We start from the raw sequence: 72,089 nt of genomic DNA on the forward strand, positions 1-72,089 counted from the left end.
CAAAGTAAAGAGATAGAGTTTAGAGAATTCAAACTCGGGTTTATAGTGGTTTGGCACTTCCTTGCCTACGTCCACTCTCCTCAACCTCCTAACCGAGTGAGGGTTTCACTAACTTGAAGCTTCAACCAAGCTTCCAATCTTCTTACATTTGGATTCCGATTCCAATGGGCTCTTACACAACCTCTTCAAGATTCAACCCTCTTGAAGGCTTTAACACTCAGATTATTACAAGATATAATCACTCAACCTAGCTTAAAGATGGCTCAAATACAAGACAAAACTAGGATGACAAATAAGAGTGCACTAAAGGATATGCAAGTGGTGATTTAATGCACTATGAAAGAAATGAGAGCTTTTTTATCAAGAACAGGTAGGGAGCTTTGAATGCAAGTGTTCTCTTATCAATAAATGAAGTGGAGCTCTCAATTTATAGGTTTCTAAGCTCGGGAGTCAAAAACAGCAAAAGGTAACCTCGTCCGATCGAGCTAGGGGTCGACCTGTTCACTAGCCGTTGGAGCATTTAATGCATGACAGGTTACCGTTGCCTCAACTAGACCTCGACCAGTCCTCGACCAAACCTTGACTGGTAAGGGAATCACCTCAACCAGGAAGAGAAGGCTACTGGGAGAGAGAGAAGTTTTTTGACCTTCCTCGACCGGTCCTCGACCGGACGACCTCAATCGGTTGCCCGGTTGCTAAATAGGTTGACCGGTTGGCCATAGCCTCGATCGGTTGAACCTTTTTGGCCTCGAAAACCTATTTTTGATTCCTTTCTTTTCTAACACTTAAGCAAGGTCTTTAGGTAAATTATTAAGCCAATTTTGAAACATTTTGCCTAAGGTAAATTAGTTAAAAACTCGGGTTTTAATGAAATCGACATTTTAAAGAATAAACCGAGTTCTCTAAGATGCATGAAATGTATGAAAATCATAAGTGCACTCATGCATTCATCTTACATTAGTTTCCTATGATCACAAGTCTTCCAAGCGTCTCAATCTTTTATCCATTTGGTCATTTGATGAATTTTCGAGTTTATACCTGAGATTCTTAAACATTTAAACCAATCAGTCACTTAACCATGGTTTGTTACCATCAAAACCCGATTAGGAGAACCCTTGGGCTAACACAAATTAATTCTTAAACCATCATTTACCAAGGTTGAATATGAATCACCAACCTTTCTAGAACATATTCAAGGTGATATTTGTGGACTATTCATCCATCTAGTGGACCTTTTCATTATTTTATGGTTTTAATTAATGCTTTAACTCGTTGGTCTCATGTTTGTTTTCTTTCAACTAGAAATATTGCATTCGCTAGGTTACTTGCTCAAATAATTCGACTCAAGGCACAATTCCCTGATTATCCTATTAAGACAATTTGTCTTGATAATGCTGGTGAATTTTCCTCTTAAACATTTCTTGATTATTGTATGTCGGTTGGTATTGATGTTGAATATCCTGTTGCTCATACCCATACTCAGAATGGATTAGTTGAATCTCTAATTAAGCATTTGCAACTGATTGCAAGACCATTACTCTTGAGAACAAAATTGTCCTTATCTGCTTGGGGGCATGCTATTCTTCATGTTGCCACTTTAATTCGAATTCGTCCTACAGCTAATCATGATTGCTCACATTTACAACTTGCTTTAGGCTCCCAACCAAATGTTTCATATTTTTGAATTTTTGGTTGTGCTGTCTATGTTCCCATGACTCCACCTCAACGTTCCAAGTTAGGACCTCAACGTCGACTTGGTATATATGTTGGTTTTACTTATTCCTTCATTATTCGTTATCTTGAACTAGTCATAGGTGATGTTTTTACTTCCCGCTTTGTAGATTGTCGTTTTGATGAAAATGTTTTCCCGCCATTAGGGGGAGACAAGTCAAAATAATGACGAGACATTACATAGTATGTGTACCCTCCTTATCTCATCTTAATCCTTGCACAAGACAATGTGAGTTAGAAGTTCAAAGGATTGTTCATTTGCAAGGACTTGCAAACCAATTACATGATGTTTTCACAGATATAAAGAAAGTAACAAAGTCACACATGCCAGTTGTGAACGCCCCAGCACATATTGATGTCCCTAAAGGACAATTGAAGAATGCCATAGCAAATGAATCTAAGACACGCTTGAAGCGTGGTAGACCTATTGGCTCAAAGGATTTAATTCCTAGAAAAAGAAAATGAACAACATATGAAAAACTTAGTACTCCTGAAAAGTTCACAAATAAGAAAGGGTCAAATGATGAAACCAACTTGACAAACAGTTAGCTCCTGAAGAAGCATAAATTGATCAAATACCGGTATCTAGAATTGAAGAGATCTCAATGAGTCACATGGGAGAAACAAAGGACTGTAATGACATCATCAAAGATAATATATTCGCATTCCAAGTGGCTATGGAAATCATGAGAAATGATGAATATCAAGAACCACAAACTATGAATGAATGTCAAAAAATGAATGATTGGCCAAAATGGAAAAAAGCAATCCAAACAGAGCTAAACTCGTTAACAAATGAGAGGTATTTGGACCTATAGTTCAAACACTTGGAAACATAAAAGCCTGTTGGATATAAATGGGTCTTTGTGAAAAAACAAAATGAGAATGATGAAATCATAAGATATAAAGCACGACTTGTTGCTCAAGGTTTCTCTCAAAGACCTGGTATAGACTATGAGGAAACTTATTCCCCTGTAATGGATGCAATCACATTTCGATACTTGATAAGTTTAATAGTCTTTGAAGGACTAGATATGCGTCTTATGGATGTTGTTACAACCTATTTATATGGGTCTATAGATACTGACATACATATGAAAATCCTAAAGGATTCAAATTGCTTGAAGCAATTAATCCAAAACCTTGAAACATGTACTCAATCAAATTACAAAGATCTTTGTATGGATTAAAGTAATCTAGATGTATATGGTATAATCATTTGAGTGAGTACTTGTTAAAAGAAGGATATGTGAATAATTCAATTTGCCCATGTGTTTTTATCAAGAAATCAAAATTTGGGCTTATAATAATTACAGTGTATGTGGATGATTTAAACCTTATAGGAACTCCTGAAAAGCTCACAAAACAACCAATTATTTAAAGAAGGAATTTGAAATGAAAGACTTAGGGAAAACAAAATATTGCATCAGCCTGCAAATCGAGCATTGTTCAAATGGCATATTAGTCCATCAATCGACATATATAGAGAAAGTATTAAAACGATTTTATATGGACAAATCACATTCAATCAATTCCCCTATGGTTGTTCGTTCACTTGAAGTGAACAAAGACCCATTTCATCCTAAAGAAGAAAATGAAGAATTGTTTGGTCCAGAAGTACCATATCTCAGTGTAATCGGTGCACTAATGTATCTTGCAAATTGTACTAGACCAAACATAGCATTTTCTGTCAACTTACTAGCAAGATACAATTTTGCCCCAACTAAAAGGCATTGGAATGGGGTTAAACATATATTGCGATACCTTCGTGGAACAAGTGATATAGGTTTATATTATTCAAAATAATCAAAATCACAATTGATTGGGTATGCAGATATAGGATATCTTTCAGATCCTCATAAAGCTCGATCTCAAATGGGATATGTCTTTACTTATGGTGGAACGACAATATCTTAGAGATTAGTTAAGCAAACAATGGTAGCCACATCTTCAAACCATTCAGAAATTCTTGCAATTCATGAAGCAAGCCGTGAATGTGTATGGCTAAGGTTAATGATCCAACATATACAAGAAACATGTGGACTACCTTCCATCATAGGCAATGCAACCGTGTTACATGAAGATAATGCTGCTTGTATTGCACAAATTAAAGGAGGATTCATAAAAGGTGATAGAACTAAGCATATCTCCCCTAAATTCTTCTATACTCATGAGCTCCAAAAGAAATGTGAGATTGATGTTCAACAAATTCAATCATGCAATAATCTAGCAAATTTATTCACAAAGGCGTTACCTTTGACCACATTGAAAAAATTAAGGTATGACATTGGAATGTGAAGATTGAGAGATATACCATTTGAAATGTTAGAGAAATCATAATCATATTTACATGAGGGGGAGAATGATAATATGGATATACTACACTCTTTTTTTCTTCATCTAGGTTTTTGTTCCATTAGGTTTTACTGGCAAGGTTTTTAACAAGGTAGTTATAGTAATCCAAAAGAATATTGTACTCTTTCTCCTTCACTAGGATTTTTCCTATAGGGTTTTTCCTAGTAAGGTTTTAATGAGGCATATTCTTATGATCATCCAAGGGAGAGTGTTATAAAATATGAGATTTTGTACCACTATGGTAATTTGTGGATGATCATCCATAAATATATCTTGTAACTCCCTATAAAAAGGAGAGACCCCTAATGTAATTGAATATAGAGTTTTCTCGTGCATTCTATTCTCTTCCTACATTATGATTTCTCTTGTTCCTTTCACTTTATAATTTTACAACAATATAATAAAACTTTATTGATATCTAATTGTTTTAATCAGTTTTTATAAACTATTACATTTTCCTTCTAAGATTTTTTTATATTTTATATAGAAGTTATCAGTTATTACTATTTTCTATTTTTAAAAATAGAAAATGATAATAACTTCTATATAAAATGTAAGAACTCTTTGAGAGCTAACCTAAAAAAAAAAATCAATTTTAAAAACTGTTTAAAAAATTTATGCGACAATAAACTATTAATCCATTAAATTTAAAAAAAATTTAAAAATAGATTTTAAGAACATGAATAAATCCTTATTTTTTTATATAAAAGATTGATATATATTTTATACAAAAGTTAGTATTATTTTTGTTTTTAAAAATAAAAAACAAAGTATATCCTAACGAGCACTTAATTATTGAACATGATCAAGCAAAACTTTCTTACAAGAAAAAATGACATGATGTCAAGCCAATGTGACCTCTGTCAATTTTGGCACCCATAGGGTAACAACAACAACAACCAAAAAAAAAAAAACAGGTTTGTTTCCTCCATTGCAATCTTCTTTTTGAATGTGATTAAGCAAGCAATCCATTATGGGGAATCTCCACAACTACAGATTCAGCCATCAAGCCAGCAAGTATCCCTGATAAAACCTCACCATATTGTTGGAAAACCTTATTCCCAATGCCAAAAACATAAACCCTGTTTTTTTGTATTTCCATCCATCTACATCCAGGGTCCTAGCTTTGATTTTTTTGCATATTGAAAGCACTTGCTCTGTTTCCCTAAAGCTACATATACATTCAATCCTAATACATAATATCCATATATTATAAGTTTAATTCTAATATGAATTAATTGATTAATGCATATAAATAATTAAATACTTTTAATATTGGATAATTTTCCCAAATTCTATTCCTTATGAATATCCTATGTAATCAATTTCATAAATAAATTGCTATATATATTAAAAATTCAGCCATAAAAACATTAGGAATATATCATCTCTAATGCATTTAATTAATTCCATAAAAGGAATACAAGATAAAATTTCCTATATCAATTCCCAAACCAAAATCAAACAGATGCAGACTTTGGGGAAAACACCTCTAGCTCGCTTTTCAACCTTTTAAAACATTGCTTATGATTATGAAGTCATGAGAATATTTTCCCAATTCTATTTCTCCAACGGTGAAGCATGGATTTGATAGTCAGTGAATCTGGTCTAAATTGGTTCTCCATCTCATAACCAACTTGACCGCCTCTTCAAACAAACCCACTAGAGAGAACCCATAAATCAATGTATCCAAATTAACCTTTTAATACTCTACCATCTATTGATCTATCAAACTTTCAGTACATGGAAAGAAGCACATTGCTCACAATTATATCCCTTTCACTCCCAAGCTTTTTAATTAACCCATGAACTAACCCACCCTCTTGACCAGCGCTCAAACCTTCACAGGCAAGTAAAAGCCCTGGCACAGTGCACAAATCTGGTCCCACACTGACAATTCTGGAATGAAAACTAATTTCCAATGCTTTCTTCCAATTATGCTACATTACAAGAAACCAAAAGCCCTATGAGGCATTTCCTCAATCATGTTATGTTGCTTGTCCACATCATTAAACCTACAATACATATGGACCCATGCATTCCAAATGTACAAATCTGAGCAAAAATCCATCTCCAAAACACACATGAATGCTCTTAGCTATCTCAAAATCCAACAACCTGATTCTCTAAATTAGTTACTAGAGCTTTCAAAAAAAGCCCATTATGGGCGCAGTTGATTACTTTAGTAGACTTACATGGCCTGTTTTGAAAACACAAAATTGATTGCAACACTGAAAAATAATTTGTAGGACTAATTATGAAGTTGTTGAATTGATCCAAGTATTAGCAAAGCCAAAGGGCTTGGGACATGATTAAACATAAGAAAACAGGACAAGTTTGCATATGAAACCAAGAAGATTATATTATAGTTGTAATTCAATTAAATGCATGTACAACCAAGCAAGTCGACCTGCTTGCAAAGAGTAGAATGCATATAGAGCGGGCCTGCTTGCATCCATGAGCAACAACTAGCCCTACTAGTGAAGGAAGAAGGTAAGGAACCCAAGGGAACCTGTATCCTCATACAGACATATAAATACAATGCTACTGATGTGTGCATATGCTCCCGAGTCTTTCAACTAAAATTGGTTGGGGAATCAACTGATTAAAATCGACCTACATTAGGTCAAGTACACTGATCTATGTTAGATTCTTTTCCATGCCTCGCCTGCCAAGGACTCCAAAGAAAGATAAACTGAAATATATAAGACTAGAATGAAAGGGCATGGATATCAACATGCAATAAAGAAAATTTTGCCAACAAAGATAAATGTGTGAAGAAAATAAAGTTACAAAAATCCTAAAGGCCAAAGAAAAGTAAATTGTAAGGAAATTAAAATACTAAAAAAAAAAAAGATATTGGAGAGGATCAAGAGAACGTGTGTATATAGGTTTTATAGCACTAAAAAGACAATTTCCCATCCTATAATCCTCAACTGAAAATCATCCATCGGTATTGCAACGTACTCAAAATGTACAACTCATATCTCCAACAAATTCCTTCATAGTCTCCTTTTCCTTAATGGACTTTTTCGCCACACATTCTTTCTAAATTTTTTTCAAAAGCAAATATGTCGTGATATTCTTCTATATCCTGTCATAACACCTCCCCTTTCCTGCATGTATTCAAGTAAAATTTGCTTATTTACCATAAATAAATTTGTTTATTAATTATATAGATGTTTCCACACCTAAAAAGGTATTCTCTTTTATTTTCTGACTATAACTAATCTACTCCTAATTAACCCAACCTCCTGCCTAATTTTCCTTCACCAAAATGTTTGTCCACATCAACAAAACCCCCCAAAAATATAATTTTTTTTTTTTTTCAAAAATGATCTATTTGGAATATCTTCCCACCACATTATCTATAGTTAAATCCATTAAAAATATTACTCTAATTCTTCACAACAAATCTTGCAGTGAATGGCAATCCTCTTGAACCCTCATATTCTTGGTTGGACTCTTTTAGAGTTACTTACCCACAGAATCTATCATATATTGATACTTTCTTTCAAAATATACCATAAGCAAAAATAGTAATGCATTTAGAATATCTTTCTACTCAAGAATATTTTCATGTGAACACCATCCAATTCTGCCCCATCCTTGACCACATATTCATCAGCCATGCAAGGACTCTAGACTTGCAAATTATGACTTAAACAATGCTCTCTACACAACTTGCATTTGTTTAATGCAACAAATAGTAATAATTCTTTGGAGTGATCAAGAAAAATATCTTTTTAGCAATCAAATTTATCCTTTGTAAGTCATGAACAATATCCACAGATACTTTGAGAGCAGTATCAAGAGTAGTAGTATCCTATGACGGTCGAGACAAGTATTTGTGGAGATGTTGAGACCAATCTCCTTATACTGGTGCAAGCCTCCGTGGATATCACAAATTTATTCAAAATGGATCAAACCTAATTGGTTGACTTTCATTGCTTGTCAATATGGAGTCTTCCCATCAACTGGTCATCCCTTAGCATATTTGTCAACATCAATTTCTCCCAGTCTAAGACCCTCTAGCTGATTTCATGGCAGGGTTGAGCATCCATGCTTGCCCCTTAAGGGTCTTCATTCATTTTTATCATGTCTTGACCAGCCAAGATAACTAGGATATATCCAACTAGTCTATGCTTGAATTCTCACTCTTTTAGGTCAACAATGGTCCATCTATGGAGGTCAACTTCCATGATTAAATTTTTGCAACCTCCAAGGTCTATTGCCCACCCTTGTAGACTGATTATCCAAGTTTGGTGGTCAGCTCACATGATTAATTAAAGAAGTAAAAGTATTGGCAATCAATGTTAACGTTTTTGTAGATGAATCAGCTATGGATCACACCTAGATAGGGGTGAATAGGCGTGTTTTGAACTTTGAGATGGTTCCTAATGAAAGGCTATCGCTCCAAACTGATTTTTTATTTCCTATTTTTACCTTGTAGTGTTTTTAGCAAACAATCAAAAGACATGCAAGAATCAATGCACCAACACTCTCCCCAATTAAAGCAATTGAAGTCGCATGCAAATGAACCAACGCTCCCCAATCCATAGCTATTTAACCCTTCAACAAACAACCATCAAATATGCAAGTGTTTAATCGATCCTTAGACCAATATGAAATTATTTCAACACTTTTCTAAGCGCAAGTGACAAAAATTCAACCAATGTCATCAACAATCCAAATCATTATAACAATTTAAAATTCACAATCATAGATAGACTAATCAAGATAATCAAATGAAGAAATAGAAAGAAAGAGACAATAACACAAGGATTTTATGTGGAAGATATTTGAATTAATTAGAAAACCATGGGCCCACAAGTGATTAAAACATTTCATTATGAAGAAAAATGGCTAAATACAAAGTTTTACCTAACTCAATTCTATCAATCATCGTAACTATTTTAACTAGCAGCTTCAAACTTCAATAATACACCTTTTCAACAAAAACAAACTTGGAGTAACCACTAACCTTGATCTTAGTGACTTCTTGATGCCCAATCAAGAAGAATAGGGTTTTATCCCAAACCAAAGACAACAACGAGAAAAAAGATGGTACAACAAGATCAGTCAACCCCTTTTTGAAATAAAACTAAACTAAAACATGTTTTTCAACTCAAAATAGGGATGGATTTTCTTGGGAAACAAACACAACCAATTTGGTAAGAAGGAGCTTGAAAAGGGTGTCTTAATGACTGCTTTGTCTCCACAAACCCTATTTTGGAAACTTAGTTTCAAATGGTAGGAACTTAGATCTAGATAGCTAGATAGATACATATCAAATTGTCCATCCTTAGTTATTAAGATGAATCGATTGAACTTAAGGTTCGATAACAAATAGAGCAAAAAGGACTAAGCTAAAAAATGACGTCTTTTAACATCTTTGATCTTTTATGACAAAAGTTAACCAAGATACCCACAATTTAAAAAAGAAAAATATGGTTGATTTAATTTGGTCCATCTACAACCTCAGACCATTTTCTTTTGACTCTAATGACCTTAAAGCATAATCGACTTTGAAGGGGTAATTAGTCCAAGGGAGGATTTTGAATGACCCAAGCTGGGAGTACATAAAGGAATTTGACCTAGAATTTCTAATCCACCTAAAGCACTCACAGTTTTCATATTTAAACTAAACTAATTTTTCTATTTCTCTATAAAAGTTTCTGTTAGGTAAAGGCAAAAACCTTGCAAAAAAGAGGACACATTAGATTTGGCAAGAGAAAATCACCTTGTAGTTAATATTTTGTCCCCACCTTTTTGTTGTATTTTTCTCTTGCTTATTGTCTTTTCTTTGATTGGGCGCATCCTTAGAGTCCTTAAAAATGGTAGGGTGCACACACTCTCCCACTAGCTCACAGTGGTAACATTGAAGTTGAGGAGATTATACTTACAAATCAAATTGAGCCAATAATGGAGGCAAATTTGGAAAAAAAAAAAAAAAAGAAAAGATCACTAAGGACTAGATGCATAAGTAGAAACTCTTCACTGGAACAACATTAAATATCATTACTACTGCAAACTTTCTTTCAGACAACCAAGGAAATACAATCTGAAGTTGCATGTTTGTTATAGAAATTCTCTCTTCCTTTCTCTAGATTTTGTGGGTTGGCGTCTAAACATAGGGAAATCTAAGTTAGGCATTCCTTTTACTTATTTAATAATTATAAATGCCCAAGCCAACAAAAACTACAATTACGAGACAAAATGCGTTCGTGAGAAATCAGACATGGGGAACCCGTGAAATTGTAGGAATAGGGACAGTAGAAGGTGTACCCCTTCTTCTCAGGTGCCATTGTCGCATACCTGTTAATACAGTCTCAAGGTTGTCCACGATTGTACGGTGAACCCAGTGATACCATTTCCAGACTAGGTTATGCAAGTTGGCAAGTGAGAGCAAGGCATAGAAGGCTTATAGAAGGGGTCGTAATGCATCGGGCAACAATACTGATGCAAGTTGGCAAGTAAGATGTTAAAAGGCGTCATTTTTTAGCTTAGTCCTCTTTGCTCTATTTGTTATCGAACCTTAAGTTCAATCAATTCATGAACTAAGGATGGACAATCTGATATGTATCTATCTAGCTATCTAGATCTAAGTTCCTACCATTTGAAACTAAGTTTCCAAATGACCCCATTCATTTCTCTTCCTCTCAAAAATGCATCCTACAGAGGTAAGGTTACGTTTGGCATGCAAAAAATTTTGAGGTTATATTTGGTTCCTAAAAAATTTGAAGGAAAATATAGGAGAAAGAAAATAAAGAGGAAAAATAAAATGAAATAAAATGTGAAGAAAATGAATAAATTATTTTTGTGTTATTTCAAACTAATTTCATACATTTTTCCTCTTTTATGTAAAAATTAAATAATTTAAAATTGTTTAAATTTTGAAATAATTTTAACTATATTTTATTTTTGTTCATATATTTCATAGGAAAACCAAACATAAAGAATTATTGTCCTTAGCATTTTTTTTATTTCCATAATAATTTATGGAACCAAACATACTGTGAGAGTCTAAAAATGATTTTTTTTTTTTACAAATTTAACCTTCTATTTTTAAAAAATTTAAACATTATATGCAATACCCCATGATAAAAGTATATTGTTTAAGTGATTAAGAGAGTGTCTAATAAATCACCTTATTAACTTAATATGACTTGATAATTTAATTTAAATTATTAAGTAAATTAAGCAAGAATGTGAAATAGCATTCAAAACTTATCAACATTTCTGTACCACTCTTTTTGGCTGTAGAGAGGAATGGACGTGTTTAGCAACACTCTTTGACATTATTTGGTATAATACTTAAAAGTAAAAAAATATATATTAAATTTTATTAAACACCCTCCAAATCTTCATTTAATAATACATTCTCATATAGTGGTTAAAACATTTATATATATATATATATATATTATCCTTTTTATTATACAAAAATATAATAATTTTTTTAACTATGTTATGATTAAAACTATGAAAACAATATTTCCATATTTTATTTTATAAAAATGTAATAACTATTTTTAATCGTTATTTTATTTGGTAAATATGTATAAATGTCTTTTTTTTAAATAAAAAAATTAGTTTATTTTTCACTAAGGAAACAATTGGGCAAACATTCACCCACTATTCTTATCTAATTTTTCAAAAAATCTTAATTATAAAAATAAAATTAATTAAATAAAATTTTATTTATAATTATAATTTTATTTTATAAATAAAAAGTTTAATTTAAAAATGTGATTTTTTTTTTTTTAGAAATTATATATGTGATTTTTTTTCATTCATTCTTTAGAAATTATCCACAATAATTTATATAATTTTACATATCAAATTATTTTAATTTTCAAATCAAATATATAAAATTTTATAATTCCTAATAATAAATTTTATTATTTATTTATTTATTCATATTTCAAACTTTTGTATTTTGTAATTTTTAAGCTTCGATTTATCACTCATCCATTAAATTTAATTTCTAAAAATATTGTAACCATATTACAATATAAATATATTTTTCAATTTAATACCCTATTTTCGAATATCTCAATCTTATACAATAAGTTGCCAGCTCTATTATTTAATTATTCAACTTACACCCATTGAATACTTAACTTTAATTCATTCTATTTATCAATTATAACTCAATTGAATCAATCTTTTAAAGTTAAATTCACTAAATAATAATTTAAATTTTCATCATAAATCAATTTAACCATTAGTATAAAATCCCAATTTTATGTAACACATTTAATCTCAATTCAATTTCATTTTTTCTTTTTTAATTCCATAAGATTTAATTCCAATAATAAAAATTGAATTTGACTCTTCCTATTATTAAACTTTATTTCTTCTTCACTATTACAATCTAACATGAGACAAACTAATTAACCAAAATTTTCCAGTTAAGATTCAGTAATGATTACTCCATAATAATTAAATTAATTCTTATTGCATTTTTTTTTTATGTGTGTCTTCACTTGATGACAAAATTCACTTTTTATTTTATAAAAAAATTGATTTTAAAAAAAGTTGAAGTCATCACTTATTTTAATTTAGTTTTTAAAGGGGAAAAATTGAAAAAAAAAAAAAAAAACCCCTATGTACGGATTAGGGTTTGGTATTAGGAAAGTACGGTGATGAGTTATATCACCTACGGTTTCTATTAAACAAATGTATGGAATTATGACAATTGACCAATTAATTATAGATGCCTGAAAAGCTTGATGTAAATATATTCAATAAGATGAAATAAAGGCAAGTTACAAGATTGAACAACACAAGTAATGAGAGAAGTGTGTAAAGCTATTTATTAAATTAATTAGAAAAATAAGCTTTATTAGTCCAAATATTACAACATTTTCAAGAATTTTTTTTAAAAAAATTATTTACATTAAAAACAATTCTAAGTTAATGATTTCAATTTATTTACTCACAAAGTTTCAATTTTTTTACAAAAGATTTGATCTTTTATTCTCATTAAATTTCATTTTGAAGAAAATCGTTTGTACTCATTATTATTAAAAGAATTTTTTGAATTCAATTTTATAAAATATTTCACTTTGATTTTATTTACAAGAAAAATGATTTTTATTTCATTTTTCTAGAAAAAGAATAAATTTTTACAATTTTATTTATAAAATCATTTCAATTTAATTTTTATTTAAGGAAAAGTTATTTTTACAAATTTTTTATAAAAATGATTTTTTTTCAAATGTATTTACAAATGAATATTCCAATTTGATTTTATTTATAGAGAAAGTGATTTTTATTATGTTTATTGAAATCAAGAATTTTACAATTTTATTTTTTTAAAAAAAAGTATCAACTTAATTTTTATGTAAGGAAAAGTGATTTTTACAAATTATTTATAAAAATGATTTTTTTTTTTCAAATGTATTTACAAAAGAATATTCCAAGTTGATTTTATTTACAGAGAAAATGATTTTTATTATTTTTATTGAAATCAAGAATTTTACAATTTTTTTTTTTAAAGTATCAACCTAATTTTTATTTAAGGAAAAGAGATTTTACAAAGAAAAGGTTTTCACTAGTTTAATTACAAAAAGGAAGATTTCAATTCAATTTTATTAAGATGATTTTTTTACAATTTTTATTTATAAAAATATGTTCAACTCAATTTTATTAGTAAAAGGATTTTTAATAGGAAAAAAGACATGCTTATGTATGGTCATGTTTTCCTTCCTTCTTATTCTAAGGTCAATTCAATTATTCCCCTCCTTTCTATTTTCTTTTGGATAATCCGGAAATTGGTCTTCATGTGACTATTTTTTCATGTTATGTAAATTCGTTTATTATATGTACTCACCCGTATAAACATAATCATCTTTATCACTATGAAGTATTAAGAGGTGATTCAAATAATTAATAGTCATTTACACCATCAATATGGGAATGGAGTATACTTTTTCACACTATGATATAAAAAAAATAATATACTAGGGGGTTAAGCACCTCGCCTATCATGGGCATGAGATAAGATGCAAATCACTACCTTTAACTTAAACTTATGTTACTGCCAACTATAAGAACTAATGTGCTATTTTTTAGAATAAAAGTAGGAAAGGGAGGAAATGCGACCAACTTGATGCAACAAAGACATTTGTTAAGACATGACTTCACAAAATAAGATGGAAATGGAAAAAGATTAACTATCGAAAGAGATGTGTTATTTAATGATGCAAGATCTTAAATATTTTTAAAAGATAAGATGCATTTCAGTACATATACTGTAACTTCTTGGAGATTTAATGTCAATATAGACAAGAATAGTGAAATTCTTGTAAAGTTTGGAGTGATTTTAAGGTGTGATTGTTGATGAACTGAGTAATAAGCAGGATAAATCTACTTGAAGGAGACAAAGGATGATGATGAGCAAAATATGTTTGAGGTCTAACACTCTTGGTGTTTGGACATCCTCCATTCTATGATAATTGATTGTAGATCATGTGTTTTACATAGCATTGGAAAGAACTAGTTGATGATCTATAACCGAGATATCATCATATTGACCAAATATAAAACTTTTAGGACCTTAGATTCTACTAACTCTCCTAAAAGCAATTACAGTCAGGAAATGCGCATACTCTAACCTTATGGTACATTCGTGCTTTGAAATGTCGGAATATTTCGGTGAAATATCGCCAAAATTTCAAACCATGCTTGAAAGGTAGCACTTTTTAGTATAATGGGCAATCATCAAAAGTTGCAACAAGAAGTCAAGTTTTGATGTGGTCTAATATGTGAAAAATGCTATTCCACATAAACCACAAAAGAATTAAGAAACAAATATGACCTAAAAGGAATATAGCCAAAGAAACCTCATAATATTATCACAATTATATTTTTGTCTTTTTTTTTTAACCATTTTCTTTCTTCTATTATTATTGTTGTTGTTGATATTATTATTATTATTCACAATAAATGATATTAATATACAATTTAAATATTATTATTATGTTTTTAATAGTAGGTAATTGTTTTAAATAATATATCAGTTAATAATACTAATACTAAATAATAACAATGAATTATATTAAAACTACTAATAGATATATATATATATATATATATATATAGCACATATCTCATAATTGTGTTAAAAATGCTGAAAAGTTCTAATAATAATAATAATAATAAAAGAGTAAAATGAAAAGATAAATAATAATAAGAAAAAAGAGAAAAAGATCAAACAAAGGGGACAAAAAAGAAGAAAAAAATAGTGATATTTTTATCTTTTACTCATCATGGCTACCTATTTATATTCTTCAACCCAATGACATAACTTTTGACACTCAAAATTTAAATCCCCCACAAAATCTAATTTAGAGATTGTGAATGAAATCTAAAAATTATTAAATAGTAAAAGCCACAACATCATTTAATTCACTAAAAGTCATATTAAAAAGATTTTAAATAACAAAATTTAACATTTATGTGACCATTTTTAATGTTCTTTCCTTACTAGATCCTTGAACTAAAATAAATTTTTTGTTAAAGAGTTTGGTTAAGGTACCCCATGACAACACTTAGTATTTTAAGATCTTATTTACTTATATTTTGATTTTTTTCACTTGTACCTTTATTAATTTTATTTTCCTTTATTATAAGAGGTTAGAAGTGAGACTTGGTCAAATTTTGACCAAAAGCCTCCCTCAGCATCTGCACCACCTCAATTTTTTTCCCCTTCAGCCTTGGAATCCCCCACCATCAACCTCAGAACTCCAGCTTATTCAACTCCTCCTTCAGTCATGAGGTGGGCAGTTGCCCCTCATAAATCCACCATTGCTTACCTGTCAAGAATCCACATGGATTCAGGGCGGATTGCAATCAACCTGCAAACCGGTAGAGCCGGTTGAGAAAAATTCTCAAATTTTAACAAAATATTCCTTGAAGAGAAAGGTATCCAACAAAAAAAAAATAAAAAATGGTATGCCTAAAACAAGCCAAAGTGCTCCAGATTTGGATGGGCTTCAGCGAACTGCCCTAATGAACTGGCTGAGCCGGTTGCAAACCGGTCGAGCCGGATGAGAAAAATTCTAAGCTCGGATGAGAGAGAAATGACTAAAACAAGCCGGAGTGCTCTAGATTTGGATGGGCTTCATCGAGCTACCTTGACCAACTGGCTGAGCTAATTGCAAACCGATGGAGCTAGTCTAGAAAAATTCTCAAATTTTGAAAAAATATTCCTTAAAGAGTAAGAAATCTAACAAAAAAAAACGGTGCGCAATTCTGAGTTCAGATGAGGGAGAAATGACTAAAACAAGCTAGAGTGCTCTGGATTTGGATAGGCTTCAGCAAGCTCCAACTGAACTAAAGTTTTTGTGGTGACCTTAACCTCTATCCACCAAGGAATTGGCCATGACGACATTTCATAATGAACCAAACGCTTGCACTAAATCGAACCATAGGTGGACTCACGTGAGGTCCGAAAACCGATTAAACCCAACAAGGGCTCCATGGTCGTGACATACAAAAATTGGGTGCAGGCGACACCCCCAAGATACATGCAAGTGTCAAGGGACAAAATTGAGGGTCTACACCTAAACACTAAACCCCAAGCCCTACAATTCTAAACCCTAAAACCTTAAACAATAAAAACATAAACCCTAAACCCTAAAATACTAAATTCTCAACCCTCAACCTTAAAACCCTAAACCCTGAAACACAAAACAGTAAACCCTAAAACCAAAAACCCTAAACCCTAAATTAAGTTATTAAATCACTTTAAATTATTAAATTGATTTATTAAACACTCATTTATTCCCAAATAAGAAAATTAGTGCTACGACTGACAATTGTTCCTTTTATGGGCTGACCATATGTCACAACTCAAAATTCATTATAAAAAAAAAAAAAAATGTCTTCATTTGTTTTCTACTCACCCTTTCTTCTTTCAATCATTACTCACCAATTCATTTGTTGTTTTATTTATTTATTTTCTTGTTTTCCAACGTGGTTGTAAAAAAGAATTTTGTTTTCTTATGTTGTTGTGTGATTTTTTTATTTTTTATTTATAGAATTCATTGATTTGTGGCGTCTTAAGCATTTTATTAAGCTATCTTTGGTTTTAGAAAGTTATAAGGAAAGAAAAAAAAATGATTTCCTAATTATTAGTTTTATTATGAAAATGAATATATTTATTTTAAATAGTGTTTTAATCATTAAATTATTTAGAGATAATTTTTATTTATTAACATTTTTTTAGAAGGTATTTTCCAAAATAGTTTTTGAATTATTAATATAATTTTTTATTTATAATTTAAAAATAGAAAATAATATTGATTTTTCAATTGATCCTTTGTCCTATTTCCCTTTTGGGGATAACATTATGGCAATAAAGTGGGGAATCAGAAGAAGGGACTATCCTTGAAAACTGACAACAAAACAATGGAAAGTTAGGAAAACAGACCCCACATGTATTATATCTAGGTTTGATTTCGGAAAAATATTAAAGAATTTTTTTTTTTTAAATAATATATTGATTTATCATGAAAAATAAAAAATTATAAATAATTAAAATTATTTAGATTTAGTCCTTTTATACAAATAAAAAAAATTTAAGTTTGGAACCATTGAGAATCTCCGAGAGAACCCACCGTGGATGTGATTGTATTTTCCTAGAATTTTCTCCATGATGTTCATGCCATTTAAATAAACAACAGTAACGGCATGATTGGTGCATGTAATTCCAGACCAATCACAATGTGAGGATGATGAATTCCATGACCACAAGGAGGGTGGATTGCCCAGTTTTTGTTTGACATCCAACAGCATTGATCGTTCAGCCTTCAAATCTTGTGAAATCACTGGGAAGCATAATTGTTGGTGGCGAAATTCCCCTGCTACAGTGATCGTCAACAGCAATGGAATCTCGGTCAACGCAGAGTAGCAATTCCTCCTTCTTCCTGCAAAAAAGTGTCCGGACGGGATGTCCGGATACACCCTCCGATGGTTTTGTCAGCCATGGATCAAGAGATCAAGCTATCAAGTTGTTTCAGGGATAGTTAGCCTTCTTTTTCCTTAGGGATAGCAAGCTTACCTTCCTCCTTGTGTGAAGCCTCTTTTATACAGTGTCAGAAAGTATGGCACCGCCTTGCTAGCGGGTCTCATTATCATGATTGTGGCTCATAGGGAGGCTAAACAATCATGACATTTCTGATGTCAAGTGGGGGTTGTCAGGAAGGTATTTTGGCGGTGGACGTCGCCGCAATTTACGACTTTTAAATATCGGGGATGTGTCAAGAAACTTGAGAAGACTTGGGAATGTCTTGTCGAATGTATCTTGCATTAATGATGAGTGACAGTTTAGGGGACTTGGTTGTCAGTGCCGTCAGAGTTATCTTTCTGATTGTGGGTGGAGATGGATCCGGTGAATCACGAGTGTCTGTCAAGCTAAGCTGCTACCAGAGTATCCGGACATGTATGTCCGGGGAAGTTGAATCATCTCCCTTTCTTATTCGAAGATAGGCACCGGATGTGAAGTATCCGGAGAAGGTGAAGCTTCGACTGGTCCCCGGATGTAATATATCCGGATGAGATGGATGGCGCCAGATATAATGGCAGCTGTGAAGCGTCCGGGTGGAATGTCAGCGGAGAAGAGTTCCGGATGTGAAGCATCCGGGTGGAACGAGCTATGCTACATGTTGCAAGGGGGACCGTCCGCGTGTCCAAAGGAGAGGGAGCCACGTGGCACTTTTTAGTGAGGATCCCACAATGCCCCTTTTATATCGCCTATCTGGCTTGGTCAGAAAATGTGGGATAAAAATGTTACCTTTACATAATTTCTCTTTAATGCGGATAGCAATGACACATGTCGCTTTCTCGTTGCAGGAGTTAGTGAGGCGCGCCGACTTTGAAAGTTGTGCTAGATGGTATGTCGTTTCAGAACTTGGTGCAATTATGTTTCCTGTTGTTTGGGGAGGGTTTCTCGAGGCTTTTACTCTTATAAGTAGGGGCCTAGGGCCCTCTGTTGATACTTTTCATTCTTCTTCTAGACTCTTAAGTGCTTCCAGAAATTCTTCAGAAAAAGTTCAAAGACGTGACGACTGGTTTTCAACTTTTCTCATAAATTTTTCGCAAGGTTTCCATTTCACTCTTCCCTTCTCTTTTACTTTGCTGTTTGCGATGTTGTTTGTTTGCCCTTTAAAGGGATTGGGTTGGTAGAAGCGAATGGTACAGGTAGTTTTTGTTAGGGTTTGAGCTTTGAAGAGTCCAGGATGTGTTGGGGGTTGACAAGGGGTTTCTGATGTATTTTGAGGGTTTTTCATAGATTTCTTTGAATGTGAGGTTGTTGAGAGAATGGTTTTTCTGGCGGGACTGTGTGGTGTCACTATAATCTTCGAGTTAAGGTTCATGGGTTTAGGGTTTTTACAATGCGACGCACTTCAAATGCGTTTTGACCTGTGTTTTCTTGTAACACAGGTTTTACGTAATCTACAATGTCTTCGAAGAAGGGAAACGTGGCAACTGGCGCGGCCAAGCAAAGGGGTTCAGGCAGGCGAGTCAACCTTACTGAGCTCCTAAACGAGAAGGAGTTCCGAGACTGCTTCAGTATCCCAAACGAAGTGTCCGTTCGTCTGCTAGAGGGTGATGTCGTATCGACTGCCAAGTCGGGGGATAACTCCATTTGCTTCTCCAAGGAGCAGTTCAACGCGGGACTTCGCTTTCTGCTTCCCTCCCTTTTCAAGCAATTCCTCCACTACACACAGATTCCACCGGCTTTGATCCATACCAACATTGTCCGGGTACTGATGGGTTGCAGCATCTTGGACATGCTGTTTAACCTGGACTTGTCCCTGTTAGAGGTCCTATTCGTTTACTCTATCAAGAAGGGGAAGAACGATATCTACAGTTTTGTTGCCAGTTTTCCATCACTTCAACTGGTGACCAACCTTCCTGATTCGACTAAGGGGGCTGCCAGAGGACACGTGATGGTTAAGGGTGCATGGGCGGGCTTGTCGGTGCATCCGGACAAGAAGTTCACTCCCAACCAATCGCTGAAGACCCCAGGTAAGAATAAGTTGCCTCTTGCTCTCTTGTGGTTGCGAGTTAAATCAGCATCATAAGATGGCTAACCGGCTTTGTTCTCTTGGGTGCAGGCAAGGAAAGAAGGGGGAAGCTGGTGGAGTGGGTAGAAAAAGCCTCATTCAACCGGTTGAATAGGATGTTTGAGATTGCCCCGGATGAGAGGAACTGGGAAACGCTTCTCTCCGCGCAGAATCTGCGCTCGATTACCCAAGAGCCTCAGTCGTACGTACTCAATATCCTCCCAAGGCGGCTTCCCAAAGATGTGGTGGCTGGAGAACATTTTGTTCTCAAAGATCTTCCCTTCTATGCGGAGGCGCGTGAGGCGGACGCCTATGCACGCCAGGCACTTCTCAACGACCGGGAGGAAAGGAGGTAAGAAGGAACTTTGCGGAAGGCTCCCGGTAATAAACGCCCCGTATCCTCTCCTCCTGCTGGCGCTCCAGCAAAAAAGAAGAAGAAGACTCTCAATAAGGGGAAAGAAATAAAACTCCCAACTCCCTCAAAGGAGGTGGTAATACTGCCTGTAACTTTTGTAAAGGGAGTAACAATAAGGACACCGGATCCCCCTCCCTTGCCCTCCGTTTCAAACGGCTCCGGACGTCTCACATGTCTAAACAGATCGGGGCCTTCACTAGCAGCGGATGCACGGATGGCACTTCCGGCTGAGGAAGCGACCTCCGTGTGTCGACCCGGCTCTCCCCATCCGGACGAGGATGCAGCTGGGGCCTCTTGTGGTGAAACGTTGTCTCCTATAGCGCCCCCAATGGAAGAAACGGGCCCTGAAAATCAAGGTTTGCCCTCTTGTGAACCAAGTCCCCTCGCCCTCGTACCAGTGAAGAAGGCATCTGCGGGGAGATTTCATTTGACTCGCGATTCGAAGTCCGGTATTAGCGGGCGGCTTCAGGATCGTTTTCGGGAAACCATTGAAGTCAGCTGCTCATCCGCCCAGGAGATTCATCCGGAGGGGATGAGACTGTGATGGCAGAAAGAAATCCAACCGACCCGATGCCGGTTCCAGAGGAGGGTTCGCCCGAAGAGATCCAGCCGGCCGCGATCGATGAGGGCTCAATTCTAAGGGATGAGCCGCGCCACAACGCCTCGTCAGGAGGGCGTCTGGTTGATGATGCAGCTTGCATCTCCGCTAGCTCTTTCAGCTAAGCGGAGTTGGGAGGGATGCTAAAACAAATTCCTTCCGGCTCAGAGGTTGCTCTGCCTTCAGCAAAGATGTTCGAAACGGCGGAAATGGTATAGCTCATTTCCCTTGATTTTTGGTTCCATACTGGTGTGTCTTTCATATGGCTGGTATTTGCATTCGTTGTTTGTGGGTTTTTCTGCAGCTAGTGTGTGGTATTCGCGGCATGGTTCAACATCGCAATCTTTTTACGGACTTGCTGCGGACTACTGATCACATGAAAGCATTCGTCTCCCAGCGCATGGGCAGTAAGGATGAATTGCGCTTAAGACTGGAGCAGACTGAAGCTAGTTATCCGTTGCCCGAAGGGCCTCTAAAGAGAGTGCTGAAGCCTTGAAGAAGTCCCAAGATGATGACAACGAGGCTCTCCGGTTAGAGCTAGCAGAGGCGAAAAGCCGGGAGGAAGCTATAGACGCCCGCCTGCACGAGGCGGAGGATGAGGCGGTCCAACTAAGGGGGGAGGTGAGACAACTCCGGACAGAGGTGTCAATTGAGAAAAAGCAGAGAGAAGACTTGCAGTTGCGTTTATCAGCGCAAAAAGAAGAGTTGGAGGCTGAGTTTGCTGCGCAAAGGGAGAAACTCGAAGCAGACTACCAGAAGCAGGTAAACGAAATGTACTTTTTCGGCTACCGTTGCTGCATGAAGAAGCATGGTATCAAGCGGGACGTCCCTTCGATTCCCTCGGGTGAGGAGGACAAGCTGCGCGGCAAGCCCTCCCAATGAGAGCTTTTCTTTTTGTATTTTTTTACTGCTATTTTCTCCCTGTACTTGTAGTCCGAAGAATGTCTTTTGTACACAACTTTTACAAGTATTAATAAAACATACTTATTTACATTGTTCTCTCATCTTTCTTTCATTGGTAGTATTGCTTCAAATTGGCTGCATTCCAATGGCGGAATAAAGGGGTTCCACTTAAAGTTTGTAAATGGTATGATCCATTTTCGTTAGCTTTTGACACCATATAAGGACCTTCACAATTGGCCTGAAGTTTTTCGGCTCCTTTCTCAACTGTGTCTTCAAAAACTTTTCTAAGCACCAATGACCCTTTCTTGAAAATTCGAGGTCGCACCTTCCTGTTATAGTATGCAGCTGCCTTTTGTTGATATGCTGCCATCCGGATGGATGCTACCTCTCTAGCCTCATTCGTCCAATCCAAGTGCCTCGCAAGTTCGTCGTTTTCATTTCTTTGACCTTGGACGGCAGTCCGGGCTGTAGGCATACCCACTTCAGTTGGGATGACGGTATCTGTTCCGTATGCGAGGGCAAACGGGGTATTTCCTATCGGCCTTCCGAGTGTAGTTCGATAAGCCCATTGGACGCCGGGTAGCTCTTCTACCCACTTTCCTTTGGTTTTTTCCAATCGTTTTTTCAATGCACTCAGTAAGGTTTTATTGGTTGCTTCCGCTTGATCGTTGCTCTGAGGGTACCGCGGCATGGAATACAGATTCTTGATGTGAAGCTCCACGCAAAAACCTTTAAAGGCAGAGCTATCAAACTGAGGGCCGTTGTAGGTTACGATTGCCTGAGGGATCCCAAATCGACACACTATATTTTTCCAGATGAACCTTTTGTCGTCCTTGTCCTTGTCCTTGATGTTTGCGTAGGCTTCAGCTTCTACCCACTTGCTGAAATAATCGGTAGCAACGAGCAGAAACTTCTTCTGAACGGCTGTAGTGGGAAAGGGTCCCATGATATCCATCCCCCATTGTGCGAAAGGCCAGGGGCTTGTTACTGAGTTTAACGCCTCAGCAGGCATATGCGGGATTGGCACGTATTTCTGGCATTTGTCGCATTTCTTGACATGGATCTCTGCGTCCTGTCTCATTGTAGGCCAATAATATCCTTGCGAATGCGCCCGGTGTGCTAGGGTTCTGCCCCTTGAGTGGTTGCCGCAAATGCCTTCATGAAGTTCGGATAAAACATATTGGATTTCTGGCTGGATCAAGCATCTGAGGTACGGACCTCCGAAGGATCGCCTGTAGAGATCACCTCCGATCAGGGTGAAATGGGATGCTTGTACCCGAATTTTGTGGGCGTGCTTGGGATTGTCAGGCAATGCTCCCGGTTGTAGATAGATTCTGATGTCGATCGCCCAATCATCTTCCTTTGGGCTTACATTGCAAATGTGTGATTCAGCAATGGTGGGAATGGTCTGAATGTAGACTGGTAGCATTGTTGACTCTTTCACGAGAAATGATGCAGCTATTCCTACCAAAGCGTCGGCCTGCACATTATCTCCCCTTGGGATTTTCTCAATGCTCTATTCTTCTAGTCGGTTGAGTGATTCTTGTAGTTTCAATGAGTATTTAGCCATGCGCTCGTCCTTAGCTTCGTACTCTTTTAGTATTTGCCCCACGACAAGCTGGGAGTCACTATGAATTTTGACTTTCGAGGCGTTCAAAGTGGTCGCAAGGTTCAATCCGGATAGGATGGCCTCATATTCAGCCTCATTGTTTGAAGCGGGAAAATCCAGACGGATGGATTGCTCCAGTCGCTCTTCGGTTGGTGCTTTGAGTAGGAGTCCGACTCCTGATCCAGACGAGCGGGAGGCTCCATCAACATACAGAGACCACCAATCATCCGGAGTCGATTCTTTGTCTGAGGCGCGTGCTTCAGGCAACTCTGCTATAAAATCTGCCATGACTTGTCCCTTCAGGGATATCTGGGTTGATAACTTATCTCATATTCGTTCAGCTCTATCGCCCATTGTAGCATCCTTCCTGTTATGTCTGGTTTATGTAGGAGATTTCTGATAGGTTGATTGGTGAGCACGGTTATGGGGTGAGCTTGGAAATAAGGACGCAGTTTCTGAGCGGCCGTGCGCAACGCTAGGGCAGTCTGTTCCATCCGTGAATATCTTGTTTCTGTATCGGCAAGTGCTTTGCTGATGAAATATATGGGTCTTTGCTCTTGGGGCGACAAGGAACGGAACAGAACCGCACTAACAGCCCAATCGGTAACTGCTAGATACATGTATAGTCTTTCCCCAGGTTGTAGACTGCTTGGAATGGGAGGTTGAGAAAGATACCGCTTGATTTCTTCAAATGCACTTTGGCAGTTTTGCGTCCATTCGGATTTATTGATATCTCTGAGTGCCAGGAAGAAAGGCTTCATCTTGTCTATGAATCGAGCTATGAACCGTCCGAGAGCGACGAGTTTGCTAGTGAGGCGTTGCAATTGCTTCTTGTTTGTTGGTGCAAGCACGTTGGCGACTGCTTTCACTTGATCTGGATTGATTTCGATTCCTCTTTGGGTAACCATGAACCCCAGGAACTTCCCCGAGCTTACTCCGAATGCGCATTTGGCTAGGTTAAGCTTCATGTCATACTTTCTCAATAAATGAAAAACTTTCTGCAAGTGTTGAGTGTGTTCACTTAGGGTTTTGCTTTTGACTACCACGTCGTCGATGTACACCTCAATAATGTCGCCAAGCAGCTGCTTGAAAATCTTGGTCATTAACCTCTGATACGTAGCTCCAGCATTCTTGAGTCCGAATGGCATGACTCTATAACAGTAGAGCCCGTGAGGAGTTATGAAGGAGGTTTTTTCTTCATCATCCGGAGCCATGGGAATTTGGTGGTACCCGAAGAAAGCATCCAAAAAGGATAGCATTCCATGCCCAGAAGTTGCATCTACTATCTGATCTATTCGCGGTAGTGGGAAACTATCTTTGGGGCATGCATCATTGAGATTGGTGTAGTCTACGCACACCCGCCATTTTCCTCCCTTCTTGGGAACCATTACTACGTTTGCTAACCATTCCGGATACTCCACCTCCCTTATAAATCCGGCCTCCAATAATTTCTCCATTTCTTCCTGAATAACTTTTTGCCTGTCCGGATGGAATCGTAGGATTTTTTGTCGAACTGGCTTGGAGACGGCTAATACGTTGAGCCGATGGGAGGCGACGCTCGGAGGTATTCCAAGCATGTCTGAGTGGGCCCAAGCAAAGATATCTCGATTTTGTTGGAACACTTTTTGAAGTTCGAATCTTTCGGCTGGCGGCAGGAGGGTACTGACGTACGTGAAGCGTTCACCTTCTTTTGATATCCGGATAGCTTCTAGGGGATCTACTGCCGGGGGATCTTTGTCTCCCGGATGCTGTAACTACTATTGGTCAGAAGCATTTGCTTCTTTGGAGGAATGCTCGCGGTCGGCACTGGGTCCGGCCTCGCGAGCGATCTGATAACATTGTCGAACAGTGAGCTGGCTTCCGTAAAGATTATTTGCCCATCTCAGGTGATGAAGTTGACCCTTTGATGATACGTAAACGGGATGGCCTTCAATCCGTGCAACCATGTGCGTCCCAAGATGGCATTAAAAGGGGATAAATCCTCAACCATAGAAAACAGAACATTTAGGATGACTGGCCCGGCATGAACCGGCAGTATTATATCCCCAAGTGAGGTTGTGGATGAACCATTGAATCCGGACAAGGTTCTTCTAGGATTTTCCAAGCTGGAGGGTTCGAAACCCATTCGTTTGATGACCGCCACCTGCAACAGGTCCGCGGAACTACCTGGGTCGATCAAGATTCTTTTTACGTCGTAGTCTCCCACCCCTATTGTTAGGATGAGAGCATCTCGGTGTGGCTGCAGCACTCGGGATGGATCTAGAGCGGGGAAGACAATGGTCCCATCTATGGGATGGATGCTCCTATTGGCTAATCCGGGGAGGATGGAGCTTACGTGTTCCCGAATCGTAGCTGCTCGCAGCAGTCTTTGCTTTTTCCTTTTGGAATTGTACTCGTCATCCAAGGGTCCTCCGTATATATAGTTGATCATTGCTCTAACTGGAGCTGCTGGGATGCGTGGGCCTCGACTATGGGAAGATTCTTCACCTTTAGGCACTGTTCGGATGTACTGCTTCAAGTGTCCTGCCTTTAGGAGATCCTCTACCATGTAACGGAGGCTTATGCACGTTTCAGTCGTGTGCCCATGATCTTTATGGTAATCACATCTTTTGTAGCGGTCCCTTTCTGAGGGGTTCGATCTTATTGGTACTGGCCATCTGAATCCAAGCAGATTGCGGATTATAGGAAGCAGTTTTTCGTATGACTTGGTGAGAGGTGTTCGAATGGGTGGTGGGCGCCGCTCATCTTGCCCCCTGTTGGACGACCCAGGATGGTTGGGTGCTTTGAAGCTTTTGGTGGCTTCACTTTTAGCAGCCTGGCCAGTTACCAGGACCAACTGTGTAGCGGCACGGATGTCATCCTCTATCATGGAGTATTTACTCGCACGCCGGAATAATTCGTCCATGGTTGTGGGAGGTATTTTAGCGAGGGACTCGAAGAAAAAGGTCCCTGAGCATATGCTCCGCTTAAAAAATTGGAGGATTGCGTCCATGCTGTACAATTCGACTTGTAGGACGGCTTGTCCGAAGCGTTTCACGAACTCTCTCAAAGTTTCGTTTTCTCGCATTTTGAGGTTCTGCAAGGTGCTGATATTTTGCTTATGTCTGGCTGAGCATAAGTATTACCCCACGAAGACCTCGGACAAATCCCAAAAATTGTCAATCGAGTTCTCGAGCAATCGGTGAAACCACGATAAAGCCTGGCCTTGTAGGCTGGCTGGGAAAACCTTGCACAACAGCATATCATTCCCTATGTCAAGGGTTATGAGTTGCCGATAATGCATTATGTGATCAAAGGGATCGCTGGACCCATCATATGTGGAGAATTTCGGGACAATGAACCCTCGAGGGGGCTCATATTTAATGATACGAGAGCTGAAAGGCGTGGAGAGCATGTCATCCAGACGCCTGCTGATAGAGCCCAGAGGGGCTGTGTGTGAGGGATTTTTACCACCCCGTGCCACTGGGGGGCGGGCAGCATGTCCCTATAAAGTAGGCGAGCTCGAGGGCTCGGAGTGTGCACCTGGCAATATGGTGGCATGAGGCCTGTTTTTGTGGGATGTTTGGGGTCCCAGACGCGCGTACATGGCGTCAGATATTTAGGGCCTTTTCTCACGTCGTAGTTTGGATGAGACTCGGGTGGAGCCTGAGCTTTCATCTCGTTGGACATGGTGGGCATGAACCAGGGTTTCGATAGGCCATACTTGATGCGCCTCGAGGGTTGGGCTCGCCTCTCGGGAGAGTGGAGCTCCCTGGCTATGACAGGGGCCCTGGCTCCACTGATGGTGCTGAGGTTGAGGAGAGCTTTGGTTCCTAAAGACATCGTTTTCTTCCCTGAGTTTCCTTGTTTCTTGGAGCAGAATTTGCATCTGCCGTTCATTCTCTCGTTGTCGTCTTTCCATGGTGTCCCACCACTCAAAGTGACTTTCGGCACCTTTGGCTGAAGCTTGACTCCTTGAGGGTGAAGTCATCTTTACAGTTGGAAGGTATAGGATTTACTGAGAAGAGAAGGCGTTTCCCATAGAAGGCGCCAATGTTGGTGGTGAAATTCCCCTGCTACAGTGATCATCAACAGCAATGGAATCTCGGTCAACGCAGAGTAGTAATTCCTCCTTCTTCCCGCAAAAAAGTGTTCGGATGGGATGTCCAGATACACCCTCCGATGGTTTTGTCAGCCATGGATCAAGAGATCAAGCTATCAGGTTGTTTCAGGGATAGTTAGCCTTCTTTTTCCTTAGGGATAGCAAGCTTACCTTCCTCCTTGTGTGAAGCCTCTTTTATACAGTGTCAGAAAGTATGGCACCGCCTTGCTAGCGGGTCTCATTATCATGATTGTGGCTCATAGGGAGGCTAAATAATCATGACATTTCTGATGTCAAGTGGGGGTTGTCAGGAAGGTATTTTGGCGGTGGATGTCACCGCAATTTACGACTTTTAAATATCGGGGATGTGTCAGGAAACTTGAGAAGACTTGAGAATGTCTTGTCGAATGTATCTTGCATTAATGATGAGTGACAGTTCAGGGGACTTGGTTGTCAGTGCCGTCAGAGTTATCTTTCTGATTGTGGGTGGAGATGGATCCGGTGAATCGCGAGTGTCTGTTGAGCTAAGCTGCTACTAGAGTATCCGGACATGTATGTCCAGGGAAGTTGAATCGTCTCCCTTTCTCATTCGGAGATAGGCACCGGATGTGAAGTATTCGGAGAAGGTGAAGCGTCGGCTGGTCCCCGGATGTGATATATCCGGATGAGATGGATGGCGCCGGATATAATGGGGGTTGTGAAGTGTCCGGGTGGAATGTCGGCGGAGAAGAGTTTCGGATGTGAAGCATCTGGGTGGAGCGAGCTATGCTACATGTTGCAAGGGGGACCGTCCGCATGTCCAAAGGAGAGGGAGCCACATGGCACTTTTTAGTGAGGATCCCACAATAATGAGAGGAGGAAGAAGAGAAGAGAGAGTGGATTTTCCGAAAGAGGCGGTTTCAGCATTTCCATTTTGAGGGAAGTTTGATTTGGTTGAGTGACACAGAAGAAAGAAGACACCGCTAGCATTAATACATTAAGGAAGAGAGAATTGAGAGTGAAGGTCGTTTTGACGCCAGTTGACTTTTGTTTAATAAGAATTTACATATTCTCACCTTCAACTCTCCTCCATTCAATCAAAAAGAGAAAATAAACTAATAGTTGAATGGGAAAAATGCATGTTTGACTCAGGATGAGCAGTAATGGCCGGGGAAGGGGGCATTTTTTTAGGGTAGTCGTAGATTAGGCTAATCGAGCAAGGCAAAAACAAAGCAACGAGGGCCACGAGTAGTGGTCACTTTACTTTGGGTATTACCATGGCATCTTCCAAGTTTCACACCGAGATTTAATACGGGTCCACACAATTATTATTATTATTTATTTTTACTAATAAGATATTAATATCCATATTTCACTCTATCTTAAACAAATATATAATTTATGATTTTATTATAATATTATTATTCATATTTTATTAAAAACTATTTTTTAATTTATTTATAATTAAAAAAATTTTATTTTTAATAAGATTTGAATTAAATTTAGTTTAAATTATATTAATAGAATTTACATTTTTTTTACAAAATCCAAATAAAAATTATTTTAAAAAATAATTTATTCAAAACAATTTTTATTCTTTTATTTTTGAAAAGTGTTTTTAAAAATAACTTACACTATAAAATCAAAATGCCTCCTAGGAGGAGATGAAATAAAATTCCACTTACAAGTGATATTTCATTTTGATTTCATTCTCGTTTTCAATTGAGTTAGTTATCAAAGTACGAGAATAGATGCGAAAATGAATGAGATATTCATTCTCACTCCCTGTTACTACCCCTACTAAACATAGCATAAGTTGTTTGAGTGATTGGCAATGGACATATATCCCATATCCCGGTGGCCTATATCAAAGTCCATTTACTAAATTATTCTCACTACTTTGAGGTTTGCCTTTAGAATACATATTATAAAATAATTTATTCTAATGGTGGAGTCTGTCCTACGTTCACGTGGGTTTGTGTTTCTCAAGAATATGTATGAGAAATAATTATTTCTAAAGAAAATTATATTGATATTGCCAATCATTTTATATATTTTGTAATTTTAGAGTTTATTATTTTTTTTTATGACGATCCTCGATATAAGTTTTCTATTAGCCTAAGTTTGTAATTTTGAATGCTTGAAGCATTTTGAAGACTTTTGAAGTTGTTAACAAATGGTATTAAATTATTTTAGTCTTGTCAAGAAAATTGTCGGTGGGCTTAGGTGGTTTTTGTTTTTTTTACTTTTTATTGAAAGCAATTTATTTTCATAATTTAGATTTTTTTTTTCTACTTTTTTATGACTTATTATAAATTTTTTACTAAATAGAAAAAATCAAAATATGTAGTTTTTTCTAAATAGAAAAAATAACATGTTAATTTTTCTTTATTTTTTAATACTTAATAGAAATAAAATACTACAAAACAAACAATCAAATATTTAACACTATTAAATATTAAAGTTCTATTTAAAATTAACTAAAAAAACAAACACTACCTTATTCTTTTCTCTCATGGGAATTTCGAAGGGTGACGTGAGGTTGTTGGTGGTAGTTACCGAAATTTGAGGTTTTGTCTCTTTCCTATGTGCTATTATGATTGGCAAGCTTGCTTTTGAATTTTGGTAAATACATGCTTTCATATCTGATTTTAAAAGCAATTATGAATTTATGATTGGTAATGTTAAGAATGCAGGATCTCTCTTCCCACACGGCCTACTTACCCTTATTATTTATAATTATATATACTGTTATAACTGAAGTAATGAATGTCACCACATTAATTATAATAAATGTTAATTAAGTATTATTTATGACTTCCATTAATACTCATTAATGGAAACCATTAACACTCATTAATGGAAACCATTAATGTTATTTATGAGTTCCATTAATATTTATTGATGGGAATATTAATGGAAGCCATTTGGAAAGCTTATAAAAGGGCTTCTCATCCCCTATAACATGTATCCCTAAGCAAGAAAGAAATTTCTCACTTTCTCTCATTCTCTCTTTTTTTCATTCTGTCAACTTTCTCAACTCTCTTCTTTGATTTCTTCTTCCCTATTATATATCAAAGTAAGATATATTTCATCTCTACTACTTTGATTTGCATTGTATTTACCCTTATTTTACAACATATACTATATTAAAGGAATATTATTCATAATAGTAAAACAAAATTTATAATCTTCATATCAACTTATCAAAGTGCTATTATCTTAATAACTTTAAACTTAATAGTTCAAGTAGTTATTAAATTATAACTTTTAAACAATATCCAAAAATAAAGTTTAAACTAAAATCCCGACAAAATCATATTCTAATTGTCATTCCTTACCTGAATTGAAAGTACATGAAAAATTGTCGATTAATGGAAATGAGCTCAAAACCTAATAAAAAATATTAACATAGTTTTATCTATCAATTATTTTCAATTATAATTATAAATAAGAGATACAATGTATAATTTTTTTTCTATAAAAACTTTTAAATTCAAAAAACTTTTTAACCAAATATTTTCATATTTATATTGTTAGCCCAAGGGTTCTCCTAATCGGGTTTTGATGATAACAAACCATGGTTAAAGTAACTAATTGGTTTAATGTTTAAGAATCTCAGGTATAAACTCGAAAATTTATCAAATGACCAAATTGATATAACATCGAGACACTTGGAAGACTTGAGATCATAGGAAACTAATGTAAGATGAATGCATGAGTGCACTTAGGATTTTCATACGTTTTCATGCATCTTAGAAAACTCGGTTTATCCTTTAAAATGTTGATTTCATTAAAACTTGAGTTTTTAACTAATTTACCTTAGGCAAAATGTTTCAAAATTGACTTAATAATTTACCTAAAGACCTTGCCTAATTGTTAGAAAAGAAAGGAATAAAAAAATAGGTTTTTCGGGGCCAAAAAGGCTCAATCGATCTAGGCTATGGCCAACCGGTCAATCGGTTGAGGAACCGGTTGACCGGTTGAGGTCGTTCGGTCGAGGACCGGTCGAGAAGGTTAAAAACCTTCTCTCTCTCCCAGTAGCCTTCTCTTCCCGGTCAAGGTGATTCCTTTACTAGTCGAGGTCCGGTCGAGGACCGGTCGAGGTCCGGTTGAGGCAACGGTAACCTGTCATGCATTAAATGCTCCAACGGCTAGTGAACCGGTCGACCCCTAGCTCGACCGGACGAGGCTGCCTTTTGCTGATTTTGACTCCCGAGCTTAAAAACCTATAAATTGAGAGCTCCACTTCATTTATTGTAAAAGAGAACAATTGCATTCAAAGCCTACCTACATGTTCTTGATCACAAAGCTCTCATTTCTTTCATTGTGCATTAAATCACCACTTGCATATCCTTTAGTGCACTCTTGTTTATCATCCTAGCCTTGTATTTGAGCCATCTTTGAGCTAGGTTGAGTGATTATATCTTATAACAATCCGAGTGTTAAAGCCTTCAAGAGGGTTGAATCTTGAAGAGGTTGTGTAAGAGCCCATTGGAACTGGAATCCAAGTGTAAGAAGATTGGAAGCTTGGTTGAAGCTTCAAGTTAGTGGAACCCTCACTCGGTTAGGAGGTTGAGGAGAGTGGACGTAGGCAAGGAAGTGCCGAACCACTATAAACCCGAGTTTGAATTCTCTCAACTCTATCTCTTTACTTTGCTTATCTTTTGTTTAATTTTGTTGAGATTGAAAAGATTTTAAAAACCCAATTTACCCCCCCTTTTGAGTGTTTTTCTTAACTAAACATAGCCTTTTGTTTACTCATATATCAAAACACTTTCATATCAAATCCAGATCAAATATATTCAAAATATTTTTACTTTAGTTATTGAATAACAAATAATGTCCAGTTAAGTAGGATTTTATAAATGAGTAACAAGTATCAAATTTGTTCCTTTTAAAATGGATGGAATCAAATACTACTAGCAACTTCTAACTAAACCCTTAGAGATTCAGATCGCAAAATGTAAAAGTCAATTATTATATTCCGTTGACAAGGACTAAAAAAGTTAATTATTATATCCCATTAATTATGGTCTAAAGATCAATTATTATATCCAATTAACTAAAGTTAAATAAAACACTTTGGTTTATTTATTCAAGTTTTTTTTAAAAAAAAAACATAATATCTCTATATTTTTCCATTATAAAAAAAATCATATAAAATATATTTGATCCATATATGAAAGCAAAATAATATTTTAGAAATAACATATAAAAAGAAAATTATTTTATTTTACAAAATCTATATCAATTTTCTTTACCTTGAAGAAGCATTCAAAATTTTAAATAATTTAACTAGAAGAATCTACTCCTCACTTAACATAATACCACACTGTAGACCCCTCATGCTGCACCCGGGATGGACGATAGCTTCTTGTAGAGGAGGAGAGGAGGACCAACTTCTTCAAGCGAGCTGCTGGAGACACGTAGTGGAGCAGGTGACTAGAGCCAGGGTGGTGGTTGGAGCTCCTGACCTACTGAGGTGGTGAACAGAAGAACAGGTGCGGATTTTTCGGGTGAGAGGAGCTCCTTGTAGAGGAGGAGAGAGGTCGCAGAAAAAGGAGAGATCTGGAGGAGTGCGGGGAGCTTCAGGGACGAGTGATAGCTAGAGGGAAAGGAGAGAAGATTCTTCAAGATTGAGGGAGAAAACAAGCGAGGTATGACTGCCATGGATTTTTCATTTTCTTTATCAGTATACAGCTTCATTCCTTTTTCTTTATATTTTCTATGACTTGTTTGACTATACGTTCTGCCTTATGATTCCTCTTCGGTTCTCGGATTTCTTGGTGGCTATCTTGCATATTTCCTTGTGATGATTTGAGAATAGCACGGCTCTATTTTAGTCGGTGCTATGCATCAATAGTTGTTTTGTTTAGTTCTTATCTTCTTGGGATATATTCTAGTTCACCCACCTACAACCAAGCCTGTGGATCTAAATAGGAAATATGGCTTTGGTTGTTTTGTTTGTTTCATTGGTTTATGTTTTGTTTTCTCTTTTGTGTTCCTCTTCTTCCCCCCTGTTTTGATGTCTACCTGGGGAGAGCTGGGCATATGAATATAAGGCGTAAAGAGTTTTTGAGTGCTTATGAGTATGAAGTTCCAGACGAGATGAGTTCACAGGGCTCTCTGGCACACCTCTTTAGAGCATATGCAAGGGTCTCCGACACAAGCCAAGAGTATGATTGGTAAGCAGGGTGGCAAACAGACCATAACCAGTGCAGCATGTGTGTTTCTTGTGGTTATTTTGGGCATTCTTGGGTACGGGGCTGCATTGGAGTTTTTAATATTTGGGGACCGTTTTATCCACTGATTTCTATGAGTAGTACATCAGCAAGGAACTCCTCTCTCTAAACCTTCCCGTATCTATAAACCCACTTCTCTCACCACCCTGTTATCCATGTCTTAGCTGTTTCCTTGTCATTTTACCCACCCACGTGCATGCTCTGGAAATCTGGTCCTTGCACCCGAGACACCTAATTCCTTCCCTCTGAGATCATTTCCCTTTTCGGACGAATTTGGATATCAGGAATACGCCATAGCGACCATGAGATATCTGATTTTGCTGTGATTATTTGAGTTTTGGGGACATCTGGTTTGAAGTATTGGAGGAATCATAAGTGGAGCCGCTGCTTGCCAAGATGAAGTTTATGAAGCTTAGACCACAGCCAGACTACTTTCAGAACTAATGGAACAGTGGTAGACATGTGGTATCAAAGTTGGCAATGGATTTTATGATTAACGTAGGAGGGTTCATGCTGATGGGGCTCCCGATTCAGAGATGGATGTGGGTGTAACGCAGCTGGAATGGGTTCTTTGGGCTGAATGATATCAGCCTGAAGCTTGGTCCAAGGTTCGATAAAACGGGGTTCGGAGCTGCGAAAGGGGTTGGGTTTTATCCAGATGTCGGCGACGCTGCTCTTGGTGGCGACGGCACTGGCAGCGGCGGTGGTCCGGCGTCATCTTCTATATGCAACACGTAGCAGCTAAGCTGCGAGGAAGGCGGATTCGTTTATGGAGACTGTTTTGCATGGACCCCCCCCCCCCCCCCCCCCCCCCCTCAAGCCCATTTCCAAAGCCCACTTGCCCCACTTACTTTCATGCATGCAGTCGGTGGAGAGTGTCACTCATGTATATATATTTGCTTATTTGTGCAACCTCTCCATTCTCAATATCAAGATTCAATCCTCACCCTTTTTAACTTTTAAATCTAATTGTCAAAATCTTCATTTTCAAAGTATAGTTTCCCAAAATCCTTTCTAATTTTTAAGAGTTTCTATTTCATAATGTTCCTTTTTTAGCTCCCCAATTCCAAAGTCAATTTTCAAGATTCAAGATTTTAATCTAATTTCCGAAACTCCAATATCTTCCTAAATTAATTTCAATTTTAAATATTCAACTATTCAATTTCATACGTTTAGATATTATGTTTGTCAATAATTATTTTTATCCCATATATATTTATTCATCTCATTAAAAAAAAAAAAAAAAGACTCCAATCATTAAAGTTTCCACCCTTCAAAAATCTGAATTCCAAATCTAATTTTCAAACCCCTAAAAATTCCACTATTCTTCTTTATTCATTTAAAAGTTACTTTCCTTAAACAGAATTGTCATCCTATATTTATTTATTTATTCAAAATCCAATTCTTCAAAAACTTGACTTCTTAAATTAATTTTCAATCCCGAAATTTCCACTATTCAATTTCACTCACTTAAATACTACGTTTGTTAATTATTATTATTATTCCATATATATTCATTCACCTTCTTCTAAGATTCGCACTCATTAAAGTCCAATTCCTTCAAAAACCCCATATCCTAATTTAATTTCCAACCCTGAAAATTCCATCATTTTTTTTTATTCCGTTTAAATGTTATTTTCGTTAATTAGTATTATCATCCTGTACGAGTTTACTAATTTACAATCCAATCCTTTAGAAATCCGATGTCCCAATTTAATTTTCAAACCCCTAAAAATTCCACTATTCTTTTTATTCCGTTCTGAATTATTATCTTTGTTAATTAGTATTATCATCCTATATTAGTTTATTTATTCAAAATCCAATCCTTTAAAAGGATCCAATGTTATGATTTAATTTTCAATCCTAAAACTCTACTATTTGGCTAAATGTTATTTTCTTTAATTTGAATTAGTACCTTATATTCATTTACTTATTTAAAGTCTAATCCCTCGAAAATCTAACTCCCTGACTCAATTTTTCAATTCTAAAAATTCCGCAATTCGCTCAAATCTTATTTTCATTAGAATTATCCGCCCCTATTTACCTATCTATTTAAAGTATAATCCTTCTAAAATCCATGCTTAAATTTAATTCTTCAAATATTCGTTTAAATCTTATTTTCATCGATCAGGATTATTATCCCATATTCATCCATTTATTTAAAACCTAGTTCTTCAAAAATCTCACGTCTTAATTTAATTTTTTAATCCTAAAAATTCTACAATTCATCTAAATTTTATCCTCACCCATTAGAATCATTATTCCATATCTATTCAAAGTCCAATCTTTCGAAAACCCCCTGTCTTAATTCAACTTTCGATCCCAGAAATTCCATTATTCGTCTAAATTTTATTTTTGTTAATTAGGATTCTTGTTCCACATCTATTATATTTTATATAAGATCCAATTCTTCAAAGATCCAATTTCTGAATTAAAACTTCAATCCCAAAATTCTACTACCCATTCTTTATTCGCCTAAATATTATTCTCGTTAATTAGTATTATAATCTCATATCTACCTATTTATTCAAAGCCTAATCCTTTAAAAATCCAATGCCCTAATTCAAATTTTCAATAAGAAAGATTCCACTATTTTTTTTATTTACTTATTTTATTCGTTTAAACACTATTTTTGTTAATAAGTATCATTATTCCATATTTGTTTATTTATTTATATCAATCATTAAAATTCAACTCTTCAAAACCGGATTTCCAAATCTAACCTTTAGATTGAAAAATTTCCACCTTTCACTTCTATTCATTTACATATCATCTCTGTTATCATTATTATAAATTCCACGTTTACTCATTTATTTCTTCTAAAAATTCCAATAATTAGAGTTCAATTATTCAAAGGTCCGACTTTCAAACTTAATTTTCAAAATCCCACTATTCACTTTTATCCGTTCAAATATCACTTTCGTCAAAATCTGATTTTCCAATTTAATCTTCAATCTCACAAATCTCACTATTCACTAATTCATCCGTCTAAATATCGTTTTGATTAATTAGTAACATTATTCCCTACTTACCCATTTATTTCTCTTAAAAATTTCAATCATTAAAGTCTAATTCTTCAAAGTTCCGATTTCTAAATTTAGCTATTTGAAATTCCAATTGTCCTATCTTCGAACTTAATTTTCAGTTTCCCATACTCCAATTCTTGTATTTATCCCGCTACTTATTATTATCATCATCATTATCATCTTATTCATTATTTCTATAAAGTCTGCCTTCGAATGATTTCTAAGATCTCCAATTTTTATACATCAACTTTCATAATTTCCACGTCTCAAATAACTTACGATTCTGATCCCTTTCAAAACTAAACTCCCATATTCTCGATTTTTGTAACCTAATTTTTCTTAAAAATCCCGAACTTTTAAATAATTCTTCAAAATCCCAATTTTCTTTAAAATTTAATTTCTAAAAGTTCTCATTCTTAAATTTAATTCCTAAGAATCCAATTTTCAAATAAATTCTAAGATTCTGATTCTCAAATGAATTTCAAAAATCCAGTTTTCCTTCGAACAATTTTAATCCCTGTTTAGTGATGCATGTGATATGTTTTGTGCTCTATATTGTGTACTAATCTCGTTTCTTGATAGCGCATTGTGGCTCGTGGCCAAGGTACGCATCCACTCCTATTCTAGTCAATCTCTATTGCGTGTTTTGATTCTCATATTGTGCATGATTTAGGTGAATATCCATTGATTTTCTCGTTGATTGCCACGTCAGTTTCATTGTATTAGTAGAGACCTGACTTTAGGGACTTAGAGGGGTGCCACGGTTCGTATCGTACCTTCCTGATAAGTAACCTGACCCCCGAGCCCGATCCCGTTTTTCACATACCACCTTTTCCAAAACATGGAGTCACACTTAGGGTTTTCTTTCTTATTTTGTTTACCCTTTTAAAATAAAACAAAAATAAGTGGCGACTCCAAGTCATTTTTAATCAATAAATCAATTTTTCAAATAAAAAATAGAGAACGTCGTCGAGTGGGAAACGCATGAGTCAAAATGCGGGGTCCACACACACACAATTATTACAATTAACTATTTATCTAAAAGTAAAAATTTGACAATTTTAAAAATATTTTATTTAATATTAGTTATCCTAATTCATTTTCCACCTTAATTTTATTATCATTAATATTGTTTTCAACTTTAACCAATAACAATTTAAATAAAGAATTTCCAAATTTCTGTAAAATTTCTGTCCTTTCCAAAAATAAAAAATCTGTTTCCAAGAATCATTCATATCTATATATTTTAAACTAAAATTCCTAATCTATAATATTTATTAAGAACAGTTCTTTGCAATATTTATTAGGAATAGTTCTTTATAATATATATATATATATATATATATATATATATATATATTCTACTAGTTGGGGACACAACCATCTCTAACCAGTAACCTCCTCACCTACACATGACCAACAAAAGCCCATGTCATTCCGTGCATGATTTTTGTTTTTGTTTTCATTCTTTTGTTTTTTTGGCTTTTTTCATTTTTTCAATAAAAGATGAAAATATCAATAATTATATGAATATATTGATACTTTGATTTTATAAATATATCGTAAAAATATTGATGAATATTTTGATATAAAATATCCATAGGTCAAAAATCAATAAAAACTTATAAAATATAAAAAAAAAAAAACTCTTAAGAATAAAATTAAAAGTATAATAAATATTTTAAAGTTGTTTTATTAAACAAATTGAATAATAATGTTTATAACTTAAAAGTATATTTTACATACATCTATTTAATTTGAATATTTTCAATGACACAAAGGATTGACAATTTTTTATTAAAATAATGATAATTTTATTTATTAATTTATATTTATTTTATATTTAGTTATTACACAAAAGATATTATAATTATAATTAATTTATGATATATATATATATATATATATATATATATATATATATATATATATATATAACTATTAAGAGATTTATTTTTGGAATATTATTATATATGTTTTCGATAAAATAACAAAAACATAAGCTGCCTGGGTGGCACCGGCTTCCCCTCTCAAACCTGATCTTGGAACCATTAGGAGATTCTCCAGAAGAAATTCGGGGTTCAGTTGATGGTCTCAGGCCCACAAAAGTGACAGCGTAGAAATGTATTCCCACGTTAGAAACCAATGGCACCCAAAATGAGTAGTTGGCTGTGACCCCGGGCCCACAAAAGTGAAACCAATGTCACCCAAAATGGGTACTTGGCTGTGACCTGAGCCCACCAAAGTGACAACGTGAAGTGTGCAGACGGCGGTGAGACTTTGAACTTGGGTCCACAAACTACGTTGTTTGTGGAACGGAAATTTTGTCACCCAAAAAGCGTAGTGCAAAATCTCTATCTCATTCTTCCATTTTTGAGTTTGCAGTCAAAGTAGTGTTTACTTAAAAAATAAAAAAATAAAAAATAATAAAAATCTAAACTAATACATCTTTCAAACTATTTTTCAAACTAGTCTTTTGAATCCACATCAGCAAACTTTTACTCTGAAGACCCATTTTTTATCTGAAATCATTCAACAAAGAAACTCTAACCATTATTTTCTTTTCTTTCTGGCTCCCACCATTTACGACTCCCATTTTCTCTCCTCACCGTCTCCGGCTCCCACCAGCAGCTTCACTTGCAACGTCTTACAGTGGTTAGGTAAGTTTTTGAAGCATTTTAACAGAGTGGTTCATGAGTTTTTTTCCCCTCATTTTCCTTAGCTTTCTTACTAACCAAACAGAGGAAAGCAAAAAATTAAAAACAACCTTTGAAAATTTTAAAAATCTCAAGTTGTTTTTTGTGGTTTCCACTTGTGAACAGAAGAAAAAAAACACAAAAAAATCATGGAGAAGAAAAAAAGAAAGATTGACAGAGAGAGATAAGAGCACTGAAGGAAATTGGTTTTTGCACTTGGGGGTTTGAGTAGATTTTGAATTTGGGCGGTGGTGGGTTAGGGTTCGAAGTGGACTGATCCAATTGGATTATTTGATGGAGTAGTTCGGGTTCAAAGTGGATTGATCCAATTGGATAATTTGATAGAGCAATAAAAGAGGAACAGAGGAGTGTGGAACGAGAGGGAGAGATTGTGAGAAGAGAAACGAATGAGAAATTTGAAGAGGAAGAAAAAGTGCATGTCAATGTGCAAAACTAACAAAAATTTTGCCCAAATGCAAATTCTTTTATTTTGCCCAGTTTTCTCAGCAACCAAACTCAGGGTCTTAAGAAAATTATGAGTTCTGATGATAGAGAGAGGACAGGAAGGAGGGTAGATACTGGAGGGCTACAAGAAAGGATGGTCGTACGTGGAGAGCGCAAAAACCCTACATGTGTTTAGCTCCTAATAAAGTAGATGCCTTTCTCAAGCAAATACGCTATTTGGGAACTGAGAATCCGAAATAAGAAGAACAATTTTAGAATTTCACAAGTTGGGTTTCAGCTTCGACTTTGAGAGATATTTGATAATCATTTTTCAATTAATTTTTATAATTTTAAAATTTTGAAAATTGTATGCATTTTTTAATATAAAAATTATTTGTTTAATCAATTTTTATTTTCCTTTTTTTAATAAAAAAATTAAAAATTAATCACAATCCACTTTTTTATTTTCCTTTTTTTAATAAAAAATTAAAAATTAATCGTAACCCCACTTGTTTAAAAATTATCGTTAATCCTTATTTAGTATGATATTTACTTGTTTATTATTAAAATATTTTATATTCTTATTTATTATAATTAAAAAATTATATATATATATATATATATATATATATATATATATATATATATATATGACCAAAATTTAAAATAAAATAAAAACTAAAAATATAATTTTATTTCCCATTCAAATCCATCACCCTCTTATTATTATATTTTGTTGAATTTTTTTTATTCATATCTTTTTCTATAAATAGAGAAAAGTTATGAAGAAAACATTAAATTTTTTTTTTTAAAAAAAAAAAACCAACTTCTAAACATGTTTTTTGTTTTAATCATTATAAAAAAACATTTTTTATTAACTCAACGAAACATGTTTTAAAAATGACCATATTGGGTATATTTTAATTTATTTTTTCAAGTATTTTAAATTTATTAAATTGGTAATAAGTCTTAAAAATGGACTTTGGAATTATATTGTATGAAAATGTTAAATATTTGCAAAAAAAAAATCTAAAAAACCACTTAGTCCTCCCTTTTAAGCAAATCAAAATTATATTTTAAAAATGTTATTATTAATGTTACATTTTATAAAACTTTCATTAATGACATGTAAAACCATTACCAAAATGTTAAGAACTTTATAAAATTGGACCAAATTATCTTCCAAATATAACCAAATTACTTCTCAAATCCAACAAAATCATTTCAAATATGACAATGTTGACCATAGTACCTTCCAATTCTTACCTCTCAATAGTAATAGCACAGTTGCTTTGAAAATCAAATTCTTGAATGCTTGCTCTATCATCATATGATTTGTTTTGAAGCTTTTAATAATGAACCGTGAACCCATTGGATTGTACTAGAGAGGACCCGCATGATAAAGGTTTAAATTTGGGCAACACCCCTATAACATTATTATTAATAAGCTGCGAGCCGCGAGCCATAATGGGGCCAAGTCATTGCTCTTTGTTGGGGACATCTTCCAAAGGCAAGCTTGGGCTTTTTGTGGTTCTTGCATGAAAAGCTTTCCTTGGATTTTGACCCTTGTTTCTTGTACCAAAAGCCCACTAGATTTACCGAGAAACCATCATTACAAATGTTAAGTTTTTCAAATTATTTTTAAATTTGTTTTCATAATTTATTAACTTTATAAAATTGGAAGTGATTATTAAATTTATTTTTCTTTCTTTTTCTCCTCTAAAAATATATAATTTTTATTATTTATTTTTTTAAAAAAAAATTATTAGGATCAAGAAGATCTGAGTGTGTCATTTTTCAATCATCATTTTTCTAAAGATAATACTATTGCGCATATAACAATCCCTTCCCCAATACAAGGCTCCTAGAACTCAAATCATGACCAAACTCTAGGGCTCTTAAAACTCGAATCATGACCAAACTCTAGGGCTCCTAAAACTCGAATCATTTAATGGCATGTGAAACATTTAATAGCACCTCTAGAAATGCTAAGAACTTTATAAAATTGTAAAAGGACATGTAGAACCTAGGTTGGATCTCCAAACCATGAAAATTGCTTGTAATTATTGGTTAGCTTTTGAATTGTATCATATATTAGAAAGTGTATCAAATTCTCAATTAGTATAAATTCATTTTTGTAAATAATATTGTATAAATTATTTTCTAAGTTAATTTATTATTGTGATATCATATTTCCTCATAGAATAAGGAAAGTTATTTAGAATATTTTTATAAATATTTTAGGTCATAGAGGGAAAAATCTATAAGATGGAGATAGACTCCTAAAGATTATAAGATATTTCAAGAACTCAATAGTTATAAAAAAAAATAAAAAAAAAAGTTAAGCAATAAAACTAAAAACAAATTTAATATATAGAAAATATTAGTTTTTATTTAAAATTTAACTTATTAAATTATAAATTGTAAGAATTTAATTAAATTAAAAAAATTTAAAAATTAACCAGACATAAGAAAAAGTGTATTAATATGTCTATTTCGCTTTCTCTTTTTAATTATTTTAATGGAAAATATTAAAATATTTATAGTCGTAACTATTAATTATGTTGAATATCTACACATTACATCCATTTTTGAAACTTATATAAAATCAAATTTTGAACAAATTTTTAAAAAATTTCCACTAAATATGGGTAGCTTAAACAACGATATTTTAATTGTTAATGGAAAAATAACAACCTTTTATTCAATTTTAATGGCAATAATTAATAAGAAAATATTATTAATTAAAAACATTGAATTAGTTGGATATTAAGGTGTTATTTGTTATTTGATTGTTAATAACATACCCTATTATTGTTATTTGTTATTTCATTACAAATTGATGTTATTACTAATGTTTTCTATTGTGTAATTTTGTGGTTAAAAATGAAATTGATTTTATTTTTTTGGCTTCTTCTATAGGTAAACTATATCTAATTTATCGGTGGCAATAGTTTATTTTTGCAATGGGAAAATGGTGAGAACACAAACCGATGTTGATTATGTTGGGGATAGAGTTGTGGTTGAACCTATTGATGTGCCTCTTGGGACAACATATGAACAACTGTTGGAAATGATATACTCGGTCACTAACATCAATAAAGAACATTTTCGATTAATTCTTAGTTGTAAATATCCTATGAAAAAAGGGAATAAATTCCAACCTTGTCTAGTAAAGAATGATAGTGGTGTAGCTCGAATGTTAGAAATGCATAACAGATTTAGGAAGGATGAAGTTGAGTTATTTGTTGAACAACTACCTATTGACTTACAAATGAATTCACCAGTTGGTAATTGCATACCTTTGTTACTTGGTGAAAATGTTGGTACTAGTAATGTTCAAAATTCATTTACTTTTGAGCATAGATCAGAAGAGGATGAGGAAGACGAAGAAGGAAGACAATGTGATGATGACAGTGTAGGAGCTGAGGATGTTCATAATGATGATAATCAGGATAGGGAAGGTAGCTCGCCTTTTTTAACTGTTCGTAAGGCGATTGAAAGAGAACAAATGAGATATGTGGCTGTGGATGGGGAATGATGTAACTTGTCAAACAATCCAGATACAGAGGATTTAGATGACCCAATTGAATTATCTCCAATGCAATATCATTTGGCACCATCACCATAGTTTGAAAATGTTGAAAACATTGGTCATGTTGTGTCAAGTGAATAGACCCTATGGGGAACACTCTTATGGGACATCCAATTGGAGAGTTCATAGTTGGACAAATATTTAATTCCAAAGGAGATTCACAACATGCTGTAAAGATGTACTCTATTAATTCGCACCAAGAGTATATCGTTTTGTCATCCACAAAGAAATTGTTGGTCCTAAGATGCAAGAAAGCTGAACAGTCTCAATGTCCTTGGAGACTTCTTGCTGCGGTTGTTAAAGGGACATCTTTATTTGAGATCAACAAATATAGTGGCCCACACACCTGTGTCAATCCTTGCATGAACCAAGATTATCATCAGTTAAGACTCAAACCTGATAGTCGCCCATATAGAGGGAATGATTAAGACACAATTCACACTTTCAGTGGATGCCATTCAAGCAAGTGTTGTAGAAAGATTCAGGTACCTTTCTCATACATTAAAGCTTCAAAAGGCAAACGTAAAGCATTAACTAATTTGTTTGGTGATTTTTATAAATCATACGCTAAACTATCACATTTTTTTGGTGCCTTAGAGCAAGCCAATCCAAGATGTGTTGTAATTTCTAAAACATTCCCAGGTAATATGCGAAATAAAGAGGAATTTCAGCGAGTCTTTTGGGCATTTCATCCTTCCATAGAGGGCTTTAAGCATTGTCGTCCTGTGCTAACTATTGATGGTACACACTTGTATGGGAAGTATAAGGGCATTGTAATGATTGCCATGGGCTGTGATGAAAATAATCAATTGTTTCCTCTTGCTTTTGCATTAAATGAGGGTGAAAATGTTGATAGTTGGGGATGGTTTTTGGCATGTATTAGAAATCGAGTAACTCAAAGGAGGGGTCTTTGTGTTATCTCTGATTGTCATCTGGCCATTATGGCTACGTTTGCTGATGTTTATCTTGGTTGGTCTGAGCCAAATGCATATCATCGAATTTGTATGTGCCATCTTGCTAGCAACTTTATGACTCGCTTTAAGGACAAATGCTTGAAACAACTTTTATGTAGAGCTGCCTTAGAAACTAAGATAGAAAAATTCAACATGCATATAGAGACAATTGGGAGAATTAATCAAGATGCACTCAGTTGGTTGGAGGTTATTCCCTTTGAGAAATGGGCACTATCACATGATGGAGGTCGACGATATGGCATAATAACTATGAACATGTCAAAAGTATTCAATAGTGTGCTTAAAGGGGCACGAAGTTTCCCTATCATCGCATTTGTTCAATTGACATTCTATCGAGTTAATAGTTACTTTGTTGTAAGAAGATAACATGGTGCTAGTCGACTTGCTTCGGGTGAAGAATACACTCCTTATGTTGATGTTAAGATTAATGCAAATGTTATTAAGGCGGGTTCTCATGAGGTTGTTTTGTATGACCACTTCCAAGGACTGTTTCACGTGAAGGCCAACAGGGGTAGTAAAAAGACATCATCTGGTGGGCGAACAAATCGTGTTAACCTACGTGAGCATGGATGCACATGTGGCAAAACACTCATATATGGATTCCCATGTAGTCATATTCTAGCGGCATGTCATTTTCGTTTAATTGATTTTAGATCATTTGTTCAAATTATTATACTATGCAATCGTACTTTAGCACTTGGGCACCACTGTTTAACCCTATACACAATGAGTACGAGTGGCCACCATATGTTGGTCCAGTTATTGTGCCTGCAGATTCAATGAAACGTGCGTCAGGTGGACAACCTACATCTACTCATTTGCACAATGAAATGGATGTTAGAGAAGGTAAAACCTTGGTTACATGTGGTTTGTGCAAACAAAGTGTCACAATCGTCGTTCTTGTCCAAATAAGAACATGGGTGCTAGGCCTTCATGATGGGTTCTAGGCTTTGGATGTTGATATTATGTTATTTGTATTTTGGACAATACCTATGTTATAAGATAGACTTTGGTGTTAATTTCAAAATTGTAATATGAATATTTTGATTAATTAAGTTGTTTGTATTTTGGAGAATACCCTATTTATAGGGGAGACTCTGTCGAAATTTTTAATATTTGGATGCGAACATTATTTTATTACATTTTTTTTCATTATTGTACTTGGATATTGATATTGGTTGCAGATGAATATTTTGATTAATCAAGTTGTTTGTATTTTGGAGAATACCCTATTTATAAGGGATACTCTACCAAAATTTTTAAAATTTGGATGTGAACATTAGTGTTTGACATTTTTTTTTTATTATTGTACTTGGATATTGATATTGGTTGCAGATGAATATTTCGATTAATCAGGTTCTTTGTATTTTGGAGAATACCCTTTTTATAAGGGAGACTCTGTCAAAATTGTTTAAATTATAATATTAACATTAGTTTATTATGACAGTATAGTAATGGAGCATAGAGATGGCAAATTTGATCCAGATCCATTAGATCGCTCTATTTTAGTGCTACAAGACAGACATAGGTCTCAATTAGTGGATTTTGGTCAGGTATATATGTATATATAAATATAGATGTATAGAAAAACATAATCATAAACCTTAATTAAGTTCTTATTTAATCGAAATGGTATCTTTTGTAGCTTAATTAGGTATTGACATGTCGCCGACGTTTATGGACATTCATGCGAGAGTGGGAGATGGACCCTCGTATTCGGCGATATGAGATGCAGTCTGGATTTTATAGTGTATATCGTGTCGGACACATTTCACTAGATTGGCCATTGATCACGAGTCTTGTTGAGTGATGGCAGTCCAAGACACACACATTTCATTTACCTATTAGAGAGATGACTGTTACTTCACAGGATGTAGTCATGATTCTAGGATTACGTATTCATGGGCCTCCTATCACTGGCACATGTGACATAGATTGGTCACTACTATGTTCAAAGCTTTTAGGTGTCGTCCCACCTCCATCTCAGATTAGAAGGTCATTTATATCAGCACGATGGTTGCATGAACAGTTCTCATATCCACCAGCAGGGGTCGATGATGTTATTTTACAGCGTTATACTCGTGCTTTCATATTAGCACTATTGGGTGGAGCATTGTTCACAGACAAGACTGGTATACATGTATAGTTATGTTACCTTCCACTGTTGAGAGACTTCATGAGATTTCTCACTATAGTTGGGACAATGCAGTGTTGGCATACCTATATAGAGAGCTATGTCGTGCGAGTTTGGATAGTGCCACAGAGATTTCTGGACCTATCACACTATTACATGTATTTCAACATAACTATCAATTCTAATTAATTGACTCACATTATTGTTGTAAGTTGTCTAATTTTGATAATGCTATCTGATTTTGTAGTTGTGGTCATGGGAGAGACTTCATGTGGTTCGACCTAATTTCGGTCGTCCTTTAGTGCTTATAGTAGTCTCACATGTACATGATGATGTAGTTGATGGTTTACATGATCATCTATTGTCAGATGAGGCACTCCAAGTCGATCCATTGGGCCACAGGTGGAGAGTACCCTTGTCTTGGTCTCAAAACCCATCACCACATGTTTTGACATTCTATTGAGATCAATTGGATGCCCAGACACAGGATCAGGTAAAGTTTGGATGTGTAAGATTACCTTTGCAATATTTTCCACCAATGTGACTAATTAATTTTTTTTAAATTACAGGTATTATGGGAACCATATACAGCAGATTTGATTGCACATCTTTCAGCTATATGTCAAGCTGATGAAGAAATTTGGCAAACTATGTCGCCTCTAATTTGCTTTGATATTATTAAGTGGCATAGACCAGAGCGAGTTTTACGTCAGTCTTGTATGCAACAAGGGATACATCCACCTTGTTTGATAGATATGGAGCTACATTTAGTGGATAGGCAAGGACAACATCAGTGTGATTGGGTGACATCCCATGCTCAGTATATTTCTCTTTGGGCTACTTGTTCTGAGTGTATTGCGACAGCACCACTTGCAATTACTATCATGGATTTTTATGATCCATATATGTAGTGGTATCGACGTATCACGCGATGCCTGATCGCACCTGTTTTGCATATAGATCATATGAGGTTCCATAGTACAGCTTCTGCCACTGAGTTATTGGTGAGACCATTTGAGATACAAAACCATTTTTTAATGAATGTTAAACTTAAATTATGTGCAAATGCCTCATGTTTCATTTTCTTATACAGATCACTATCGTATCACATATGGCTATTTCAAATGATTTGGAGGAAACTCACCGAATTGCTATTGATGTTTTATGTGCTATAGGAGAGGACCATCGCGTACACTCGACACATGAGCCATCCACATCTTCAGGGCCATCCATGAGACCACCATCATTGATTACGCCTATTAGGGTACCACTTATTAGAGGTCGGGGAAAAGGTGGCCGTCGAGCTGGTCACCGACATGTACCTTTAGCATCTACTTTGGTACAACCCTCACATCCACCAGTCACATCTACCTTTCCTATATTTCAACTATCTGCATCATTAGAGTCGCCACTCTCCCCCCCCCCCCCCCCCCCCCCCCCCCCCCCTGATGTGTACTAGCTCATTCATCTCAACCCGAGACTACCATACCATCTACTCTTACCCCTATTCAGCTATCTATATCATTAGACTTACCTTTCTTCCCTCATGTTACATCTATACATACTTTTTCACCTCCATTTCCACCTCCACTTCCACTTCCACCTCCATCCTAGCCATCTATATCATTGGATGCACCCTCATCTATTACAGAGTCTATTGCAACCCCACCTGTTAAAGAGTTTATTGCACCTCCACCTGTTACAGAGTCCATTGCACCTCTAAATTTTCTTCAGGGGACAGCTCATGCCGCACAATTACATGTACAGGTACCTAGAGGACATCGAGCTCCACGTGTACGTCGAGTTCTACCTCCATCAGTTCCATCTAACTCAACAGCTCATGTAGATGACGTGTTATAGTTTATAGAGATGGAGACTTTTTAGATAGCATAAATGGATACAACAAATATGGCCATCTACCATAGATGTTCACAACGAAAGATAAAGATTCCATCATGTGGGACACATTGAGATCTTTTTTCATGTTTGTAGAACTATAATACTTTGGTTTATACATTTAAGGTTATATAAAGTGTTAATTCAAATTAGTGATGTTATGTTATTCACCTATTTCCTTTATAATTTAAACAAATAAAACTCAAATGCATCCTAAAGTCTAAATGAAAGAAATTCTAACTAAACAAATTATTACAACCATTACCTATTTTTCTTTCATATAATTAAAAAATTATACATTTTAACCAAGACATAAGTTCAAATCATACTTAACAAGAAATAACCTAAAATCATAATCATTGGCATTAATTTTCATATGAAAATATAAAATTTTAAAATAATATAAACAATTTCTTTAGTTATTTTAAAATTTAAAATAATATGAATAAATAAATTTCTTTAGTTCATATGTGAAAATATTCATAAAACAAATAAATATTTTATTTACCATAAATATATAAATTTTTATGGGAATGCATGTAGACCAAATTATTTTCTCAAAATTTCAAGGAAAATATGAAAAAATAAAGATAATATATACATATATATATATTTAAAACAGTCGTAATGAAAAAATTTATTAAGGATAATTTGAAAAAAATAATAATAATTTTCAACTGACAATGGAAAAATGTAAGAAATTTTTCCCACTCTAAAACGAACTTTAAGGAAATTTGGTATATCATTAAGAAATTTTGATACAATTATAATTTACACTAAAATTAAAAATAAAAAAGCAAAGTTCTAAAATCTCATACTTTTCTTAGTTATGGTTACATGAGTTCCCCTTAAAAATATTTGTGAAACCACAATCTGTAACTATAGTTTTAAAGAAAATTGTAAAACCATAGTTCGTGACTGTGGTTTTAAAGAAAATTATGAAACCACCATCTGTGACTGTGGGTTTTATAATAGTTTTAAAACCACAGTTACTAATCGTGGTTTTATGGTTATTTTGATAAAAAAAAAATTTTAAATAATATTAAAATCACAATACCATTAAAATATACGTGGATTAAAAATAATTGTAAAACCACAGTTACTAACTGTGGTTTTAAGGGAAGTTATAAAACTACAGTTTGTAACTATGGTTTTAAGGATATTTATGCAACTTTTAAAACCACAGTCACCAACAGTGGTTTTTTACACTAAAAAAAAAAAACTCATGTGGATGCTTATGTGGATACAAAAGATTAATTTGACAAATATTTTGAAATAAGTACTATTCTTACCATTTTTTTTTCAACAAATGAATTATTTTGGACTTAAACTCTCCATTTTTCTAAATACTTTCCACTCTTCCTTTCCTTGTTTTCTTTTTTTCTCTTTTGTTTTCTTCTCTAGATCTATTAATTCGAAGAGTCAGAAATTTTCAATCCTCATTTCATGAATTTTCAATTTTTTTTATCTAAAAATTATCCTTATTAAATTTATTTAATTAATTTATATTTTTAATTTATTATTTTATCCTTAAAAATTAATTCGGGTGTTATATTAAATATGTTCAATAATTTTAATTTTAATTTCAAATTTTTTTGGATAATCATACAACAAGAAGTAAAAGGAAAAAAATTGCTAAATTTGTTTTGGTAATTTTTGGATTAGTATCAATAATTTTTCAAAATTTTAGTTCATTTATTTTACGAATTTTAATTATAACTGTTTTATTAAAAAAAAAAATGTAAGATATTAATTGGTTGAATCTATTTGGATTTATTTAATTATATATCATGTTTAATATTAATTTATTTAATTATAATGTTGGTTAATCCCATTTTAATATTATGCATTTTAACATGTATAACTTATTTAATTCAAATAATGACATAATTTAGAAAGTATTTGGTAAGTAAATAACATCATATCATTAACACATCTCCACCTGAACCCCACCCATCACCATCAAGGTCGCTATTGCTAATTTATTACTATTTGCTTTATTGACTTCCAGTTTTGATTTTACATTCAACTGTCTATCAACAAATGAAGTATACGTTGAATTCCCATCCAACGTCATTTCCAATTTTAATAGATATTTAAAAAAAAATAATATAATTAAGAAAAAAAATTATATTTCAAAATAATATAATTCAACTGTCTATCAACAGTTTTGACATTCAGTATTGGTTGTAGCCTACACATATACGCAAATCAAATACAAGATATATTTCAAAATTTAAGAAAAAAAAATTGAAAAATTGACCTTTCAATTATTTTGTTGTTATTTTCTGAAAAACACAAAATAAAAAAGAAAATTATAAATAACTCATAAAAAATCTAAAATATCTATGTATCTATAATATTTTAAATATAATTGTTTAATAAATAAATTTATTTTTTTAAATTAATTTAAATAAAAATATTAGTTAAAATTAACAAGGATAACTATATTAATTTGATAATTTAAAATATAATCTTAATATTTAAAATAAATAATAAATAATAAATTTTAAGTAAATAATTTAATTTTTTGCAAGCACAAAACAAATAAATTCTTTTCAATTTTTATTTTTTATTTTTGAAATAGAAACCATTTTTAAAAATTTTAAAAAAAATCCAACATTTTCTTAAAAAAATCTTATATACAAGGGACACCACTCAACACATCCAACCTCGACATTCTTCATTCTTTTTCATGAACTTGAGAATAGAAATGAGAATAGTTAGGTTTTGATTTTAATAATATTTTCATTTGAGAGGTTTTTCATGGAAGCTTCCAAAATCAAATTTGTTAATTTCTAAGCACCTGTTTGACGTTCAATATCAGCCTTACATCTAGGCAAACCAAATACAAGATATATTTCAAAATTTAAGAAAATAAAAATAAAAATTTGTCTTTTTGATTATTTTGTTGTTATTTTTTGAAAAAACAGAAAATGAAAAAGAAAATCTTAAATACCTCATAAAAAAAATCTAAATATGTGAATTGGGATGCACAATTTGATGAGCTGAAAAAACCAAAATCATATTAAAGTTTTCAAACATAATTTTATTTTTGCAAAAAATTACTTTCAAAATATATCTTTTAATAATTACTTTTGAAAACATTTGGAAACAAACAGTTTCACTTGTCCTTTCATCTGTCTCATTTTCTTGGTTTCACATCACATATGGATAAATTGGTTTCACGTTACATACAAACAAAAAGGGTAGATGATAAGTTTAAAGAGGCAAAAACTAAATGTTAAAGGTTATAAGTAAAGCAATCAAATGAAATTTAAGTGATGAAAAAATGTTTAATATCTTTAAATAGAAAACATAAATGATGTTTTTAATTTAAATGTTATTAAACATGTTCAATAATTTAATTTTTTTTAGACATGCAAAATAAAATAATTTTTCAAAATTTTCACACATGTTGAATATTTTTGCCATAAAACATGGGTCAACCATCAGTATACTGTAAAGCATTGTAATACACATGGATGCATGCCTATCATCGTTACTCACATGGATGCCTAATATCCACATGAGTTGGGTAGTTGTAAGCATTGTAATACCCACAATTATTACGTTCTTTGGAGTAGATCTTGCACACGGCCTTTCAAGTCAGATATATTGCTTCACCTCTCCATATCTCCATCTCATCTCTGTGTACGTCTCAACAAGTCTAAATTGCTTATCCACAGCACAACCATGCCTATTCATTTTCCCATTATATTTAACTTTCAAGGAATCAACCTCCCACAACAACAAAATCGCATGGGCAGTACCCGTTCCGCCATTCTCGCCATTCTTACCCTTGTTGTTCCACTGCTTCTCGATCTCATTGAGTTGAAGTTCCAGAATGAGTCCATCTCAGTATTTGAAGCCCAACCCATCACCACCAAGGTGGCTATTGCTGCTTTACAATTATTTGGCTTGTCATTCGGGTTTGCGTTCACCTTGGAAGAATATTTTGCTCATCTCTCCCCTACTCCAGCAGCTGTCCTCCGTACTAGCATGGTGTTTTCTGGTTCCCTCTTAGTGGCTTCATTGGTATCAATCTTGTCCTCAGATGAATGGCGACCTATAATATATGTCATCTACGTCTTTCTTTCACTTGGCAACTACTTGTATAGGCTCGTCCGAAAGGGGTGTGGGTGCGTTCAAGGGATCATGGAACAAAGGCATGTGACAAGAAGACCTGCAATTTTACCCCTAACCAACATGGATACACATCACAGAGTCCGTATAGATACAAGCAGATCCACAGCTTCCGCGAGTCTTGATACGTGATTAAGAGTATGGTTGGCATTAAGAGTATGTTCTACAATTATTTTGGCATTAATAATAGGTTTGATAGTGATTTTGGAAAGTATTTATAATTTTTCTATCACTTGAAAATTTTTATCTCTCAGGCATTAAAAATATTATAAACACTTTCTAAAATCACTTCCAAATACCATACTAGAATAACAGCTGTCAGCTGAGCTGGATTTCCTGATATTATTCAGAACCCAAACCCAGGTTTTGCTGGTATTTAATAATGTAATTTTATGTTGTTGTAATGAAGAGTTTCTGGATATGCATTATTGTTTTTTTTTTAATCTTACTCGCTTAAATGTCAACTGCCATTTTCTTCTTCAAAGATTCTGCCCTGCACAGTGCACAATTCCAAGGAAAGGGAAAAAGCAACAACACAAGGATGCTTGCTTCGGCCCATCCAAATTTGGGAAGACCATCAAGCATGGGGACCATCAAACATTCAATTATAAAAAAGAATGTTTGCAAAGAAAGAAAGGGAGAAAGTTAATTGGAATTAAAAGAGATTTTATATAATTTGCTAATACCAAGATCAACTTATGCATATTAAAATGAAAAAAGGAAAGGATATCCAAAAAGCTTATTTGCTTTCCAAGTTCCTAATGCTGCCTGCCCTGAGTTGGTCCTTTTATGGGCTGGCCACATGTCACAATTCAACTAATTAGCATAAATATTCATTGAATTTTTTATTAAATAAATCCAAGATAATAAAATTTAACTATTTTAAAAAATTATGAAAAAGTAACTCTCTCAGCCATCTCAAATTTTAAAATTTTTAAAAAATAATTTTTAAAGATATAAGATAGATTTACACTTTTTACATAAAATATTGTATTTAAATTTACATATTTTCTATAAAATATTCCACTTAATTTTATATAAAAGTTTCTATGGAGGAAGTGAAACCAACACTTTGTTTTAAAATTTTCAATATCAAACTTTAAAAACAATAGGCAAAATTATCAAGCAAGACTAAAATCTTATGGGACAATTGTGTTTTGAATCTAGTTGGATCCAAAAAATAAATTTTGGTCCATATAAGTCCACCATTTAAGCCCAAGACTTGGAGGAAGTATGAAAGTTGAGAAGAAGGATATGAATTTTTTATCTTTAAAAAAATGATCTGTATTAACTATGAAAAAAAAAAGAGTAAAAAAATATTAATTTACATTTTATTCATTTTGTAAACCTCAATAAAATTTAATTTAATTTATTGATTTAGAAAAAATTACACCCTTTTCAAAAAATAAAAAAATAAAAAAATAAATTATTATTATTATTATTTAAAAATCAAACATATTGGAAAATATATATTTTTAAAATTGTGTATGTAAAAATAACTAAAAATATATCAAAATTATTATTTTTTTAAATGATATATTTTTAGAATATATGTTTTTCTTTAAAAAATTAGTTTTCTAAAAATAATAAATTTTCAAAATAATTATTAAAAAAAATTTAAGATAAAAAAGTTTGTCAAACATTGTGGTAGAAAATACTTTTTGAAAGGTATATTGGTCTCTTCGTATTTTATATCATTCCCATCAATTATGCAACTTTTATGGATCAAATATTAATTTTTGGGCCCATTTGTGTCCAAAACACAATTGTCCCAAATCTCATAATCCCCAGGTAGGTCTCTCATGCGCCTTTGAGTCAATGAGCGACAACCACATTCCTTTCAAGATAGCCATTTTTGTAGGATGGGTCAATCAACCAAAAGTTGCAACAAGAAGTCAAGTTTTGAAGATCTACTTGTAATACCCACAATTAGCGTGAGTCATTTTTTTCTTTAGAGTATGTCTTCTTACTTTGCACATGGCCTTGAAGACGTAGAGAATGTATGTTCATTGAAATTTGACGAACTTCTTTCCTTTTGGATTTATTTTGAAAATTTGTGATTAATTTATTTCTTAATGGATCTCCGGAGTTACATCACATTGTCGACAGGGCAGCGTCACCCTGCTTCTGGGATATGTAAAGCAATAGTCTGATGATGGGTGTGAAAGGGAAGACAAACATCCAATGGCATGGGGCTCTCATGCATATACTGAATTTTTTATACCTGAAAATCCAACATTATTAAGAAAGGAATGATTAGAGAACATGAATTTGGAAATATTTAATCCAAATGTATTTAGCTTTTCCTAACGTTCCTTTCTCCATTAAATCAAAGCCCTTGGATTGGATTTGCTTAAATCTTAGGAGTACTTTAACATTTCAACTGTACAACAAAAAGAAAATGAACATTACAAAATGTGAATGTAGAACAAAAATTCATAAGTAACATCCAAAGAATTTTTCACCAATGTATATCATTCCTTCATTTCAATTCCCTTTTCTACATACAATCCTCCCCTTCTTCCCCTTTTTCCATTAAAATCAAAGCCCTTCCATTAGATCAAACCTTTGAAGGACCTATATCGTCCACTCTGCTCTCAGGGCTGAGAAGTGGCTTAATGCAGCCACCATCCCCAACAGTCATCAATTCCTGATGTCCAAATACTCTTTTGCCTAAATGGAGGAGTGCATGAGTTACCTAAAATAGAAGTTCTGATAATTGAATTTTTGAATCTAAAAATATAGATGGACGAAGTCCCATAGGATTATTGTTGGACCTTGGCCAAGGGCACCAAACAAGGTCCTATTTGACAAAAATTCACTTCATGTAATCAAATTCATTAAAACGAAAAAAAAAAAAACTACATATTCTAGCTTCACATATAATAATTTTCAAATGTGAGACTAACTAGCTAAGGGACAAAAGAGACAGATTTTTCATTTACTTAAGAAGATGAAATCTCCCTCATAATTTTGGAGCATACATTTCCCTAACACTTACTAGCTTAGAAAAATATCAGCCATATGTCGAATTTAGGTGAGTATTTCTTCTTACTTGAGCTTCTGCCGCCATGGGGAACATTAGGTATATGATAAAGAGAACTTGACAGCTAAATATCTCCAGTTTCGGTTGAAATATCTTCACATGTTTTTCACATGTTTTTTTTTTTTTTTTTTTTGTCAATTTTTTTAACTGAAAGCCTATAATAAAAATAGGTGTTCATGACATTACTTAGATACATATATTTCTAGAATTACAATTAATAACACCACATTTGTGTTTAAAATTTCCTTTCACATACTTCCAAATTATAAATAAGAATGCCCTTAATGAAAGAAAGGAAGAAAATCGGTTGGGATTGAAGGAAGTGTTCGATAAAATTTAATATTTATTACTTAATGATTTAAGATGTTTTTAAACTAAATTATACTTAAATTGTTAACTTAAAACTTATTACTTAATTCTTATTTTTATTATTATGATTGTTTAATGGGAGAATTATGTTTTGGGGGTAGATGAGCCCCCAAATTAACAAAAGGTTCATGTAACTCTTCAAATTGAGCTCAAGACCCAATGAAAGTATGGAAATTGAATTGAAGGATATCATCCTTCAGTATTTCCAAAAATGCCCTTTGTTGATTTTGAGAAAAAAAATTAATATTTTTTAAAAATACTTTTATTTAATTTAATATTTTTGATTTAATTTAATATTTTTAAAAATACTTTTATGTAATTTAATATTTTTTAAAAATAAATTTATTTAATTTCATATTTTTGAAAAATAAATTTATTTAATTTAATATTTAAAATTTTAATATTTTTAAAATACTTTAATTTAATTTAATATTTTTGAAAAAAAAATTAATTTAATATTTTTGAAAACTACTTTTATTTAATTTAGTATTTTTGAAAAAAAAATTATTTAACTTAATTTTATAAAATATTTTATATGTGTTCTTAAAGGGTATATTTGTCCGTTACTATTTCATATCCTTCAACTCAATTTGAAGAGTTATATGAACCTTTTGTTAATTTGGGGACCCATCTACCCCCAAAAGATAATTCTCCCATTAATAAAGTTAACTTAAAAGTTATTCTAAATCATCAAATTGACATATTTATCCTTATAAATTATAACTAGGATAATAGAAGTCGAGTAATAATGAAAATCGTAGAATAGCAGAGGAGATCATAAAGGTAATTAAATCAAGTTGAGTAAAAAAGTAAAATAAAGATGTGAACTTAAAAATAAATTAATTATTTTTTATTATTACTTAAATTTATTTTTGATTTTAAATGATATCATTAAATTATTTTATCAAATATATTTAATTTACTTAATGATTTAAATTGAGTTAAATCACTTTAAATTATTAAATTGATTTACCAAACACGCATGAAGTTTAAGAAGGTTTTATATAATTTGGTCAAGTGCAACTTATTCAAATTGAGAGAAAAAAAAAAAAAGAAAAAAAAGAACTTTTTGATATTTATCCTTCAAAAGGCAGTATTTTCCTTTCACCAGTATTGGGCCAATCTTGAATGGATGGGACAGGTTGGTCTTAAACTTAAGACTGGGCCAAATCTCAGGCCCAGTTTCAAACCTAAACCAAATTTTAGTCCTGGGCCTTTCACTGAATTGGGGCCGGTGGTTATGATTGACGGCACTAGCTTAAGCTTGGCCTATCATTGAGCTGCAACCATGATCCACGATCATGAATGCTTTGAAGTGGAAAACAGGATGACACAAAGGGAAAAAGGAAGTGGGAGAGAGAAAAGAGAAGACAATCACAATAGGGTAGTGTTTTTTTTTTTAATTCTAAATACAACTTAAGTTTAGGTGGTGTTTGTTTTTTGGCTATATAAAAAAGTTAAAATATTTAGTTTTTTTATTCAACCAAAAGCAATATGTTGATATCAACTAACATAACTAAAATGAATTTATTATCAATATGTTCAATTTAATTATATTGGTTGATATTAATATATTATTTTTAATTGAATAGAAAAAACAAAATATTTTGGTTTTTTCTATTCAGTCAAAAAACAATCACCTTAAATATTATTGTTAAGTGGTTGTTTATTTTTGTAATATTTTATTTATATTAAGCATTAAAAAAAAAAACCAATATATTACCATTTTTATTCAAACAAAATTTTATAATATATAAGTCATGAAAAAGTAAAAAAAACAAACAATCTAAAGTTTGAAAGTAAATTGTTTTAAGCAAAAAGTTAAAAAAACAAACACCCTATAGAATTATTGCTTTTTTGAAAAAAAAAAATCGATGAAGAAAGAAGATAAGAAATTATATATAAAAACATATCTTATTTTTATTAAAAGAATAAAAATAAATTTTAAGATTTCAGTGAGGTTAAAAATAGAACCCTTGCAATAAATAACAAATCGTCATCTACCAATTTCTTTCCAATGAAGACCAATAATCTTATATGTTTCAATACATATGAACACATCCTTTATTTGTTTTTTTTCCCTTTTTTCACTTCTTGTTGTGAGGCAAGATGTAAACCCTCTTTTTCATAACAGGCAATCCTCTTACAATTTGAAATTATTCTCAAAAGGTGTTTGACAAATCAACTTAACAAATTACTATGACTTAATAATTAAATTTAAATCATTAAGTAAATTAAATATATTTGATAAAATAACTTGAGATCATTAAGTAATAAGAATTATGTGTTGGAGAATCACAAATCATACAAAATGATTATTGAAACTAATCATCTAGACAATAAATATGCTAAAATCTCATGCTAAATCTATAGAATAATAATATCGGAAGACATACCTAAATCCATTGAGATTATGTACTTGGGTCTTGTCTTCTACATCTGAAACGAGTATTACAACCTTAGATCACCCATTGATGGGATGTGAATAATAACCAATTTTTCTATCTCCTTATTTAGATTGGGGATAATAACCTTATTTATACCCCTTATTATTTTACTTTATTTATTGGCCCATCACTAATAAATAAAATAAAATTGGTCTCTACACAATGTAAAGCCCATAGAGTATATATGTATAAAGATGCTTTAAAGACCCATCATTAACTTAATTGATCACATTTAATTAGGCCCAAAAATAAGATAGCTTAATGTACGATGTGTTAATATGTAGGCCCATAATTACCAAAATATCCAACAATCTTTTACTTGGGTCACATATGTCATTAAACAATTGAACATTACAAAAATGAGCTCAATATAAGCTATCTTAACTATAAACATCTCAAAACAATCTGGTCCATCAATTATACCAATATAGAATCAAAGAGATCTTCGTTACATATTTCACAACTAGACCCATCAATGATCACCACATTAATACAATCAACGAAATAAATCAAGTATGGATGTGTAGCATGAAAATTTCATGTAATGTGATCCCATATCATGCTTATTTCCAACTAATCCAACTTTAAAACTCAAAAGAGTTCAACACACTTTCAAACTTTATGCAAAACTGCAATTGAAAGAATATAATTTTATTTCAGAGTTTTCAATAAGCAAAACAAGAATAAGACTTAAGTGTGATAAAAAAAGAAAAGTCATTAACTAATGAACATCAATTAACAAACTCCCACTACACAAGCATATCACCAAGATGAACCACACCCATACGAGCTACATGCTCATGAAACACTTTAGATGGTACACCTTTGGTAAGTGGATCCGCAATCATGAAGTTTATACTAGTATATTCAATTGACACTTGAAAACTCTGAACTCTCTCCTTAACAACCAACAACTTCAAGTCAGTATGCTTCGATTTTGATGAGCTTTTGTTGTTCTTAGAATATAGTTCTGTAGCTTTATTATCACACTTTATCCTTAATGGCCTCTCAACGCCATCAACAATATGCAATTCAATGATAAAATTCTATAGCCATATTGCTTGGTTGGATGCCTCATAACAAGCTATAAATTCTGCTTCCATGGTGGAAGTAGCTGTGAGTGATTGCTTAATACTCTTCCATGAGACAACTCCTTCAACCAACATAAAAACATAGCTAGAAGTGGATCTTCTGCTATCAATCAACCAACAAAGTTGGAGTTGGAATACCCTATGATCTCTAAATGATTAGATCTTCGATATGTGAGCATGAAATTTTTTGTTCTTTGCAGATACTGCATGTCCCATTTTATTGTCTTCCAATGGATCATTCCTAGGTTACTTAAATATTTGCTAAGCATTCCAACTATGTACGCAATATTCAGACACGTACAAACTTGAGCATACATGAGACTCCCTACTACTGATGCATAAGAGATGTTCTTCATCTCTTTCTTCTCAATTTTGTTCTTTGGGCATTGAAACAAACTAAATTTATCACCCTTAGCAATGGGGGTATCTCCTGGTGCACAATCCTTCATGCCAAATCTATTAAGCACTTTATCAATATATGCCTTTTGTGATAAGTCGAGAATACCACGAGAACGATCTCGATAAATCTATACGCTCAACACAAAGAATGCATTACCAAGATCTTTCATTTCAAAATTATTTGAAAGAAATATCTTAGTTTCACGCAATAGGCCTATATCGCTACTTGCTAGCAGAATATCGTCGACATATAACACCAGAATAATAAATTTACTCCCACCGATCTTGTGATAAATACATTGATCAATAGTATTTTCCTTAAAACCAAAAGAGGTAATCACTTGATCAAACTTTCGATACCATTGACGAGATGCTTACTTTAAACCATAGATGAATTTCTTCAATTTGCATACCAAATGTCTTGACTCTTTAGATTCAAAATTCTTTGGTTGCACCATGTATATGGTTTCTTCAATGTCACCATTGAGAAACACAGTCTTCACATCTATTTGATGGAACTCCAAATCATAGTGAGTTACAAGTGCCATAATGATTCTAAAAAAATCTTTCGTTGAAACTGGAGAGAAAGTCTCTTTATAATCAATGCCTTCATTTTGAGTGAAACCTTTGACGACTAGACGTGCCTTATATATTTTGACATTGCCTTTTGAATCCTGCTTGGTTTTATAAATCCATTTGCAACCAATTGGTTTTCTCCTTCAGGTAATTTGACAAGATCCCAAACATTATTGTCTTTCATTGATTTCATCTCATCTTTCATGGCTTCTATCTATTTCTAGGAGTTCACACTTTGTTTGGCTTGACTGAAAGATATTGGATCATCTTCTAGTCCCATATCAAACTCATGTTCTTGGAGATACATGATTAATCATCTAGAATCGTCGTTCTCCTCTCCTTAGTGGATCTCCTTAATGGCACTTTCAATTGAGGTTGTTTTTGTTCCTCCTCATAAATAGGAATGAGTTCTTCATTGTGAGTAGGAGATAACTCAAGAGAGTCTAGATTTTCTAGATTTGCATCCTAAATAATGTTAACCACAGTTACCTGATCATTTTCAATTGCAATTGTAGGAATAATAACATATTCATCTTCAAAGACAAAGCTACTGAGTTTAGTACTCCCACCATATTCAACATCCTCAATGAATTTAGCATTGCCCATCTCAAAAAAGGATTTTCTCGAGGGATCATAAAACTTAAAATCCCTTGACCTTTTTGAGTACCCAACAAAGTAGCAGCTTACTGTTCTTGAGTTCAGTTTTCTTTCATTAGGCCTATATGGCCTTGCCTCAACTGGACAACCCCAAACATGAAGATGCCTAATTCTAGGCTTATTTCCAGTCCATAGCTCATATAGGGTTTTACCTACTGCTTTGCTTGGAACTTGATTAAGGATATAAACTGGAGTTTTTATGGCTTCTCCCCAAAGTGATTTTGGCAAAGAATAATGATTTATCATACTTCTTACCATATCCATCAGGGTTCGATTTTGTCTCTCAACTACACCATTTTGACTTGGAGTCCCTATCATGGTGTACTAAGGAACAATGCCACATTCCTGTAAGTATCTTGCAAAAGGTCCTGAACGTTGTTTACCTGATCCATCATATCTACCATAGTACTCACCACCATGAGCAGATTTAACGACTTTAATTTTCTTTCCAATTTGATTTTCAACTTTAGCTTTATAGGATTTGAAAATATCCAACGATTGAGACTTCTCATGAATCAAGTATAGGTACCTATAATGAGAATAATCATCTATGAAAGTAATAAAATATTGTTGACCATTCTAAGAAGCCGTAGGGAATGGACCACAACTATCAGTATGAATTAATTTTAAGACACCTGAACTCCTGTTGGCACTAACTTTTTTTACATTTGTTTGCTTTCCCTTAATGCATTCAATGCATATTTTCAAATCTGAAAAGTTAAGGGAATTAAGAATTCCTTATGACACAAGTCTTTGAATCCTTTGTTTAGAAATATGTCCTAAACACTTGGGCCACAACATGAAAGAATTCTCATCAATTAATTTACACTTTGTACCACAATTACTTGCATGTAAGGATTCATTAATATGTGAGACATTAACATCCAATTTATATAGATTATCAACCAAAGAACCTGTACCAATCATATTTGAATATTGAAAAAGACTTATTTTTCCATTTCCAAATGAACAAGAGTAGTCAGATTTGTCCAAACAAGAAACAGATACCAAATTCCGTCTAAATGATGGTACATAAAAAATCTCATCCAGATCCAAATAACAACCAGATTCTACTTGCAATCTAAATAAACCAAATGCCTCAAAAGCAGCTTTGTTGTCATTTCCCATATAGATGAATCTTTCAGCATCAATTGGCACTAGGCTCCTTAGACAACCTTGTATTGTCACAGTTATGTGAGTAGTTGCACTTGTATCTATCCACCAAGTGTGATTTGGTATTAAAGCTAAGTTAACCTTAGAACAAACAAAGTTGAGAGGTTTACCATTTTTGACGAGCCATTTTGCATACTTAGGACAATCCTTTTTCACATGTCCACCTTTCTTGCAAAAGAAATAAGTGATGACCTTATTTTATTTCTGTTGCACCTTAGGTTGTGAGGTCCTATTGTCTACAACTCTTTTTCCTTTACTGTCACTATTTCTTTTTCTTTTCTTATTGGCAGCATTGTCATGAGAGGTAGTAGCTAAGTGAGCACTTTCTATCTTTTCTTGGTCTGATCTCTCTTCCTTTTGCACACATTGAGCAATGAGCTCATTAAGAGTCCATTTTTCCTTTTGGGTGTTATAACTTGTCTTAAAAGGACTAAATTGTGCAAGGAAAGAGATTAAGACTAGGTGCACAAGAATGTCATCAGACAACTCCAACTTTAGTGTCCTCAGTGGAGTAACAAGATTAGACATTTCTATAATGTACTCTCTTATGTTCCCTTTGCCTTTGTACCATATTGAAACAAGCTTAGACAAAATGGTGCTTATTTAGACCTTTTCAGATTGAACGAATCAGAATGCTATTTGACTTAGGAAACTCTTAGCATTTTCTTCCTTAGGCATTGCACCCTTGATGGTATCTGGAATAGAGTGCTTCATGCTCATAAGACTCATGCGATTAGAATGCTCCCACTTTTCAAAGTTAGCCCTTGTTCCATAGTACTGTCATTCATAAGGGCAGGAGGTTGTAAAGTTCGGATCGCATAGTCTAGATCCATACACCCAAGTAAAATGTTAATGTGTTCTTTCCATTTTCCAAAGTTAGTTCCATTAAGCATAGGAATGTTGTTTATGTTGGCAGATATAACGGAAACATTGACTGTATGCAAAATAAAATAATAAACTCACAATAAACAACAATGCCATTTACTTTAAGCATGTAAGATGTAAATAAAATTAACTACATGTATACATATGGCATAAAAGCAATAAAATAGACTCTTATAATATACCTAACACAACACTGATATTTAGTCTTTGGACAAAGATAACAATTTGTAAATGGTACTATTATAAAAAAAAAATAGTTAAATAAATACTGATAACAAATCCTGTTAACAATATGCCTATATTTGGATCGACTTATTGCATGCATGGATGTCACCAAAATATCACATATTTACTACCACAAGTGTCTAAAATCTAGCAAAAAATAACCTTCCTTTTTGGTCGATTATTTTATGCATAGATTTAGATTATATTCTTAAAATTCCTTAATAAAATCCACATACTTCTAGATAAGTAAATTTACATAATAGAGGTCACTTTGGTGATATATAATTTCAATTTAACTTATATTGAAATATTGGATTTTAAACATCTAAAGTTTTTTTTTTTGGGTCAACAATCAAAGTCAAAGGTCCATTGGGTAGATCAAACGGGTCGGTCAAATGGGTCAGTCAAAGGTTTGACCCTACCCATCACTTGACCCAACTTAAATGGACTTGGGTCCAACAAACCAAATGACCCAATAGAATGACGTAGGCCCAATGTCCAAATGACCTTATTAAAAGACTTAGTCCCAATGTCCAAATGACCGAATAGATTAAAAGACTTATCAAAATGTAACAAGATAAATATAGAAAAATAGGTCATTATCACCCAACCACTTCATTTTTAGCCCCAAAATTCTCAAAAAACTTATAATTTATTTAAAAAATTATGCAAACAATATGAAAGAAAATATATTCTGATAAAAAAAATTGATATTTACTGGAAAAATAATTTATAAAAATTATTTACAACAGAAAATCTGGGGAATTAGGGTTAAAGAAATTTTTCTTTACAACCAATCACAAAAACAATGGTGGTGTGGACCCGCATTTTTCACGTGCGTCCCCACTCAATCGACGAGACTCGCTTTTCATTTATTTGATTAAAAATATGATCTTTAGTAGAAAAGACTTGGAGTCGCCACTTACTTTTATTTATTTTTATTTTTGAAGAGGAAAACAAGTAAGAATAAAACCCCTAAAAGAACTCCTGATTTTTGTGGAAAATCTATATGCGAAAAACCTGATTCTGGGTTCGGGGATCAGGTTACTTATTAGGAAGGTGCGGTAAAGACCGTAGCATCCCTCTAAGCCCCTAAAAATGGATCTCTACTAAATAAGGTGAGAGAAATGTGACAATTAACTGATTAATTGAGGGTACCTAGGTAGACTAAGGTGATTTCAAAACTAGCATGCCAAACAAGAAAAATCAATCATACTCATAAAGGAGAGTTAGGATGCGTAACTGGATCGCTCCTTAAGCGCTATCAAAAGACATCAAAGTTAGCACAGAAATATAGCACACGACATGCATTTTATCAGAGCAAATTGAATAGACATCTAGATACCCAAGGATGGAATCAAATATAGATATGGTTCACAACAACATGCATGTTCATAAAATTCCAAAAAACAAGTGATAAAGAGTGTACCTGGATAGCACCCATGATTCATAAGATTCCTCCAAAAATACCAACTGGATGTGTGTATGGGAAGTAGTCTTCCCAAAGTGGCAACTGTTGTGGCGCTATCAAAACAACCTGGATGTGTGCGATTGACTCGATGAAGGGCAAGCAAATGACCAGCTGCTGTGCTTGGAGCAAATCTGGATGTGTGCAGCTGGTTCTTTTCTTGTCTTTCGATGATGCGGCTGTTCCGGAAATTCTCTCAATGGTGCGGTTCTTTCGGAAATTCCCCCGAAGGCGTGGCTACACTTTGCACCTCCAGAAGTTGCTTCACCTCAAGGGTGCGGCTGCACCTGTGCTTGTTTGCCAATGGTTCCCGTCACGTCAAGAATGGTGCAGGAGCTCTAAAAGAAAAGCTCCATGGTGCGGCTGCCTTCTCATGCTCAGAAAAAATTACCCTTTCTCATCATTTCTTGATTTCTTTTCTTTGGTGCAGCTGGTGCTCTCTTCAATGATGCGCCTCTCACCTCAAAACTAATGTGACTGTTCTCCCTCCAATGGTACACCTCTCACCTCTGGATTCATGCTGCTATGCTCCTCAAATCTTTTTCAAGGGTGCGTCTCCCACCTCCAGATTCATGCGGCTCTCCTCAAATGGTGAGCCTCTCACCTTTGTACCTTCTCAATCGCGGGGTGAATGGTTAGTGAATCAACAAGCAGTTGCATATGTGTATTTCAAAACCGCAGCGTCTTTCCGCTTTGAAAACCTCCCCTATCTTCTCTAATGGCAGCCTTCTATATATATTTTTTTTCAAAAACGGATTCCTCCCTTCTTTCTTTTTTCTTTTTCTTAATATCTTCTTAATCCCCCATTCAGCTCCTCTATACAACCACAGTAATGGAAGGAACAGCAGAAACAGTTCCCTTCATCCATTCGGATCACTCTCTCCCTCCTTTCCTTTGCCGATCCTTTTCTTCCTTTTCAAGACTTCCCCTACAGCTTCATATCCCTCCATTTTCCCACAGCCTCCTCGGAAAACCCCCATTTCCTTCTTCTCCCAGAAACTCCTTTTCTGTTGATCCTTTTCTTCCTCTCCAAGACTTCCCCTCTTTGCTTTTTCCCATGCCAAAAACTCTTCGAAACTCCAGCCTTTCCATATTTTCCAAAACCTTATTCTTTCCCCTTAAGACTTCCCATGCAGACCCTTTCGAAAACCTTCCCTCTCCCTGATTTTTTTCCTTTCTTCACTTTTAGGTTTGCCTCCCGACTCCATTTTCCACCCTTAGTTTTTCCAAAAATACCCTTCTTCCCATACAAAACAAATAATAAAAAAGTAAAAGGAAAATAAAAATACAAATAAAAGAAAACTAAGGGTTAGAACAATAAATAAAAGAAGAAACATGTAACTAAGGATTGAAAATCCAAAATATGTAATTTTAAACGAAATTAAAATTATAGATCACATGCAAAACTAAAATGAATTATCAACTCAAACAACTCTCTATCAAAATAAATTAATAAATAGATAAATAAAAATGAAATGAATATGATTATTAAGCTCATGCAATTTTCTAAAAATAAGTAAATAAGTGAATACAACTAATAAATAGAGAGAGATAAAAAAACAAAAACAAAATCAAGCACATGCAAGCCATACGTGCCATGCAACCATGCAAACCATGCATTTATGCAAAAAATGATCTAAATGAGCCTAGGTTGCCTAAGTGGGCTAAGTGTGGTGCCTAATGGGCTGAGTGTGTCTATATGGGTCTAGAGTGCCTAAATGGGCCTAGGGTGGTGCCTAATGGGCCAAGTGTGCCTAAATGGTCTGCCAAGAGTTACAATGGGGTCAAGTAAATCCCTCAACCAGAGTCTCCGAGGTGACTCAAAAAAAAGATAAGTAGTATGAGTAGCAATGGACCACCAAGGAACTACTGTGGAGCATTGGAAGTGAACTTAAAGACATGTGCTAAATGGACAAAATTGAGGGTCTACAGGTGGATGAATGAATGAAAAAACAAATTAAAAAAAAACTCCACCCACCATGAAACATATTTAATTAAATCCTAATAGATTTAAGAAAAGTGACTCTAATACCACTTGTTGAAGAATCACAAATCATACAAAATGATTATAGAAACTAATCATCTAGACAATAAATACACCAAAAGGTTGTGCTAAATCTATAGGATAATAATAATGGAAGACATACCTAAATCCATTGAGAGTATGCACTTGGGTCTTGTCTTCCACATCTGAAATGAGTATTGCAGTCTTAGATCACTCACCGATGGGATGTGAATAATAGCAATTTTTCTATCTCTTCATTTAGACTGGGGACCATAACCTTATTTATACACATTATTTTATTTTATTTATTGGCTCATCACTAATAAATAAAATAAAATTGGTCTCTATACATTGCAAAGCCCATATAATCTATATATATAAAGATGCTTTAAAGGTCCATCATTAAGTTAATTGATCACATTTAATTAGACCAAAAAATAAGATAGCTTAATGTACAATGTGTTAATATGTAAGCCCATAATTACCAAAATATCCAACATTATGTTTTACCAATAATCGTATTAGTGTTGTTATAAATTTAGAGTTTTCTAATGCATACACTAAACCTACTAAAATAATCAAATGACTTATAATGGGCTTTTTCTTTTGAAACTCTTGTCACTTAAGTCTTAACATAAATTATTTTAAGACTTGAAACATTTTAAATATATTTGATTTTTAACTTATTACTTGTTCGCGGAAAAAGTTATAATTTTTTTTTTTTTGTGCTTTTATTTCAATGGAAAAAATATTATTATTTTTAAAAACATTTTCAACCTTTGACCTGTACAACATCCAAACTCAATTTCTTAATCAAAATAAAATAAAATTTATTTTTAAAATTTTTAACTTAAAAATAAATTAAATTACCCCAATTCGCTACAATTTAATCGAGAAATGAATTTATTATAAATTAATTGATTTTTTATAATAAAAATTAAATATAATTGATAGAGGTTGTGATTTTGACCATTTTGTTTCTTATTTCTCAAGAAAATTTAGTTCCAATTGGGTATTTTACACCCCCTAAATTAAAATAAAAAATCAATAAATTAATCTTAACAATTAAAAATGTATTTTAATCACATATACATAGATTCAAAGATGTCCCACATGCCCAAAGATAAGTATGATAGTTTTAGATCTTGTTATGAATCGAACTATCTAAAAAGGGTAAATAGATAGTTCTTTCTTTTTAATCTGAATTTTGCCTCTAGAGGGTGTTGTATCATATTTGTTTATGCAATTGTTGATGTCAATGTCCTTGTCTACCTGCAATCTTTCCCCTCTTCCTTCTTTTCCATTAAAATAAAGCCCTTATAGTAGACTATGGTGATGTTTGTTTGTTTTGTTTTGTTTTTGTTTTTTTTGTTTTTACTTGAATCTAAATAGAACTTACTTTAACTTAATTCTAAATACAATTTAATAGCATTAAGTATTAAGTTGTTGTTTTTTATTATTTTGTTTTTATTAAGTATTAAGTATTAATATGATGAAGGTCGTATTGAGATTGTGTTTTGATTGTTTCAAAAAAATTATTTTTAGCATTCAACAAAAACATAGATATTTTGACTTTTTTTTTTATTCAGTAAAATTTTTTTGAAAATAAATAATAAGTAAAAAAAATTAAAAATAAATCATCTAAAGTTTAGAAGTAAATTGCATTAGGAATTAATTTAAAAAAGAAAGAAAAGAAAAGAAAATGAAGCATTATGTTAAAAAAAACACTACCTAAATCTTTTGGGGACTTACATTGTCTACTACTCTCAAGATAGATCCTTGATACAATCCTCAACTATCACATGAATTCCCGATGTCCCAAGGAAGGAGAAATAGAGAAATAAAGAGTTTCGAAAAGGTAAATGCTAAGCTATTGTAGTGGCACCTACAAAACAAGAAATTCTGATTGTTGAATATATATGGTGAGATTTAAGGTTATTTTTGTTCATGATTCCATGTAGAAACTCCGAGAATATATGGATTTAGTACATATATGACATTTTTTTTTGTTTATTTCCATATAGAAACGATTCAGCATATGTATGACTTTCCTTTTGTTTATTTGATTGTTTGTAAATCCATGTTGTTCAAATGAAATCCAATGGATTCAATCCAAAGAGATTAGTAGTCATTTAATTCTATGTTAAAGTTTTTTAAAGCTTCCATCTATTTGAAAACTTATAAAGAAATTTCAACTTTGACTTCGGAAAATAAAAAAGAATAAAAAAATTTGAGGGTTTCATGCAATAATTATGTTTTTACCTTAATTAAAATGTGTAGACAAATAAAAATAAATATAATCTTTGAAAATAATAATTCTTTCTTGTAAAAAGAAAAATAAAAACAATTTAGAAGATTTTTTTTGTGGATAAATTTCATGAGGAGAAAAAGATGGATTATGAGGATAAGGCTTGTGAGTTTTTTACTAGCATAGACAATGTTATTAATAGTAGTTTTTTAAAAATAAAATTAATAATAAGTGACATAATAAATAAAATTACATAAATAACTTTTATTATACTTATCTTCTCAAATAAATAAATAATAAAGAAAAAGAATATAAATTTGGTAGATTAAGGTTGCTATGGTATATTACAAGTTAGTTTCAAATGAAAGTACCATGCACACCACAATCAAACAAACCTATCTTCAAACTTTTAATCATTAAAATTAATTTTTAAACATTAAAATCTACATCGCTAAAATTACCACAAAAAATTAATTTATCTATATAATCAAATATGCTTGGATAATATATTTATAAATATTATTTATTGATTAATATCATATTCTTAATTGAATTATTTGTATATATGTCATTTTACATATTATTTTAATTAATTCAAATTATTTATAAATTATTTAAAGGAAATAATTTATCGAAAGTTAATATTTTTTTAATAATGAATATATCTATAGAAAATTCTCCAATCTAATTTAAATTATTTCATTAAATATGATAAAAAATAATTAACAAAAGTTTCATACATTTAAAATAATAAAACCAAATCTTCGTCACTATTTTGTTTAGCTAACCCCACTTATACCACATATTGACTTATACAAAAATTAATTATTTTTAATAAATAAAACAAGATTTTAAAATTTGTATAGAAAAATTCATTTAATGATTATGAATAATTAAAATTAAATTTCAAATATTAAATCTTCTTAGTTGTGTAAATTTTTGGTCGTTGGATTTAGGGTATTTTCCCATCTATTTAAACCCAAAATTGATATTTTAGGAGTGGGAAAAAATGTTAGCAATCATTCACACACACTCCATTAAAGTCCTTTTCCATTCTAAGTATGGGTGTGATTGTTTCCTAAGAAAATTCAACACATTGAAGTTCAAAATAGATTTTGAGTGAATTTTTCTTTAAAAAATGAGTTGATTCATTTGATTTTTCGATCCATGGCCTCTTTGTTACTATTGGGTTAGGATAAAAGTCATTTCTTCTTGTGTAAATTTAAGAAATGCCAAGATAAGTTAGGTGCAAAATCAAAGTATGCTCTAAAAGAAAAAGGTGTGTAAATGGAGTTGGAAGGTGCTAGTCAAGTAATATGAGAATTGGTATTTTGAGCCATGTAAAACTTTGTACTCAATTGCTTTTTCTTTATAATGAATATTTTTTATGGCTTGTAAGCCCATGGCTTTAATGAATTGGTATATATATTCTCTCATATTTAATTTAAATTATCTTATCGAACATAATAAAAAATAAAAGCTTTTATACCCAAGCCTTTTTTTTTCCGAATAAAGCTCTTATCTTACTTGATTGGAAATGCAAGTTTAGGTCTCTTTGAGATATTCAAGATAATTTCATTTGAAATTAGTATGTAATTTGGGTACTAAGCAATAAGAAATGAAACTAAAACAAAACAAAATGACGAAGAATCTAACTAAAAAAAAAAAAAAAACCATTCAAGGCATCATAATAATATAGTTACATATATTGTTAGTTCCAACAATTTTAATTTGATCACTGTGGGATTAACATTGCCATTAAAGAGAAAATAGTTTTTGTTCGAATTTATTTCCTTTCTTTTACTTCCCATAGCTCTCTCAATTGTTGTACAATTTTGGAAGAATAATTGCTGTGAACGTGCAAAACTCAATGTTACAAGCATATCTTGGAAACTCTTTAACCATTCTTATCAATAGGAATATGAAAGTATAAATTCCTTGTATAATTTAATTTCCTAATCCTATCATCAAATAAATAAAAATAAAAAGGAATTATTTTAAAAACCAAATAAAAACAAAAGCAAAATTGAAAATAAAATAATGTCAAGAATATATCAATTAAATTCAAAAAATAAATAAAATGCATCAAATAGCAAAATGAAATGATTTTTTATATAACATATCAAGTCAAAACAAACAAGAGGCTATGTTTGATTCCTGAAAAGTATTAGAGAAAGAAAAAAAAAATGTAAAGGAAAATAATTGTAGACCCTCCATTTTGTCCTATTAGCATATGTCCTATTACATGTTCGCTTGGTATTTTACAACAATTCTCTTGTGGCCCATTATTGTTCATGTAGCTTATCTTTTCTAAGTCACCTTGGAGACTTTGGTTGAGGGACTCATCTGACCCCATTGTGATTCTGGGCAGCCTTAATTGAGACTTAGGTTTTTTTTTTTTTTTTTTTTCCTTGTTAGGCCCATTTAGATACACTTGGCCCATTAAGCACCACCTTATACCCGCTTAGGCACCCTAGGCCCATTTAGATACACTTGGCTCATTAGGTACCACCTTAGGTCCATTTAGGCACCCTAACCCATTTAGATACACTTGATCCCTTAGGCACCATCTTAGGCCCACTTACGTACCC

At 33.3% G+C, this 72,089-nt stretch overlaps 1 protein-coding gene across 1 annotated transcript; it reads right to left on the reverse strand.

Moving 5' to 3' along the window:
• Positions 1 to 25,410: 25,410 nt before the first annotated feature.
• Positions 25,411 to 26,760, reverse strand: LOC117932034. The gene is made up of 2 exons (XM_034853083.1): positions 25,607 to 26,760; positions 25,411 to 25,522 (listed from the first exon to the last, which is right to left on the reverse strand). Exons 1-2 carry the CDS (start codon positions 26,758 to 26,760, stop codon positions 25,411 to 25,413), a joined length of 1,266 nt encoding a protein of 421 aa, XP_034708974.1.
• Positions 26,761 to 72,089: the final 45,329 nt, after the last annotated feature.

The sequence above is a fragment of the Vitis riparia genome, chromosome 15 (assembly GCF_004353265.1).
Source record: "Vitis riparia cultivar Riparia Gloire de Montpellier isolate 1030 chromosome 15, EGFV_Vit.rip_1.0, whole genome shotgun sequence".
Lineage (NCBI taxonomy): Eukaryota > Viridiplantae > Streptophyta > Magnoliopsida > Vitales > Vitaceae > Vitis > Vitis riparia.

Excerpts from the sequence above, each read along its gene's own strand:
- LOC117932034 (XM_034853083.1), bottom strand. The coding sequence starts at position 26,760 with ATGCGAGAAAACGAAACTTTGAGAGAGTTCGTGAAACGCTTCGGACAA. Across the intron at positions 25,523-25,606 it reads TTGAAGGCCATCCCGTTTAC|ATCGCTCGCGAGGCCGGACC; the intron begins GTATCATCAAAG and ends CAATGTTATCAG.